Raw genomic sequence first — 72,089 nt, forward strand, 5'->3', positions numbered from 1 at the left:
TTTTTTTATTTAACACTATCATGAGACTTATACTGAGAGATATATATAGCTGCACTCAACTTATTTCCATTGTCACACAGGTTCTATTGTATGAATATACCATAGTTCATTTGTTTTCCTATCAATGGACTTTTGCTTATTTTCAAAGCTTTGCTCTTACAAATGTTGCTGCTATGAACGTTCTTAAACACATCTCAGTGCACTGGGTATTGGCATATTTGTACTGATAGGCTTTCTGTTTTTCTTACTGATTTTAGAAAGCTTTTGTAAAACACACATTTGATACTGACTGAGAGTTATATGCTTTGAAATTAGCTTCTTCCCTGTTTAAACCTTATAATGAATAAATTTTTTTTATTTTAATGTTTTTGAATTTCTCTATTTAATCACCCTTATTTCCTTAGTTTTATTTAAGAAATCCTTTCCTGCTCAGAGATCAGGGGTGTGTGTGTGTGTGTGTGTGTGATTTTAAAATTTTGTCTGGTCTTAGAATCCATCTTATTCTAGCTTCATAAAATTACCTTTGCAGTGTCTCATCTTTTCTGTTTTATGGAAGAAGTTGTATAACAATTATTAGTTACTTGAAGGTTTCATAGAACTCACTGCGGAATTTTTCAACTACTGATTTGGTCTTTTAATTAATTGGTTACAGGACTATTCATGTAATCTATTACTTCTTGAATGTCGCTGCTTCCCAACTTTTGTTATGACTCTAGTATAACCTTGATTCAAAAACTAGACACAGATCGAACGCCCATGTGCTGACGTGCACACACACACATACACTGTCAGCTGTTCACACTTACAAACATAGATTTAACAATTGTAAGGTACTGGCAAATAAAATTTAACGATTTTTTAAAAAATACAGTTTGGCCAATCATGATTTAGTCAGGAATGCAACTTTGATTCAACATTAAGAAATATGTTAGTGGAATTAATTACAAAAACATATTAAATGGAAAAAATCATATGATCATCTGAATAGACTCCTAAAGCATTTGGAAAAAGATGGAACACTTGTATTCTAATAAAAACAAAAATATCTGATGCTAAACATGGCATAGTAAAACAACTTTCTTAACTTGATCAGGAACAGATGATAAATAGTAAAAACCTACAACAAATACTACAATCATGAAACCTTAGAAGCATTCTCATTAAAGTTTTGGAAAAGGGGCCAGCCCGGTGGCATAATGGTTAACTTCACATGCTCTGCTTTGGTGGTCAAGGGTTCACAGGTTCAGATCCTAGGCATGGACCTACACACCACTCATCAAGCCATGCTGTGGCAGCCTCCCACATAAAATAGAGGAAGACTGCCATAGATATTAGCTCAGTGACAATCTTCCTAAAGCAAAAAGAGGAAGATTGGCAACAGATGTTAGCTCAGGGCCAATCTTCCTCACTAAAACAAAAAAAAAAGTTTGGGAAAAGACCAACTATCCTCTTTTACCTCTATTATTCATTACTGAACTAAGAGTATTATCCACTATAAGAATATTAAAAAAAAAAAGTACTAAATTTAGAATGGAAAAGATAAAAATATCTCTTCCTACATTGATATGATTCTCTCCCTAGAGAATCTAAGAATATCATTCAGTAAATTTTAGAAAACTCATAAAAGAGTCATATAAGGTACTAGTTTAGAAAATCAATAAATAAACATCAGTAGCTTTGAGGGTTTTTCAAGACACTTGACATTACACAATGAAGAACTGTGATCCCTAAGAGATTGAAAACTCACAATGTAAACCCTGTGATTTTTGCAGCTTACTGCCTGAATAGAGTTTCTAATTCAGAGAGCAGGAAGAAGGGACCCAGGAGAAAACAGGCAAACTTTCTTATTTGAAGAGGCAGAGCTAAGAGTCTAGTGGGGACCAAGGTGGCCAGAGTTTACAGAATTGAGTAACAGAGAGAAGAGAGCATCACAGGGACAGAGCTACGGGGAGCTCCTCATGGACTCAGCTTAGTACTAATTGGTGCACGTGTGTGAAGAAACTACTTAAGGCTGAGTAAAGAATCAGCTGGAAGTATTAGAGGTAACAGGGGCTCTCACAACAGGTACTCACACAAGACTGAAAATAATGCCCGTCCCCAATGGCCAGACTGGAAAACCTCATGATTCTCAAGGCACTGGGTAAGAGTATTCACAGGGCGCTGCCTCTGCAGTGGGGAATAATTAGCCATAGACTGACCTTTGCTCCAGTCACTCCTAACAAATCTTAAAACTGTGAGATAGGAAACAATCAAACTCTTTCCAGATAACTTAACTGCATCCCAGAACAGAGCTCAAGAAGATCTACAGGAATACAAAAATAACCAGCATCCCAAAAAGGTAAAATTCACAATGTCTGGCATCTAATTAAAATTACCATGCATGCAAAGAAGCAGAAAATTACAACCCACAATAAACAGAAAATCCAACCAAAACCAACCCAGAACTAACATGGATATTACAATTAGCAGATAAAGACATTAAAACATTTATTATATCTGTATTTCATATATTCAAAAAGTTAAACAGAAACAGAAGATATAAAGAAGACTCAAACTGAAGATCAAGAGATGAAAACTACAATGTGTGAGCTAAAAAAGTACACTAGATGGGATTAATGGCAGGTGAGACATTGCAGAAATAAAGATTAGTGAACTTAAAGACAGAACAAAAGAAACTATCCAAAATGAAACATAGAAAGAAAGAAAGACTCAGAAATGAACAGAGCTTCAGGGAGCTAGGGGACAACTTCAAACAGCCTAATACACATGTAATTGTAGTCCCTGAGGGACAGGGGGATAAGTAGAAAAAAGATTTGAAAAGAATAATGGTTGAAAATTTTCCAAGTCTGAAGTACACTCTAAACTCAGTGACCCAGGAAACTCAACAAGCCCTACATCATAATCAACACCTCAAAACTAGTGATAAAGAGAAACTCTTAAAAGCAATCAGAGGGAAAAGATGTATTATGTACAGAGGAACAAAGATAAGGATGTCAGTATTTCTCCAAGGTAACAATGCAACAAAAAGGACAGGGGAGCAACATCTTTAAAGCAGTGAAAGAAAAAAGTGTCGGCCCAGAGTTCTATATCCAGTGAAAATGTCTTTCAAAAACTGAAGGTGAAATAGGGACTTTTTATGGCTTACGAAAGCTAAAAGAATTCACCCCAGCAAATCCTCACTACAAAATATACGAAAGGAAGTCCTTCAAGGAGGGGGAAAATGACACCAGATGGAAGTATGGATCTACACAAAGGAATGAAGAGGACTATAAACTATGACTACATGGGTACATAGATGAAGGTTTCCCATTGTTTAAAAGATAATTGGTTATTTAAAGCAAAAATGATAACAATGTAGCATAGTGTTTATAATTCCTATAAAAGTAAAATGAATGACAGCAATAGCACAATGGCTGCAGGGAGAGAAATGGAAGTATATCAGTGGAAGGTTCTTTAACTACAAAAGAACTGGCATAATAGAACTTTAAAGTAGTATTCTATAAAAGTAAAGATGTATTCTATAAAACCATTAAGCCAGCAAAGGGGAGAAAAATGAAATCATACTGGATTACATTATATTTGCCCTTATCTCTTTATTTTCTGCTTTAATTTTACTTTGAAACTAAGGGGAGATGTACCAACCTAAATTTTAAGATATACTTTAAATAGCCATCACTCCAAACATTGCATAGGAACTCTATGAATAAATAATAAGCATAAAATCATCTGACCAAGGTAAAGAATTGAAATCTTTGAGACATTGAAGAGACATTATAATCTTTGATTTAAAGTTGGAAAACATCATCTAAATGTACAACTAATTTACTTGCATATATGAGAAAATGTATTTCCCATTCAGTAAGTGTGCTGAAATTCCTCTGACGTATTCAAAAGTATTCTTATAGCGTCACTTAGAGGTCCATGTAGTGCTGCCCTTTTGAGCTGAATCATAAATGCCAGAACTAAGTGCCTAACACTAGGATTGCATTCTATTTTTAATAACGATGACTCTGAAAGGAAGTGCATAAGCAACATCATTGTTGAAAGATAACGTAAATTCTCTTGCAGCTCATCACAAAACTGCCATTTCCTGAGCTAAAAATCTCTGGGGCCAGCATGGTGGCACAGTGGTTAAGTTCACGCACTCCACTTCAGCAGCCCGGGGTTCACAGGTTCAGATCCCGGGCGGAGACCTAGCACTGCTCATCAAGCCACACTGTGGCAACATCCCACATAAAGTAGAGGAAGATTGGCACAGATGTTAGTTCAGGGCCAGTCTTCCACACCAAAAAAAAAAAAATCTCTACTTGGAATCCCTGGAGAGAGAGGCTTAAAAGTTCTTTGCAGTTGGTGTAAAAAATATTTTGGTCTTTAGTACATATGCCTACATACATTGTATTTAATGAAAGATTAGAGATGAGACATCAAAAGAGAATTCATGATAACTAAGTTTTTAAAACTTTGATTTTGAAACAATGTATATTTAATGATTAATGGAGATAATAAGCAACATGATATATATTAACAAACTACTTTAAATTACACTAAAAAAAAGTCAACAGCTTTTTCAATAGCAGAGACAACTAATAAGAAAATATAGTAGAAATAAGAGAAATGCTGTTCACTATTGCAACAAAGTCATAAAATACCTAGGAATAAATAAAACAAAAATGAGGAAGACATATCTGAAAAAAACAATAAAGCATAAATGAACGACATCAAAGAAGACCTGAACTAACGGGAGATACGCTGTGTTCCAGGATGCAGAGACTTAATATTTTAAAGATGCTAATTCTCCCCAAATTAATCAGTGCAGCCACCAACCAAAGTACCAAGAGGACTTCTTTAAATTAATAGACTTTCTTTTTAGAGCAGTTTTATGTTTACAGAAAAACTGAACCGAAAGTACAGTTCCCAGATACCCCCCTCCCCTGCCCTCAGTTCCCCCTATTATTACCCTCTGACACTAGTGTGGTTCATTTATTACAATCAATGAACCAATACTATACACCATTATTAACTAAAGTCCATAGTCTACATTAAGTTTCACTCTTTTTTTTTTTTTTTTTTGAGGAAGTTTAGCCCTGAGCTAACATCTGCCACCAATCCTCCTCTTTTTGCTGAGGAAGACTTGCCCTGAGCTAACATCCGTGCCCATCTTCCTCTGCTTTATATGTGGGGTGCCTGCCACAGCATGGCTTGATAAATGGTGCATAGGTCTGCACCCGGGATCCGAACTGGTGAACCCAGGGCCGCCAAAGTGGAACATGGGAACTTAAGTGCTGCGCCACCGGGCTGGCTCCAAGGTTCACTATTGCGTACAGTCTTTTTTGTTTTGTTTTCATGAATGTCTAATATCATAATGCATAATGCCTATCATCACAGTATCATACAGAATAGTTTCATTGCCCTAAAAATCTCCTGTGCCCAACAGGAATTTTTAAAACTAAAACTTGATGACCTGATTCTAAAATTATTTGAAAGGAAAAAAACGCGTGAAAACCACTAAGAAATTTTTGACAAACAGAATAATAAGGGAGACTTGGTCTTATCAAATATTAAACATAATACAAAACCACAAGAATTGAAACTGTGGTGTATAAATGCAAAAATACATACTTAGATTGACAGGACACAAGAGAAACCCCAAAACTAAGTGTATATTTATGAGAATAAAGGTAGATGTTTCAAATTAGTGATGAAAAGTGTCTAATTAAAAAAACATAAAATTAGATTCTGACCTCATATCATATCCAAAAATTTTACCTATATTTAAATGCCTAAATATGATAAAATTATAAGTAAAACTATAGAATATTTAAATATAAAATATGACAATACCTTGATAACCTTGTAGGTAGGAAAGACCCTTACCTAACTCAGAGGAGTTGACTGAAAAATCAGGAAGGAGTGAATAAAAACTTCTATTGCAACCCTCTTTGTATCATTTGAGTCATTATTAGGAACACTACTTTTGTAATTAAATATTAATTAGAAAAATGTTTAGGGCTCACATGTGAGGGGATGCACTATAATTAGTGTTCGGGTGGTGAACATGATATAATGTACACAGAATTCGAAATATGCTGTACATCCGAAAAAAATAAAAATTAAAAAAAAAAGAAAAGAAAAATGAAAGCAACGAAGTTTCTTCTCTGATCAGAGAAAAAGATGCAGTTATTTCATGAAAATTTTTCAAACAATAGTGGTTTCATAAACGCTCTTAATTCATGCATATAATAAAAGAAAATTTTCAGTTCATGTTAAAAATTAAGTTTGGCTTTCTAACAGGAAGCCATAGGAAAAAATAAAACACAATCTTGTGAGAAAACAAGGTTAAGAAGACTTTTTTGAAAGCCTTGCCTTGCCAATCACTCACCAAAAATATCTTCCATGATACTTCTTAATTTTCTGTCCAATTTATTCTCAAGTCAAACAAAAGTTGCATTTTGTGATTGTTTCATTATAGAGTGAACAGCCCAGTCATTGAGTAAACTGTGGACACTGGACATCATGGCAGAAGATTATGCTGACCATATAATTTATGGTCCAAATCAGGACTTTTTGAGAGTGAAACGGAGCCCTATGACCTCAGGAGAGTACGCATCAACTAGGACTGTCCTGAGAACACTAAGATGCATGATCACCTGTATCTATAAAGCTTTGGATGGTCTGCTCCTTTCCTACCTCCTTACACTGGTTCTCCACCAGCGTTTCCTTGGATCTCTACTGGTTTCTAAACTATGCCATGCTGCTCCACACCTTCAAGGCTTTGCATATTCAAAGCCCTCTGAATAATTCAGTAATTGCTACTGAGTAATTCAGAAATCCCTATTGCTCTTTTCAAGCACTGCTCAAATGGCATCTCTTAGGAAAGGCCAGTGCTAATGGCTTCCAGCATTGACCATTCTCCTCCTTTCACCAAGAGTCGGTCACAGGCATCTGCACTGTGCTCTACTGGGCAGGGTTCTCCAAGACAAACACGGCATTTATGCTGGGGGAGCTCACAATCCATGAGAACGCTGGACTGTGAAATGCTTCCACTACTACGCTTATTTCACTGTGTGACATCCACCTGTGCCATTCAGTACAGAACTGCCAGCTCCTTGAAGCCAGGTATTTTAACAGACCTCTCTTTCTTTGTGTCTGGCAGGATCCCAACTCTCTTTTGGAGAATTAGCCCTCCTACACTGCACACAGTCTTAGTAGGTATGTTCATTAACTTTTGCCGTATAACAAACCATGCCCAAACCTAGTGGCTTAAAACATGCATTTATTTAGCTCACAGGTCTGCAGGTTAGCTTCAAAGTTCTGCTGAGGTGAGCTGGCCTGGCTGATCCTGGGGTCTTGCCTATGCATCTGTAGTCAGCTAGAGAGGTGACCAGAGGCTGGCTCTTTGTGGTAGTTTTAAAATGTGTCTAAAAATTCTTTCACATTCTTTCTTTCAAAACAGTGAAGCCTCATCTCCCTCCCCTTGAACGTGGGCTAAACTTAGTGACTCATTTCTAATAAATAGAATGTGGAGGTATGAAGAATATGAATAGAATAGAAGGTATGAGACTTCTGAGGCTAGGTCAGAAGAGGCATTGCCACTTCAACTTGCCCTCTTGGATGGCTTTCTCTGGGGGAGCAGTCATCTCGTTATTAGGACCCTTAAGCAGCCTTTGGAGAGAGACCCTCATGAGTAGTAGCTAAGGCCTCCTGACAACAAGCAACGCCAACATGCCAGCCCCATGAGGGAGTCACCTGGGAAGTGAATCCTCCAGCCTCAGATGATTACAGGTCCAGCCAACATCTTGTCCGAAACCTCAGGAGAGACTCCAAGCCAGAACCTCCTATCTCAGCTGCAACTAGATTCCTGGCCCTCAGAAAGTGTGTGAGGTAATAAATGAGGATTGTTGTTTTAAGCTACTAAGTTTTGGGAGTAATCCGATGACTAGTAATATATAATAGATACAGTGGCTAAGATGACTTGAGCTGGAACAGCTCATCTCCACTCCATGCAGCCTCCCATCTTCCATCATGCTAGTTTGGACTTGTTCTCATGGCGTGACAAGGTTCCAAGAAAGGGTGCGGAAACCTGTGAGCATCCTGAGGCCCAGCCTCAGAAATGGCACGCCATCTACTTTTGGCTAAAGCCAGTCACCAGGCCAGCCCAGGTTCAAGGGTAGGGAAATAAATACCTCCCTTGATGGAAAAGCTACAAGACACATTACAAGGGGTAAGGATAAAGGGAGGGGAATAATTGGAGCTATTATGTCAATCAAGCTACCATAACCGAATTGTCAGTCAAGGTGTTTCCCCTCCTTAGTCCCAAGAGTAGGCTCTTGAGTGAAGCAGGGACAGTCAAATGCTCTCCTCCCCAGGAGTCTTGACTAGATGACTCAAAAGAAAAAAATGAATGGCTTCATCCTGACAATGAGAAGTTTGGAAAGGCAGAGCATTAGTTCCTGATACCCAGATTTCTGGAGCTTTCCTACTTCCTGTCTTCTCTGGTTCCTCAGTTTTCCTTGTGTAAACTACCACATGCTTTCTAATAAATGCCCATTCTTTCCTACTGGAGTTAGACAGAGTCTGTTTCTGTTGTTTACCACCAAAGAACCCAGTGACCTTGGCAGCCCTCAGCACACGACCACATGGTCTCCTTAGGAAGTATTCCTAATAAGCACCCACGTCCCTAGGAAGGGTAGGAACCCGGAGATGCCATAAACCCAGCACTGAGAGATCCCTCAGATGATCACTGGCTTTTAAAAAATACTCGCAAAAACTCTTTAAACATCCTTAAGGGCAAATGTAATACAAATGCAAAGCAATAGCAATTAATGCTATAGAAACTACACCTGGAATGTTATTTTTGCAAAGGCTGAATTGTCCAGCAGCATTTCCATGTGGCAGTGCTGCTGTAGGCAGGGCTATCATATTCCAGGAGAGGCCAAAGTTTTTGGCAATTGGACCAAATATTCATATTCAGGCTATGAAGGCAACTGTCTCGTGCCTCCTGCTTTCCGCTGACATACGGCAGCTTCAGGCCCCGGTGCTCCCTGCTCATCTATCGCAGTATAGTTTTACAATCACTCCGGGCATGAAATACTTAATGATTTCCACTCTCTGCTGGTCATGTTTCCTTACTAATTCACTACACCAACCGGGGATGACAGAAGGTATCAAGTCCCTTCTCGGGTATTTAAACTGTGAGCAGTCATCTGTATGCAGAAAGTGTGCCTGCGAACTTTCGAGAACTCTGCTTACGCAGAGCCCAGAGCACGAATGCTGCAGAATCAGATGCCTCCCCAAAATAGTGCCCCAGTTGACGTACAGCATCTTCTAAAAGAAGCTCATTCGTGGTTTTTCGGTTGAAGTTGGAGCAGCTGTCAGTCAGGGACGCGCTTGGGCACTTGGCAGTAGAAACAGTGTGTCACAGTGGTTAGGAACCCAGCCTTTTATTTGTAAACTGAGTTCCCATCCCAGCTCTACGTCTTATTAGGTGAGCAATCTTGGACAAGTTGCTTAACCCTTCTGGGCTTGGGTTTCCCCAGTGAGAAAACTGTGCTAAAAATAGAAACTATCTCATAGGGTTCTATGAATTAAATGTAACGATATATGTAACACCCTTAGTCTGGAGCTTGCAACATAGGACGCACTCAATAAACGCTAATGGTTACTGTTTTTATTATTATTACTAATACTACTACTAATAACAATAATTTAATATGCCAGCAGCTACCAGGGCTGGAACAGCAAGGCCCAACAAGACCTGACTCACCGCGTCGCAGTTACAGAGCTAACGCTGGTGCAGGCAGGACTGGCATCAGCCCCAAGGGCAGCCATCTGGGAAAGTGGGGCAAGACACCCGCTGTGGCTCAGAGTGCAAGTTCCATCACTAGACACTGTCAGTGTCTCACCTTCACACTCCATCCGGGTTGGACCAGCAATATCAGAAGCAGAGCCAGACCTCAGAAGACATGAGGTGAAAACAAATCTAAGTTTCAGGGCTAGGCTCCAGAGCAGCAGAGAAGGAGCCTGTATAGGGGCAAGAAACAAGACAGCCCGAAGGGCCGCAGACTGATGCTCATGCAACACCAGGGCTCTGGTCACACCGCACCGGCCGGCCAGGGCAGCAGGAACCCTGCAGACCCATCCAATCAGCAGAGGCGATCCAGCTCGCACCTTGCTGCCAAAACCAACTCTCCAGCGACTGAAGGCAGTGCTGTAATGGAGAGCTGTTCTTTCTTTGTAGAGATAATAGCATGTCCATCTCTGAGCTAAAGGAAGGAATAAAATCAACAATGAAAGGGAAAGCATGGAGCCCACACTGATGGCACGTCTGTAGCAACCACCAGGCAGGAGCAGGGCTGATAACCTGAAACAGGAGCTGTCATCCACAATGTCAACAGAGAGCACCTTAGGGCTCTGCTGCCAGCTTCTATCCGCAGCCCCCTGGCACACACAGCCAAAGGAGCCTAGCTCAGAGTCATTATCAGCAGAGCCCTTTAGGACCTTGCTACTCATAGTGGTTCTCAGAGAGAATCAGAATCAGCATTTTAGCAAGATACCCATGGGATTCATACGCATATTTCAGTTTAAGAAGTTCTGTTAGGATGCCTTTATCAATTGGTGGGACTTAGCATGTGAGTCCAAACCTATTTGCTGCCTCTGCTTTGAAAACAGATTGAAGTTGAAGGGTACTGAAGGCATGAAACATGTCCCTCATTTCAGAAGCTATGACAGAGTCTCTTAGTGGTCTGCCAGAGACTTTTGGCTCATGAGAGTGTTCCCATGTAGTCAAAACTAAGAGGGTCCCAGCCAAGTGGAGTTGAGGGGTGGAAAGAAGCCAGTTAAGATATCTAGTGAGCGCAACAGAAACTTGGAGCCTGAGCATAGTAAGAATTAGAAGACTCTGCAGTTGCCCCCTGACTCTCATGGCATGTGTTGTCATTATTCCCTTCATTGTTGGCTCATCTTGATTATTTGTTCCACTTCATCATTTGCAGTTTTGAGATGGAACTCACGCAGCTGTGCTAAGGTGTAGCAAGGAAAGGTGACTTGCTCCAGGTCAGAACTGTAGGTGGGAGCGGCTGCAGTCCCATGGGAACCAGGAACTGTGGCCAGAGCAGTTAGAGAGTGTGGGAACAAGAGGAGGAAAGTGAATGTTTGGGGACACACTCAGGACTCTGCCGCCTGCAGGTTTTCTTTCTTAAAAACTGTGTGCGTGCCTTTGTGTGGGCATGCATTTCATGAAGCTGGTTGATCCCTTGGCAGTTCCTAAAAGAGTTGCTGTCTGTGGCTTCCTTTGGGAATCCTCTGGAAGGGATGAGTCCTTTCCCCCGCTCTCTCCATCCCTCAAATATATGCTCACAACTCAGGACACAATTTCAGGGGCTCATGGAACCCCTATGATCTCATGGACCTCGGGTTAAGAACTCACACCTGGCACCTTCCATACATTTCTATTTCTTCTTTGAATCTATAACTTTAAACCCTGACACTACCATTGTCTAAATAAGTAAGAATTAGCAGGTTGCTTTATATTGGTTGAGATCAATGAGAACTAACTCACATTTCACACAATGAATGTCCAGAGCTTGGTCCTCACTCCGGATGTGCAATTTAAGCTGGAGTTACCCATAGAGCTAGCAGTAAGCACCAGTGCCCAGACCAGAGGCTGTGACTTAATTGGTCCAGGTGGAGCCCAAGCATCTCTATTTTTAAAGCTCTCTGGGTGATTCTAAAGTGCATCCTGGGTTCAGAACCACTGGGTGTCTTTGCCCTGAACTGGGTCCTGGCTAAGCAATAATCACTATCCTGCCTTCCCCTGCCCCTCTTGGCTCTCTCTCTGTATGGGAAGCAGGTGTGCCCAAGCGTGGGCAATGTGAGATGAAAGAGGTCTTCTAGTCACACCCCTTTCCCTTGGGTTCAATCCTGCTTATGTCCTAAACATGAAACCTGAAAAAAGCACTGATAAAACCCAAGTTTAACAGACACACCTGTCAATAAGCTGTAAATATTCACCTCCGCCTCCTCTCCACCACGGACAAAGGTCTTCCACAGGCGGGGTGGGGATGTGCCTCTGACCTTCGCACAATGCCTTTCACCACTTGTGGTTGTGAGACTTCATTTAAGTCAGCTGGTGTTTGGTAAACAAGGGTCAGCATCCCAAAGATGCCTGCCTATAACTCTCCTCTGATCTGTAGGTAATATCATCTCCACACGCATTTGAAGAGGAGGTGGAGTTTTCCAGTCAACCCTTAAAGTAAGTCACTTCTTTGAGAATCACTGAGCAATAAACTTAAGGGTCACGCATACTGGCAACTAATGTGATGAATTATTTAACTGGCAATCTTAAAGCCTGACTTGGAAAAGTTTACTACTGCAATGGCTTCTTTACAAAATGCTCTCTTCACTTTTTTCAAGGATAGAAAATGGGTGCCACATCTGGGTGGATGGTTAGCATCTGGCTTCTCCTCTAGAATGTTCAAATCAGCCACTGCTTGGTTGCAGAATCTATCCGGATATAATACTTTGAAAAAAACAGTGTCTCAGCAATAAGTTTTCCTTCAATCAAATGTTGGTTCTTACACCACAATTCACTGCATCCATTTTTTTTTTGAGGAAAATTAGCCCTGAGCCAACATCTGCCACCAATCCCCTCTTTTAGCTGAGGAAGACTGGCCCTGAGTTAACATCTGTGTTCATCTTCCCCTACTTTATATATGGGACGCCACCACAGCATGGCTTCATAAGTGGTGTGCAGGTCCATGCTGGGGATCCAAACCAGCGAACCCCAAGCCGCCAAAGGGAAGCGCATGAATTTAACTGCTGCACCACTGGGCCAGCCCCCACTGTGTCAAATTTTAATGAACTTCTGACTTGGACTCAAAATTTGTGATAAGCAATCCTCCTTATTAACAGTAACTGAAACGCCTCTCTCTTATGCCAGCCTAAAGTCAACGAATAAATGAACAACACTACTTCAACTCTGATAGTAAGAATGGAAGAATATTGGACCCAACGCAACTGAGATGCCTTCATTGTTTCCCCAAGTAATCCATGGTGGTGTGGCTTCAGGCATGAAACCAAGGCTGTAATCAGTCTCATTATGTCTTTGCAAGGCAGTGTCCTGTGATGCTCAGCTTCATGAGAGAAGTTAGATGTTAGGTTTTGAGCAAATGGCCTGGATGATTACCTGGGATCCTTATTACATATCTTTATGGAAAATCGCCTAGCTGAGAACATCTTTAAAATACACACAAATCCAGTCATTCAAAATCCTGAAGTTCTTCACTGGACACAAATGATATTTGAAGCTCCCTTTAAATATTTTCATTACAAATGTGATTTTAATGTGAACTAATAAAATACATTTCGTCCTCTGTATCTCAACAGGAACACTTTTCTTCTTGCCCATAGAAGGAAGACACCCAGAAAGGACAATGCTATCAGCTATAGTACATGAAATGTTACAGTTCACAAAGTACTAACACATACATGTTTTCACTGAATCCTTAAATTATGACCAGCCTGACTTTGAGGAAACTGAGGCTTAAAGCATCCAAATCGTTTGTCCATGGTCATGCCATCAGGAATGGCAGAGCTGGGGCTCAAAACCAGGCCTGTCAGACTTAAAGCCCATCTCTACCACCATCATCCTACCAATGACAAGGGCCACCACTTACTGGGCACTTATTGTATACCAGGTACCTTCATGGAATATTCCATCTAACATGACAGATACCAGCAAGGAAGGCATCTGAAGCCAAGAGTTTAGTCCCTTCCTCAATGTTACACAAGTACTAGAAGTCATCAGAGCCCCTGCTCTTCTCACTGTCCCTGTGACCTTCACTTGGGGCACAGACTTGCTCTCCATGTGCCTGTGAACCTCACAGGAGCCCACTCAGCAGGGGGCAGTCCTGGAGCTGATGCTAAAGGCCAGCCATCCCGCCATCCCGACACGTGCCGTGGGGAGTGCAAAGGCTTCCCTGCCTAGCCTGATACTGTTCCTTTGCAAACCCCAGCAATCCAAATGACACAGGCAAGTTAATTTCAGATGATGTGAGGGGATTTATGGTTTTAATAGCTTTATGCCTTTTTCACCCCATTAGCCTGTGATCTACTTGACCCTTGGAAAAACCTGAAAAGCTTGTCTGAGCCCGGTATTCTAAGAGATGGAGAGAGTCCACCGAATGCTGAGCTGCAGGAACCAGATACAAAACAGTTTTCCTGTGCACTGGCAATAACCAATCTGAAAACGTCCAGGAGGAAACAAAACCCCATTACGTCAAAGGAGCAGGGAAAATATATTCAAGGAACCTCACCAGAAAAGTGCAAGACCTATATGAAGAAAAAGATAAAATTTTATTGAAAAACACATAAGTTTCTGGATAGGAAAACTCAATATTTAAAACTGCTCGCTCTCAACAATTTAACTGATAAATTCAATATTCTCCCAATGCTATCCCAATCAAATATCAAAAGTCTTTTAATGAAAATCCGACAAGTTAGTCCCAAAATTTCTTCAGGAAGATAAAATCTATAAAAATGGCCAAAATAAAATGTTTAAAGACTAGAAATGAGGTGGATACTTGCTCCACTAGTTATCAAAACATATTATAGAAAAATCCTAAATAAACAAAATGTTTTGGTGCAGGAACAGACAACAGAGCAGTACAGGGGAGAATAATTTTTTTAAAAGACAGACTGATGGACTTACGTCAATTCATAATGCAATAAAAATGAATGTTTCACTCAGTGGAAAAAGGGAATAAATAAATTACAACAAACTGTGTTGGAGAAATTAGCTATCTCTAGGAGTAAAATAAGGAAGTTAAAAAGAAGATTACAAAAATATTAAAATAAATATAGATAAAGACTTTATAATCATGGAAAAGGGAATGGCTGCGTATGATTTAAAGAAAAAATATCATAACATAAATGATTGACAAACCTGACTATAGTAAATGAATTTATATTTAATTTAATTGAAATTAAAAGCATCTGTAAGACAAAAGACCAAAAATGTGCGAGAGGAAACCTTATAAGCTATAAGAAAATTTCAATACTAAGAATACATAAAAAATAGCTGCAATTCAATGAGAAAAAGGACAAATAACCTAGTAGAAAAAAAAGGGCAAGAAAGATGGATTGCCATGTCATAGAACAGCATGCCATATGAAAATATGCTCAATCTAATTCATGTCCAGCCATAGTCATTACAAGGTAAATTTAATGCCCAATGAAATACCATTTTCCCTCATCTGATTGGTAAAAATTTCAGACTGGTTCTATCCAATGTTGGCACAACAAAAAGAGATCCTGTGCACTGTTAATGAGGATATACTCTTTTTGGAGGGCAATATGGCAGTACCCATTTAATTAAAAATGGCATATCCTTTGACCCAGCAATTATACTCCAGGGTTTCTATCCTAGGGGAAATAATTACATACGTATACAAAAAGACCTAGACAAGGGTGTTCAGCATTATTACTATTAATAGCCCCAAATCTAAAGGACTCTAAATGCCCATTAGTAGGCTATGATTATACAAACAATGGTGCAGTCACACAATGAAATCCTATGCTACTCATGAAAACCATGAGGCAGACCTTGACATACTGATAAAACAAACTCCAGCATACGTCGAAGTAAAGAAAAACAACATGCAGAATCCATAACTAGAGTAGATTTTATGTGTATGTGTGCATAAGTGTAGGACAAACAAATAAAACTATATAAATGCACGTATGCTTCAAATGTAGATACTAAACTGGGAGCAACGGGATTGAATGGGACCCAGATAGGAGCATGGGACTCACCCCCACTCACACGCTCTGTGCATGAGTCCATTGAAAAACACAGTCTTGACTCCATGGACCTCAGTTCATAAGGTGATTTTTTAAAGTGTTTATAATTTACATCATTTTTATGATAATTTTATTATTTAATTCAATCAGAATTCTTCCTGAGCCACCAAATATTTGCCAGGAGGAGTTTTGTGAAATCAGTAAGAGACTCAGTTATCACGTGGCCATTTCCATCAGAGCAGATCCTTGTAGGGGACAGGGGCAGTAAAGGGCAGTCACGTAAAACAAATGCTGTTTGGTCACAGACGAGCTTCTCCCATCGATTCTGCATTTGATATAGACCTAATCACATTTATTTCAGACCCTTGATTGTTACTTATCTTATATGTCTTGATTTCATGTTTGCCTGTTCAGTTTTAATAATGGAATTGTAACTTACTATTAGTTCATCCCCAGGAAAGAAGACTTCCTTGCTATGACCGTTTTGTCGCCATCGCAATTCAACTACACTGTGACTGTACACACCATGCAAGAAGCAGGCAGGACCTTGCTGCTGTTCAGAACAAGAGTTCTTGCGCCCTTATATGAACTCCTGGCTCTTCATCAAAATGGGGACTCAAACAAAACTCGTCTGCAGTCTTTCTGGTTCTGGGTGTATTTTGTTTTGTTCTGTTTCTCTGTCCTCAGTTGCCTTCTTCCCTCATACGCTTTCTCCCTTCAAACTGTTCTTCAACTAAAAGAAAACCTCATTTCAGTTATTTCCTCTGCAGCTGCCACAAATCATTTTTGGAAAAAGATAGAGGGTCAGTTTAGGTCTTGGACAGACAGGGTGCTCCAGCACAGTGCTGACCATTTCCAGGAGAGTATTGCCAACACAGAGCAGCACCTCAGCGTCAACAGCGCATGTAGCACGATGGAAGGGAAGCCATCCTGGTGGTGGTTTATATCTGCTCTTCCTACTTATTAAAATAAGTTCATCTTCTTCCCTCTTCATTTCTCTTCCATCCCACTTCCCTTCCTTCCTTTCTCTTTTCCCTTTACTTTCGACATTGAAGGCAGTGTAACGAAGACAGAAGATCTTGGTTCTGACCTTGTCCCTGACACTTTTTGGCTCTGGAATGTGAAGCAAGGCACTCCATCTTTCTAGACCTGGGGCTCCTTGTCTGCAAACTGGAACCTCTGTCCCAAGATGCCCCTTGACAGGGTGATTGTGAGGTTGAACGGGACTGCATATGCCGAGCATCCAGACTGGCGTTCAGGGGGTGTTTGATAAAGGTTAGGTCCTTCTCCTTCTTCCTAGAGATCTTTGCTTTGTACACTTTATTTCTGATTGTGAAACAGGAATTCAAGCAATAAATGAATTTCAAACATCAGCAGGCATATAGGTGCAGCCCCTAAATTAAGATCTAAGTGTGAGTGAGCACAAATTAAATTTACAAGATAAAAATGTCTAGGCAAAACCGAGATGAAAGGTGTGCACTACACAAAAAGATAACGAGCGAGTGTTGGTCATTATGCAGCGATTAATTTCCTGGAAGATCAGGAAAGATAAATTCTGGTGCTAGGCAACATGGAGTCAGCACACTATAGCCTCTCTCCCCTAGTGTTTACAACTAAAACTCTGGGGAAAAAAAAATTAAAAAAAGGAGGAGGAGGAAGAGGAAGAAGGGGAGAAAAGCAGCACCTATCTGAGCACTGACAATAGCAAGTGGCTTGGGGAGGGAAATCGAAACTGCAAAAGCAAATGATACCAAGCTGAGTTTTGTGGAGGGTTTTCTCTCTTTTTACTTCCAGGCTTGGAAGCGAGGGGAGCCCCAGCATGGAACTACAAAGCAGGCATGGGTAGTGAAGGACCAAGAGAACCCCTGTCTTAGTCAGACAACCAAGAAAAAGGGTTCCTGCAAGGAGGAGAGCATGGAAAATATCCCTGTTGTTGTTGCTGTCTTAAGTAAAGTTTTACTCTGGAATCATTTTAGATTTACAGAAAACCTGCAAAGGAAGTAGTACAGAGTTCCGTGCATCCCTCACCCAGTTTCCCACGTTGTTAACATCTTATATGACCCTGGTCCATTTCTGAAAACTAAGAAACCAAGACTTGGACATTACTATAACTAAACTCCAGGCTTCATCTGCATTCCCTAATTTTTCCACTAATGTCCTCTTTCTGCCACAGGATCCCATCCAGGAGACCATGCTGCCTTTAGTGCTCATGCTCCTTAGTCTTCTCTGGTCTGGGAGCTTCTCACTCATTCCTCGTTTTCACAGACTTGAGAGTTTTGAGGAGTACTCACCAGGCGTTTCGTGGAATGCCCTTCAAATTGGGTGTGCCTGATGTCTTGCTCATGCTTAGACTGCAGTTCGGGATTTGGGGAGGGATATCAAAGAGGTGAAGTGCCCTTCTCAAGATGTCCTACCAGGGTTACATGCTATCAACCTAACCTAAAATTGGTGATGTTAATCTGCCCAAAATAGCGTTTGCTGGCTTGGAAGCAAGTCACCAAGTCTAGCACACCCTCAAGGAGAGAGGGAGGAGAATCTACATCAATTATTGGGAACTCTTCTGTAAAGAAGATTTGCCTCGGGGCCAGCCCCGTGGCCAAGCGCTTAAGTTCATGTGCTCCAATTCTGTGGCCCAGGGGTTCGCCGGTTCAGATCCTGGGCACAGATATGGCTCCACTCATCAGGCCACGGTGAGGCAGCGTCCCACATCCCACAACTAGAAGGACCCACAACTAAAACATAGAACTATATACCAGGGGGCTTTGGGGAGGAAAAAAAATAAAGGAAGATTGGCAACAGCTATTAGCTCAGGTGCCAATCTTTAAAAAAACAAAGATTTGTCTCTTCACCTCCATTTATTTATTTACGTAATCATTTAATTATATCAATACAGATTCACATAGATTTCGCTTTTTTCTTTTTTTCTCTTTTTTCTCCTGGTCCTCCCCTAAGGGTGGCTCCCACCCTGGAGCTGTACTGAGGTGGTGGTGGTGGTGGTGGTGGTGGCGGCAGTGGCAGTGGCACAGGAACCTAAAATCCAAGGAGAAAATTTATCTTTCTGGCGAGACGAAATGGGAAAAGAGGACCCCACAGTCTGGAGTGTGAGGGAATCCTCATTTTTTTGATATTGTCCCACAGGTCCTTAAGACTCTGATATAACTTTCCAATATCTAATATCTAATGCAGAAACATAAATTCGGTGAAAGACATAAAGAACCTCAGAAAACCCCAAACAGAAGAAATTCAAAGAAAACCAAACCCATGCACATTATAATCAAATTACTGAAAACTAAAGCTAAAGAAAAAACCTTGAAAGCAGACAGAAAAAAAATGACCCTTTACATATATGGAAACAACAGTTTGAAGAAATGCCTGTTTTCTCATCAGTTATCAAGGTTCTCAGAAGGCAATGGAATAACATCTGTAAAATGCTCAAAGAAAAGAACTGCCAACTGCCAAGCCAGAATTCTATATCCAGCACAAATATCTTTCAGCAAGAATATCAAAATAAAAACATTCTGAGAGGAAGGAAAACTAGGAGAATTCACTGCAGGGAGACCTTCTCTAAAAGGTATACTAAAGGAAATTCTTCAACCTGAAATGTTTCCTGAGGAAACCTGCAACTTCTGGAACAAAGAAAGAGCAATAGAAATACTAAACATCTGGGTAATCATAATAGACTATTTTTCTCTTGTGTTCTTTAAAATATGCATGATTAGGGGCTAGCCCCATCGCTGAGTGGTTAAGTCCACGTGCTCTGCTTTGGCGGCCCAGGGTTTTTCTGGTTTGGATCCTGGGCATGGACATGGTACCACTCATCAGGTCATGCTGAGGTGGCGTCCCATATAGCACAACCAGAGGTACTCACAACTAGAATATACAACTATGTACCGGGGGGCTTTGGGGAGAAGAAGAAGAAAAAGAAAAGATTGGCAACATATGTTAGCGCAGGTGCCAATCTTTAAAAAAAAAAAAAGTATAACTATCTGAAGCAAAAATGTGAATACTGTCTGGTGGGGTTGTCAATACACGTGGATGTAATATATGCCAACTATGACATAAAGAGGGATATTAATCCCTAGAATAATTGCTTTAAAAAAACTACAAAGAGATATAGTCCAAAACTCAATGGATAGATTTAAATGGATTACTAAAATATATTCAAATAATTGAAAATAAGGCAGGAAAGGGGGAATGGAGAAACACACACACACACAAAGGCATGAACCAAGCAAATAATAAAAGGATACACATAATACCAACCATGTCAATGATTACATTGCACGTAAATGGTCTAAAAACACCAATTAAAAGACAGGGACTGTCAGATTGGATTTTTTTAAAAACTTATATGCTGCTATATTAAAGTTAGCTGAACTTGAAGGTCTGCTATAATGAATGCACAATAAAAATGGAAATTTTATCTGTGAAAGAGGTGGATCGTCATGTAATTACCTTCTGTCTAGCTGTAGAATAGCTATTGTTTGTTTATCCTCCTTTTTTAAGCTCTAGCTGAGGCAGCTCTGCTCTATAGCAAACTTGGTCAGACTCAGATTAGCCAGTGAAATGGCTCTAGCTTGACCACTCAATAGCCGTTTGCCCTTCTTCCTTGATAAGTGAGTCCTGATTTTGTTCAGCCTGCAGAGAAGAATCATTCATCTGAGTGAATTGTAAAAACCTCATTTCCTTTTACCATTTAATAACCTATCAGTGCAAACATGGCTCAGTTTTGGCCAATAACATGTAAGAAGTCTGTGGGGGCTTCCAGAAAATATATTTTCTTTCTGTGAAGAGAAAGGAGGACAAGGAAAAACACCCCCCACCCCTCCTTTCTGGTGGGTATGGACTCCCTTGCTTTATTTTTTGAATTCTGTTTCATGAGGATAAGATACCTAGAGCTGTGGTAACCAATGACACCAGGAAGGGAACTGAGTGTGGCAGAGGAGAGAGATAAAAGGAGTCTGATGAACCATCCCTGAGAATGCCTACTATTGGACTTCTTATTAAGTAAACAAGAAACATACATATCCTTCAAGCCACTATTGGTCACGCATGCTGCTACCTGTAGTCAAAGTATAATTAACTGACAAATGAACAAAGAGAGTCTGGTCGTTCTCAGCACATAATGCCATATACGCAATTCTGCCTTTCGGACACTGTTATGGCATTGTCCTTCCCCCTTTCCCAGCCACTTAATTTGGTGGGGAGAGAGAGAGAGAAGAACATATGCCTAGAGAGGATGAAGGTGTAGTAGAGTAGGAGGCAGAGTGCTATTCATTTATTGCAGAACTAATAAAACTACATGAGTTGGGATTCAGTCAGTCAGTCAGTCAGTCAACAAACATTTATTGAACACTTGTATGCTCATCTCTGTGTTAGACACTACAGGGACAATGATAAAAACAAATTCTCAGTTTCAATTGGGAGTGATGGACAATACGCAAATACATATATAAGATTAGGTTATGTTACACAGGAAAGTGGCAGAGTAACAGCATATTGGGGGCTTTCTAGATAAAGAGGTCAGAGAATAACAGCTATTTCAGAACCTCAAGCAGAGCTGGATTTCTGGCCTTTTCCATTTTCTTTGAGAAGGGATAAGGAAACTTTGAACTTGTAAAGTCTCATTAAAGTTCCACCTTAATAATCTCTAAACCCAAAGAGGGCAATAGAGCCACCTTTAGCTTGACATCCTTATAAAAAAGGGGCCTGCCAGTGGCATTGTGCTTAATTTCATGCACTCTGCTTCAGTGTCCCGGAGTTCTCAGGTTCAGATCCCAGGGGAGGACCTAGCACAGCTCATCAGGCCACGCTGTGGTGGCATCCCACATAAAATAGAGGAAGACTGGCACAGATGTTAGCTTAGGACAATCTTCCCGAAGCAAAAAGACAAAGCTTGGCAACAGATGTTGGCTCAGGGCCAATCTTCTCACCCACGCCCTCCCCCCCCAAAAAAAAGAAAAAAAAAAATAGCTACATCAGCAGGAAAGATTTGAAATCTCAATATGAGATTAATCAATCCATGATGGCTCACAAACTTGGAATTTTTATAAGAACATAAAAGTGTTAGAAAATGATGGCCAGACAGTGGCAGTTATTCTAGACGGTAAAAGAAATTTAGAATAGAGCAGGAATAGAAGATTAAAGAAGAAAGTGAAAACGAAAACAGGCAAAAGAACCTGTGAGGGTGGAGAACCACTCATCAAGGTAAACGGAAGTTTTCGTGGACTATGATACTGAGTCGGGAAATCCTTTCGGGTGGGGCAGAAACTTGGGTGGTTGGTGTTGTTTAGAAACAACCTGACTGATGAACTTATTTAGAGCCGGAAGAATTACTGTCCCAGCCATTCCCAGTTTAGAGACGCTGTAAGCCTAGGAGCAGAAATCCTTAGGGGTTGTACCAGACTGAGAACAGCAGCCTCCATTCTTCCTGTCTGCGGCTCCCTGTTAAGCTGGGAATTCCGAATCCGAGGAGAGGCGGGTCTCAGGAACCTGGAAGTTAGCAGATGACAAACTGCCCATTAAAATTCCGAGGAAACTGACCCCCAAATCTCACAAGGAAATATTGCCGAGTTCCATTTTCCACGGCATTTATTTCCTCTCGAATAGTGCAGACATAATCATAAACACAAGCCAGTGGCAGCCACAACTTCTTGCTCCAGCGTGAACCCAGTGACTCCTGCAAACAATCCTCACGCTGCCAGAAACCCCGCCCCCGTTCGTAACCATAGGAACGGCTGACACGCCGCGAGCCGGAGATTCCCTCTTCCGCCCCCTCCCTAACAAATACTGTTTCCCACTATCTGTCCACATGGGCGCACCGCCTCACCATTGGTCAGTGCCCCAGGACCGTGCCCTGCCCCAGCCAATAAGCGCCCTGTGCACGTGCACGCCTGCGTATCCCGATTGGTCACCACTCCCTGATCACGCACTACCTACCTGCGCCAGCCGGTGCGTGGGGGCGCCAATGAAATAACTCAGTAGCCATTTACAACCAATCGGCACGAGGCGGGGCTCACAGCCGGCCTATGGGCACGCGCCGGGGGTGGGCTGTCCCGGCCCCTTTCCAGTCCCAGCTGGGTTTGTTAAAGCGACAGGCCCCACCGCGCGCTTGTGCTCCACGGAGCACCGCACAGCAGCGGCGGCGGCTGTCGGCGTGCGGCGGGCGCCCGTGACAGCGGCGCCGCTCTGCTCGCGACCCCGGCTCCGGGCCGCTGCCGACCTCCTTGGCGCGGCCGCGTCGCCCAGCGGGATGGGCGGCGAGGCGGGGTCCGCTGCGGCCGTGGGCTCCGAGGGCCGCGTGAAGAGCTTGGGTCTGGTGTTCGAGGACGAGCGCAAGGGCTGCTACTCGAGCGGCGAGACGGTGGCGGGGCACGTGCTGCTGGAGGCCGCCGAGCCGGTGTCCCTGCGCGCGCTGCGTCTGGAGGCCCACGGCCGCGCCACTGCTGCCTGGGGCCCGAGCGCTGGCGCCGCCGCCTCGGCCGCCCTCTCGGAGGTGGAGTACCTGAATGTGCGCCTGAGCCTGCGCGAGCCCCCGGCCGGTGAGCGCGGGCCACGGCCCTGGAGCCCCCGCCGGACCGCGGAGACCCGAGGAGGGGCTGGGAGGGGGCGCGCCCGCGGATGCCCACCTGCCAGGTGGGCGGGGGCGGGCTTCCGGGGGTGGGACCCACACCCGGGGCGGCGGGAGCCTCAGTTTGGTCTCAGATGATGGGCAGGTAACAATGCTTGCGCCCCCTGCCTCCCAGCCTAGGGGAGATGCGCGCGGTGGGTGCATCTCTGCCTGCCGCCCCGCCCCCGGCTCGCTTGGGCCTGACCGGCACCGGCGTCCCAGGACTTTGTAGGACCGCTCTGGGAGGGAGCCGTTGCCTTGGGAACCGGTGACGATCAGGCAGAAACCACGGATCTGGGGATTTAGGTCCTGTCCTTTCTGACCTCAGAAATGGCGGGCGCAATCAGAGTCTAGGAGGTTGCATGCTGTGGTGCCCAGTGTTTTATGGGCTTCCCCTTCTTCCCATCCGGGGCCTACACGTTCTTGGTTCATGATGAGTTAGCAAAACCTCAATCTTGGGGAAGGGGAAGTAGTTCCTGAGGGGTAGAAGTTCCAAAGAAGGGTTTCTCGACTTGAGCATCATCCTTGGTTTGCCTCTTCTGGGGAGCGGGGTGACTTAAGAGTTCTGGCTCTGCATCATATTCCTTGTCTTCATTCTTTGCTTCTTTTTGTTTCTTTTGCATCCTCTTCCTACCCCCTCTCTCCCAATAAGCCTTTAGAGTCTTCCGGATCTGGGCATGGTGAGAGTTTCTGGAGGAAGCATTACCCTTCTTGTCCACGCCTTTGAAGTCCATTTAATAGTGTAGGCTTTTCCAGAAGCGCCCATGTGGGAACCTACTACAGGGATGTTCCGTTAATATTAAGTGCAAAAGTTGATTCCGTTAATCATGAAAATGCTAGAACAGTGAGTCTTAGTCGTCTTTGAGTTGGTGGAAGGTATTTTAACTTTCTGCCTCATCAGCGTAAGCTTTTGTGTATGAAATAAGGTAATGGTACAGATTCTGCCTCCTTAGAGAGTAAACTGCATTGTATCTGTGTTTGACTCTCGCTGTGTCTTACACAGAAGCAATAGAAGGGGCAGTTTTGCCTTGTCATACTATGGAGAAGTAGACTGTCCACAGTTCCCCCTTCAGGGTCTGTGAGAATTGAGTGATCCCAAAAACTGTAGTGAGGAAAAAGATGTTTGGAGCCAAAGCTGTCTTTTGGATTAACGAGTGCAGTGTATTAGGTGACAGCTGTCACCTGCCTTGGTGCCCGTTCATCAGTATGGTTTTCAGGGTCAGCTCCCACATGCCTCCTCCAGTGACACAACGCACATTTTCAAGATGGCCGACTGGGATAAAGGGCATGGAAGAGAGAAGTATTCAGTTGGCTTTTGTCCAGGACTTGGGACTCTATCTCTGGGCCCTTAACTGCTGAGTAAATAGATGTAAGATTAGTAGCAGTTGGACCTGTGAGTACAGAAAAAAAAAATTGGTAAAATCTGGGCTAACAAATAGTGTTTTGATTCACAAGTCAGATCCTGTTTTTTCATTCTGATGGAATGGAATGCCTAAACTCAGACAACTTTAAAATCTTCACTTGTTTTAGAATGGAGAATAACAAATATTGGGAAAAATTATGTTTTACTTTAGAACTATAGTCTGTTTTAGTTGACTTCATTGAGAAAAAAGGTACCTCCTAATATCTGTAGCTTGGAAGAACCTAGCAACTTTACATTGTCATAGATTCTCAGGGTCATTTGATTCCAACACCTAGCTGTTTCAGTCACCTGAAGAGATTTTTAGAATTTTTAGATGTTCAGGAGGGTGGCTTTGGGATCCATTTTCAGAGTATCTCCCCAGATAATCCTTTGGCATTGTTAGTCTAACCCAACTACTTGCTATAATTGTGATTGATTTTCTTCCTATTTTTATTGAGGAATTGTGGTAGAGAGATAAAACAGACCAGAGAGTTGGTTGCAGTTCTTGGTCACCCACCAGCAGTATGATGTTTCATGAGTCCCTCATCCTTCCTGAGCCCCACTCCCTAACTCTGTAATGGTCTTCTAGCTCCCACAACTTAGGGGTGCCCTGAATTACAAGATTTGGCTCTCAGATGGGTTGGGAATGAAACGTCTGCCTGTGCTGTGGTAGTCCTCAGTGCATACGGCAGAAGCAATGAGCCATAAATACAGAAGCAGAAATGGGCACATAATTCAGTTCATGAACCTTTTTAATTATAAATGAATGAATGAATGAAAATAAAGATTTGATTCCAAATATTATAACCCATGTTTTTCAGCTTTCTCAAGGTTTTTTTTTTCCTGTTTATGTTTTCCAGTGATTGAAATTCTCCCGTTAAAGGTTACAGTTCCTGTAGTTCTTGTTTTTTCTATGCAGAGGGAACTTCTCTCTCTCATCCTCTTTCAATATCCTGGGCAGTTTCTCCTCCACACGTGCACATCCTGCCCTGCCTGAGGCTGTTCACTTCATCTAAACCCCTTTCCACTCATCTCCATGCAGACCCTCATGACCACTGTGGGCTTCGTCCTTAAGGTGCCAGCTGCCCTGCCCCAGCTGGCTCCAGCGCTCTGTGGTCATTACTTGTGTACAAGCGTCTGCTTTCCTCCCTCGGGTCTGTTTGAGGATTGAAGTTATTCATCTGTATATCCACAGTGCCTGACGTCTAAATACTATAAATTTTGAACTCAAACGAAATCCACATTTTTAAACATTGTAAAGTACTTTGTCGAATTCAGTAATGTAATCATTACAAATCAGAATTTTTGCCCCGCTCTCTCATGAGCACGGGGATTGCCTTGAGCCCCTCACTCAACAGCTATACGGTGGAGAGGTGGCGCTGCTCTGCTGGGGCTCACGGGGCAGCTCCTGGGCACAGCTGAGCCCCGGGGGCTCACTCTGACATTGTCATTTGGCATGGTCTCACGTCCCTGTGGCTTGTTTTGCCTCCAAGTCACCCATCTGTGGAGTAGTTCTATTTGAATGACCTTAAGTGGCAAATACTTGGTTTGGTTTTTTTCCCCCAATATATTACACATTGAAACTTGGGGATAGATTCAGAAGACTTAATGGGCCAATAATGCGTTCCTGTTTTCTAAAAGTACAAGGTTGAAATGTTAACTGAATTAAGGTCTTAGAATTTTAGCATTTAAGTGATTTCTGCCCTTTAAAAATTTTTTAAGTGAATGGATGCAGTAGAAATCTATTTTAGTATCAAGTGACCAGGCGTATCTCAGAGAAAGTTCTCAGTCTGCGCTGCCTTTTCTTCATCTTAATCATCCCACTCTTGATGAGAGAATTTAGTTGTAAATGTAAATCTGTGAGCATGAAAGGAAGGGAAAGTTTGTAAGTATCTCTAGAGAGATGGCTGACGGGCACTGACAGCCCTGGCCTTGGCTTGGGATCTGAATGGTACAGATTTGCTCTGTGCATTCATCAGAGCTCCAGCAATGCCTCTGGCCTTGCACAGTCTGTCCACACCTTGCATCTTGGCCTTCTCACAATCAGGAATCAGCCTCTGCGTGAAATAAAATGGAGCTGGCTGACCCAGAGCAGGAGGAAAGGAGTCAGGGTCGTGGTTGGCAAAGCCCATTCTAGATCCCAAATTAACCACCAGGATACCCTATTAATCACTAGAGCTTGAGTGTAAATACATGGCTCTTGTTTACTAACTTATCCTGTTGGTTTGGCTGTTTAGCGTTATAGTCAGTATTCATGATATTCCAAGTAAATTTTTCACCTCCTTTTCCGTCTCTGCCCGAAGAGTACAGTATCTGATTTTTGTGGTATACCCAAAATAGGTAGATCTGTTTTTTGCTAAATTAGTTGTAGGTCCAATTTAATGTTGTTATCTCATGTAAGAGTCGGGTAAACATGTTTGTGTGTATACACACGTGTGTATGTATACGTGTGTGTGTATGCATACATATGTATATGAGAGCTCAGGACTCTGACATATAATGGTAATTACGTGTATAACTGGTCTATTTGAAGATAGAAGCAACGTCTGTGGTTTCTAACTGATTAAACTTCATACAGACAGATTCAAATTTTAATTCTCTAAATCTCGGTGAAATGAACTTTTGTGGGTATACTGGATCTTATAGCCAGGAAAATCACCTTTTAAGAAATTGATTGAGGTTGTGAAAATTCTTGATCTGATACTAACATTAGTTAAAATAAAATGTGTTCTTTTTTAGGCGAAAGCATCCTCTTATTAGAGCCTGGAAAACATGAATTTCCGTTTAGCTTTCAACTTCCATCTGAGTAAGTGAAACTATGTAACTTTTGCAATTTTCTTTCCCTGCAACGTGTCTGTCCCCATGGATGGGCACCGCTTATCTTCTGACACTCAAGTATGCGTGCTTGTCCTGAACAGCCTCTGAGTAGGCTTACCCTACTCACTCACTTTTTTCTTTTAACCAAAACCAACATTTTAAGGGCTTTTCCTGGTTTTATTTAACTGAAAAGTAAACTCATCAGTTAATCTCTGGTTTATTTCAGACCTTTGGTAACCTCGTTCACTGGGAAATATGGAAGTATTCAGTACTGTGTGAGAGCGGTTTTGGAACGACCCAAGGTACCTGATCAGAGTGTTAAACGGGAACTCCAGGTTGTAAGTCACATCGATGTCAACACGCCAGCGTTATTAGTAAGTTCTTTCTTCCCCTTTTCCTCCTTCCCTCACTTCCTCCTTCCTTTCAATAGTGGTATCTACATTTAGCCAGTTTTAGTGGTGGTCTGTCCTTGTCACTTTCTGATACAATCTTGTAACCCATAGGCATTCACTATAAACATATGATTCTAGGTTGGGCAAATTACAAATTGAGTGTGTTAATACTATTGATTATGCCCCTGTTGTTCAGGGCTTCCTTTGCCAAAAAGTTATACGGGCTTGAAATGCATTAATAAGGCTTAATAATCATAATGCACACACAGAGAGTGGTTACTTTTACCAGAGGGGCCACATTCACAGGGCTGTGGTATTCTAAACTCTTCAATAATAGCAGGTTGAGGAACAGTAATTATGGAAAAGTATTAATCATGCCCAGCCTGTTATTGAGGCCCAGGCCATTATGCTATGTCTCCTTCCATTCTGCATGTCATTTTCTAGCATTAAGTAAGTGCACGCAGCTGCTGCGGAGCTCCTTTCACTTACCGTCTCCTTGTGACAGATTTGGCCACATTAACGCATTGAACTTCTGATAATCACCAGAAATACTAGAGACTGATAAGAAAGATTAGGCTATAAGTAACAACAGAATAGGCAAGATGGGAGCTAATGAGCTAGATTCTTTTATCTAAACCCATATTAGCAAAATAATATAAAATTATACCTTATACTTTCATGATAGCTACTAGGACCTAATGGTTCTTCATTTAAATATGAATGAATGATTTTTTTTACTTCATAGAAAATACTGGGGTAATTTAAACTTTCCATCATGATACTATGTTACAAAGATGTATTTTTAGTATTGTAGATTTCTTTTTTAGCCAATGTTTCTAAAAATAAGGAAAAAAACAGGAGTAAAATGTTGTTTAACTCTATTTTCAGACGAAAATGAAATAGCATTGACTCTAATGTTCACCTTTAGGTTGTGAAAATATAACAGATAAGCCCGGCTCGCGTAGTCCCTTGCAGCCAAAATCATAAAATAGCCAGCACCAGCTGGCCGGGCTCATAGCTACAACTTATCATCTGCTAAAACCTTGTCTGAAAATTGGTGATGCTGTGTCTTGTATTTTTAAAAACCTGCTTAGAACTAGGAAGTTAACTGTTTCTAAGCTATTTATGGACATTGTGGCAAATGATTTAAGAGATTTTATTTTTTGCCAAAAAGAGATGATATTTATCCTTTACTATTCTTTCTGTAAATAAAATGTTGCAACTTTAGGTTTTACAATGAGCTTTTGGTTTGTACATCTTGTAAACGGAGCATTTTAAGTCTTGATCACTTCTCTTGATACTCTAGAACAGAAAATGGGGAGGTGTATTCCATAACCTTTCAGATCTGTTACACTCGGTATGTGCTTGCACTGCCATTTCACAACTGAACACCATTGTAAGTTAAGGACACTTGAAATTTCTGCCTGATAATACATTTTGAATTAAGGGAAAAAGGCTGTTTGTTTATTCCACATTTTAAGTGCCAAAACAAATAGAACATTCTGATTATTGGTTTTTATACCATTTCTCTGTTTACTGGATCTATGCATAAAATCCTTTAAAAAAAAAAAGTAGTTTTATCATGTTAATAGCTACTACTATGGTTTTTGATTGCTTTTTTAAGGAATGCTTTATCATTACCCAGAAATATAATGACTATAGGGTAAAAATAGGATGGTGTCACCCTAATTTGAATCTGAAAATTCACCTTAGTTTTCCTAAAAAGGGAATGATTTTTAATGCTTGTGTTTGGGTACGTATTTTGTCTAATATGTCACATGAGGATAAGAAAGGTTGAATTTTTTTTGAACACATGTTTTTACAACTATTTCATGAAAAATGATGTAATTTTAAGTTCTCTGAATTTTTTAGACTGGTTTAATTAAAGTCATTTTATTATTTGAAATTTTCAAGACCCCTGTATTGAAAACTCAAGAGAAAATGGTTGGCTGTTGGATTTTCACTTCTGGTCCAGTCTCGCTGAGTGCCAAAATTGAAAGGAAGGGCTACTGTAATGGTAAGCAAAATGTCTGCAAGTCCAAATGGAAGAGTCACTCATTTTATTGGCTAATTTTAAGTGATTTTATAATAGTGTGTTTTGTAATTTATGATGTATCTATACTGTTTTAAAACGTGAGTAATAAAATTTTCTTTTTAATATGAATAATTGATATTTAAATATTTTTAAATGGATGAGTAGATTCTAATAAAACTCTGCTATTTCTGAGTTCAGTCCTGTTACTTTAGTAATTAAGACTAAAACTAGAAGTTGGGGGGAAATGCCAGCATTTTCTTTTAAGGTTGCTCAAGAATGTCCAGAACAGTGTTGCTCAGAAGAGAGCGCTCATAGTGTGAAAATACTGTTCGATTCCATGCTAGGAATACACATATGTGGGCTTGAGTCTAGGGCATTAACAGTCAGGTTGATGTTAGGACGACCATGTGTGAAGGGCCCAATGCCCTGCAGAGGACTGGGCCCACCTCAGGTTCTGGCGTGTTGGGAGTGAATGTCGTGTGGAATGGTATGACCGTGCATGTATAATGCAGATGTAAAACTTGGCTACTCCGTTCGTTGTTGTATTTGTGCTATAACATCAATTCCTTAAAAGCAAAGGCTTTGTTCTCCTGTTGAACAGATTTTAATTTATAGGCACAAATGAGTTTGTTAGTGATGTTTTGTACTTAACATAGTACTCAATCTTTTGTTGTATGTCTTAGTTTTTATGTATATTAGTCATTTACATATTTTTAGAATCAGTAACCTAATATTGGTATATTAGAAAAGTGAATAATGCAATAATTAGAAAACAGTATCTACCACAACCTGCAGTGAATTTTTATTTCTCTCAGATTTACAATACACCTTTTTCATCAGGTTCTCAACTTGTTAAAGTTGTGTTGCAACCTTTCAGTCTTGGTTGGTAAGGCTCTATTTCACTGCAGTGAGAACTTTCTGAAGTCTCTGAAGGTGTTTTGTTTTCTTTTTAGGAGAAGCTATTCCAATCTATGCAGAAATTGAGAATTGTTCCTCTCGTCTGATTGTTCCTAAAGCTGCTATTTTCCAAACCCAGACATATTTGGCTAGTGGGAAAATAAAGACTGTCCGGCACATGGTTGCCAATGTGCGAGGAAACCACATTGCTTCTGGGAGCACCGACATATGGAACGGGAAGACTCTGAAAATTCCTCCTGTTACTCCATCCATCCTGGATTGCTGCATTATCAGAGTAGACTATTCCTTAGCTGTAAGCAGAGCTCTTTTTAAAATTAAAAATATGGAGAATGGAGCAATAACTGGTGCCATGTTACTGTGAATATGTACATTTTATATCTAGGAAAATGTCATTTTATGTCAGCAGTACAACAGATTGTGGAAGGTATGAAGATTGGCCTTCGTTTTTAATCAAAAACTATCCCCATAAGGAATTCAGTTAAATAACATGAAAGAATTAAGGTTCATTAAGGAGTGCTTGTTATGTTGAGAACATATACTTAATTTTCTATAGTTACTATGTATGTAATTTTCTATAGTTACTGTGTAAGCCCTGCTGACTTAAAATGAAGTGTGTTAAGGCCGCAGTTCCCCATCACAGAGCATTCACTGTATTTTGTGTGATTTTCATTTGGTTTGTTCTTCGTCTCTTTTGGTCAGGACAATTTACAATTATGTTGGGCATGGTGGCAGGCAACAAAGGCATTTGTTTCTATGAAAAAATATGTTAATTGGGATATCTACCATGTTGTTTAACTTATGTTTGTGCCCCTCTCTCCCCCCTCTTTTTTTTTTCACGTTAGGTGTATATTCACATTCCTGGTGCTAAAAAATTGATGCTTGAGCTGCCCTTAGTGATTGGCACAATTCCGTATAATGGTTTTGGCAGCAGAAACTCCAGCATTGCCAGCCAGTTCAGTGTGGATATGAGCTGGTTGACACTGACTCTGCCCGAACAGCCTGAAGGTAAAATATTTTGAGGTTCTTTCAGAATGAAGTTTCACACAGAGTCCCTGAGAATGGGCTGCGTGTGACAGTAAGTGTTCAGGTGACAGTTACTGCTGCACTACAGCCATCCTGACTCTTCCTAGTAAAATCATAAAACGTTATTCTGGAAAGGGACCGTGAGAGTTTAGCTTACCTAGGATGGAAAGCTGCCAGTGGCAGATCCCAGAATAAAATCTGTGTCTCCTGATTTGGATTTATAATAGTAAAGCACTGAAAACTAGAATAAAAGAATAGGGAGTTATGTATTTTTTGTAGCACATTTCAATGATTTTTTTTGTTTCTAGACTATAACACACATCTCAAAAGATTAAAATATAACCAATGTTAGTAGGAGTCTAGTAAAAGAATCTAGTAAATATTTTTTGTTGTAATGAGCACAAAAATTTGCTGATTAGAGGGAAAAATACCATCTTTTTGTCATCAAATTTAGCTAAATTTCTTGCTTTTGTAAGAGTTGAGAAGAGAGAATGTAACTAGTTTTTACATGGATTTCTTAGACTCCACTCCATTTTCGTTTCAGCACCACCAAATTACGCGGACGTGGTGTCAGAGGAAGAATTCTCGAGACACGTTCCTCCGTACCCTCCACCCCCTGACTGTGAGGAGGAAGCGTGCTGCCCCGTGTTTGCCTGCATACAGGAGTTCCGCTTTCAGCCCCCGCCTCTTTACTCAGAGGTAACAGAGCAAGAGAAAGCTAGACTGCTCTTGTGTTCTTTGTAAATAAGCTTTTCTAAGTGCATGTTGCTGATTCCTAATTAGTAAGGGATGCATGTAAATTTTTTTTTTATTTTACGGTGATAGATTACCACATTTTGCAGTATTTTCCTCGTGATCTATAGCATGCATGTAAAGTTCCATGGATTGCCCTTAAGGTGTTGTATGTGGCCGTGGAATACAGAGAACTTAAGCAGCCTGCCGGGACTTGCAATAATCCCAGGCTCAAAGCAGCTTGATTTATAGCCATGATGTAAGAAGAAACGGATACCGGCATCATCTTGAAGAATGCTACAGGAGTAATCTCGGTCTGCTCTTTTTCTCAGGTTGATCCACATCCTAGCGATGTAGAAGACACCCAGCCTGTTTCCTTCATTCTCTGAACGTATTCCAGAAATCACTGTGTTCATCATCAAATTAGAATGTGGGTTCTTTCCTCCTGCCTTTTTGGGGAAGAAGGCGGGATGATGAACTCAAGAATATAAGTGACCATCAAGACCAAAGGTGACAGAAATTAAAGAATATGGGAACTTTCCAGTGGGCCAACAGGATTGTTGCACAAGTTTATGATATCCCCATATGTCCCCTTTAAATAATGGGTTGTGAAGATGTGAAAAGTCACAGAGTGTAATGGAAGTCCTGATGGTGATAGAGTAAGTGAAGGGTGCGGGGCGCCTGCACTGACCCGAGAGAGAGGAATCAGTGTAAATAGTGGGAACACTATGGGAGTATACCTTTAAAAAGGGTTTTAAAGTGGAACAAAAGTATCGTAAGCTTTAAGGCAGTACGGACTCATAGGGAGGAGACTTGATTTTGGAGAAGGTAGCAGCCCAAGGGTGTGCATGAAGGGGAGGTGGCGTACTCCTGTCTGAGCGCCATGTGAGACCCTTGGATGTCGGAGTCCGTGTGACTTCTCACCACCTTCCTTCCGTAGGACCGAAGTCCTGGAAAGAATCGGTTCCTGAGACTGTGGTCTTATAAGGTCCGGTTTTCACTCCTTCATTGGTAGTTTAAGATGTAGTTTCTGAGTTGCCTATACAGTATTATGAAACCACGAAAGAGTCCTTTGAAAGGCTTATCAATTCAGAGGGGAAAGATGAATTTCAATATGAAAACACATGTTGAAAGCTGTAATTTTTACCCCTTTAAGTACTTTAACAGGATAAATGTTTGGTTTTCCTCATGTCTTATTTACCTATGAGCATATTAGAAAAAGAAGGGGATAAAAAAAGGTTGCATCCTCAGGATGCCTTGATAACTACACAGAAAAAAACAACCAAAAAAAGCCTTTTTCTTCACCTACCTCTAGAGGGGTTATCTGACAGGTTTTACAACTCCAGGCCTGACACGTCATCTTTGGAGTTTCTGCTCATTTGCAGTACAGACTCATCTCACTATCACTAAATCTGAACCTGAACCAAGGGTGCAGTCTGTACGGTCAGCATTAGACGGAAGTTAATGTCTGCACATGAAAGGGTATTTCAAAATAGATGCAAAATCAAAAGAGGGTAGAAATACCATTTGAAAAAAGACACAAACTTAATTCCTGCCAAGGGACGTAAGTCTGCTGAGGGCTGTCACTGCATTGTGCTTTGTTATTCCAGTTCTTTAGTAATTCTGTTCAAACTGTGATTTTGTTTATTGTTTGGTGCAATATTTTATTATCGTTTAACCTCAGGATATTCAGACCAACAAGATTGCGTTGCTGCTAAAAGACTGAGCAGTGTTTTGCTGTGCCCTCTCCCCTCTAGTCATGGCCGCAGGTTCACTTGCTTTTCTTTGATCTGTTGGTTTCCTGAGCTGAGAGCGTATCTGGACACTAAGTGGAAGGGAGGTAGGGATTCCCACGGTGGACCGGCTGAGTACTCTGGTTTTTTCCATGTCCTAAGGGTTTGATCCAGAAACCTGGTGCTTCCAACGCTGTACTTCATTCAGCAGAACGATTAATTTGTCTTTCAATCAGTATATTCAGTTAGAAATAGAAAAGTCCTTCTAAGGTTAAATTTTGTATTTAAAAATTAGTTGGCCATTTAATCAGGGATTTTTCTATAGACATTAGGTAAATGTATGCTTTTCGCCCTTCTGGACCTACCTTTCTTCTCTGTAAGCATCGTAAGCATTTCTTTCATTGTCAGCCACTGTTTAAAATCACAGGTCAAAACTGTTATACGGAATTGTGGTACGAAAGTTGTCACAAAACTTTACTCCCGGCTTTGGTTTTTTATTTTGCTTTGTTTTTTATGTGTTTTTAGACAGCTGTTTATATTTAAGTGCTGTCTAAACAGTTTTATGTTTACTTTAAAAACCATCATCTTCAACTCCTTCTTGACTTCTAAGTTGTAGTTTACATGCCTTGTCAAGACGCAGTCCATCTCCATGATTCCAAAACAGACGGTGAGGAGGAAGAGAAGGTTTCGTTATGGCTCCATGTAGAAAAGCAGCTGCTTAGTGGAACCCTTCCCTGGGCTTGTTTGATCGCCTGTGTTAGAGAAATCAGGATGTATGCCCACAGCGGTGAGGGAAAGCTGCTTTTGTAGCACAGAAGAGAACAGCTAAAAGGTCTGATTTGCCTTGAATTGGTATTGGTGTGTCTGACCTTAAGCAGTCAGGTAGGAAACCGCATACCTTCTTATAATCAAGAAATGATTTTATGAATGTAGAAAATTCTACATTGGAACAGAGAATACTTGAAAATGAAGGTAAAAATTTAGCTGCTGTATTTGCTTTTATATCCCCCTCTTGTTTAGTTGGCAAAGAAACCGAGGCCTTAGAATTTTCTTTTTGATGCAAAAAGTTTGAAATTGAAAATGTGCAGCTTTTGGCACACACAATCCTCCATGGGCAGGACTTGTTAATGTTTTCATTTTGCACAATAAGAAACTCACTAGGCAGAGGTTATGTTTTTGATAAGTTAACTATGAAAACTTTTTTATTTTTGTTATTAAAAATGTAACAATTTAACCCACAGGAAAAAAAAAGATTGTATTTTGTACTCTTGTTTGAACCCTATGGGTTCCTTTTGTTAATAAAATGATTACACTGATGCTATGAGTTGCTAATTTTGTTTTTGTTTTGCTTTTTTGTCAGGTTTTTTTTGTAAGACTATGATGTAATTGTTATAAACTTAAGGGAAATCAGTACCACAAAACAAGATGTTACTGCTGTTAATTAAGATTGTTTTGTGTATGCATGCTGTCACCACGCCAGGCACAGCCAGACTCAGCACAGGGGGATTCTGAGCCTATTTTTGTGGTGGGCTCCATTTCCCCGAGGTAATCAGTTTTTAGCATTCCCTGAAGAAAAGTAGTTGAGATGAGTAAATAAACTTAAGTCATTCTGGTTGTTTAGAGAGCATTATCTTCATTTATTCCCAAATGACAGTGGCCACTTTTTAAAGCTTCCTAACTTCATGTCTGGCCAGACTCTCCCCAGGATTGATTTGGTAGGTCTCCTGGGCAGTCAGTGGACCCATAGTAGCTGGGAGACACGATGAAAGCCATGTGTTTTGCACAAGGAATATGTAATGGTATGTCATCTCAAGAAAGCTGCCCAGACCCTCTGTTCTGGAAAATTATCCACCTTAGCTAAGTGGTACAAATTAGCCCAGGTCCTTTACTCTCCAAGTGTTTATAATATGTGAGATGTTGTTAAATAATAAATAGATCATTTCTGCATCCACATTTGCAGTCAATGTAAGTGGAGGTATTTTGTCTCATGCAATAAATAATTGAGGCAAAATTTATAAGATCGCCTTTAAAGTTTCTGTAGTTTATATTGTGAAGTTGTGGATTACAATATTTAGAACCTGGCAGGACCTTACCAAGAATGTAGGACAAAGCCCTCATTATAAATGAGGACACCAGAACCCAGAGGTGTAGCCTGAAGGTGTGACCTACAGATCCTGAGTTGTCTGTAGGGTCCCTGCTCGCTCTGAAGTTTCCTGATGCTGTCGCTTCAAGGGAAGTTAGGGAGACAGTCACTGCTTTACATTACACGCCTGAGGACCTGCCCGCCTGGATACTAAGCGCACGGATGCTGAATCAAGAGTCTTCACTGTTCATCTGGGAAAGGATACCAGTCTTTGACTAAATTGCTTCATAAGTATGGTTCATTAGTAGCTGGAATCCTTTCTTCAGCAGAAGCATTTGTTTCTAACTTTATATTTTCAAATAGTTATAGACTCAGAAGAAGTTGCAATGATTGAGTACAGGGAGATCCTGTGTACCCACCATCCAGTCTCCCCCGAAGGTAACATGTTACATAACTTGACACATCAAAATCAGGAAACGGAGGTTGACACAATACATAAAATCAGCTGGGGTTCGGGCGTTACTTGGATTTCCCCAGTTTTTGAGTGCACTCATTGTTCCTGTGTATATTTTTGTGTATAGTTCTGTGACATTTTATCACAAGTCTAAGTTCGCATCACTCCCACAGTCAAGATACCTGCTCCCCCACCGCAAGGAGACTCCCTTGGCTGCTCCTTGGCAGTCACGGCTTCCCTTCCCTGACCCCAGATGCCTCTGTTCTCCATCCCTATGGTTTTGTTATTTTGAGAATGCTGGACACCTGGAGTCGTGCAATCTGTACCTTTTTGATTGGCTTTTTTCTTTTTCTTTCTGGGTTTTTTTGTTTGTTTTGTTTGGTTTTGGTTTTGGTGAGGAAGATTGGCCCTGAGCTAACATCTATTGCCAATCTTCCTCTTTTTGCTTGAGGAATATTGTCACTGAGCTAACATCTGTGTCAATCTTCCTGTATGTTTTATGTGCAACACTGCCACAGCCTGGCCTGACAAGCGGTGCATAGGTCTGCGCCCAGGATCCGAACCTGCGAAGCCTGGGCCGCTAAAGCGGAGCATGTGAGCTTAACCGCGATACCACCAAGCTGGTCCCTTGATTGGCTTTTTCACTCAGCATAACGCCCTTAAGATCCGTGCGAGTTGTTGTGTGCATCCATAGTTTCTGCTTTTATGTTCAGCGGAGACGTTTTAAAAGAAGGAAATTGGCTATTTAAAATTTCATTTTGCCATTTGCTAAGTGAATGTCTACCATTTATGTGCGCATGATACCTTTGTAAATATTTTGACTTTGAATTTGAGAACTACCTTTTATGCAGAAAATATATAAATGTAGGTTTACACAAACTTTTAGGGACTCATTTTTAGCTTGCCAAAGTACTTGAAGTATTTTACCTTTAAATAGTAAGGTTTTGCATTGTAAATGAGCAAGATACACCTGTGATGAAAGTATAAACCAAGGAGAAATTATCTTGGGCTGTTTATCCTATCGGCGTCTGTATCTGATAAGTTTTAGTATAAATTACACAGGAAATACAAATGTGTGCATTGGTATTAAATTTAGGCTCTTTTCTTTGCTCCTGTCTCTTCTTTAATCCCTTCTTTCCAGTCACACTTCATATCTGAGATGAAAAGCACACTTGGAAGCTAGGAAAAATTAGCTATAAAATACTTATTCTTAATAAAACAATATTAGAAGACGTGGACTGACTTGTTAAGACTATTAAATTTTTCTAGACAGGAAAACTCTATTTTATGGAAGTCATTACATACTAACGTACAGAGCTTTTTCCTAGAGCAAGACACGAATGTGTCGGTGATGGAAGGAGACAGCAAAACAAATACACAATGAGAGGAGTGCGGGGGGATGAAAAGTGGTGACTAGTGCCGATTTCAGAATGTCACTATGACTGAATTCACAATGAACCGTTTCTTTGGTGGAGCTGTTGTGTGTTCTCTGTTGGGAGATTTCATTCCTGCTCACATTTTCAAAGAACTAAGATGTCTTGTGTTGGGGAAGTGTCAGAATTCCCCCTGCTTTTCCTTAAGGTTCTTATGGCTGGTCAAATAATTAAAGAGGCAGGTTAGCAGGAGAAAATCAAACAAAGTTTAATAGCATGTATACATGGGAGAAACCCAGCAGAAACTGAGTAACTCAGCCATGTGGCCGAGGCTGCCTGTTTAAGTACGTTCAGCTACAGGCAAGGAGGATGTTGGGTATAGTGATTTGGGGCTTCAACGAGGAGGAAGACAATTTACGTAGAGATGGAATGCAAATGTTTGTTAAACAGGCTTTGCTGGGCCAAAAAATGGGTTTGTTGGTGTCCTTTTATCACACCAATTTTACATCGTAGTATAGCTATCAGATGGTATGAGCTCCCTCCTGGAACAGGCCTTCTATGTATAAAGTCTTAGGCGGTTTGTGGGGGAAGGTCGGATGCTCTTCCTGAGTCTTCTGAGCCTTACTGTCTTCAGCTTGAAATAGTCCACACACCAGAGGGCTGCATCTTGGGGGCAGCCTGCCCTGAACCCCACCACTTGCATGGACAGAAAGAAACATGCTTTAGGCAGCATCTCCTAGGGAAAGCAAGGAAAAATGTAAGTGCTTCCCTCATACTTGCAAATACCCCCCCATACATACATGCACACATGTTTATCCACACACACATGTAAACACATGCCTGCACACATGCATGCGCAGACACCTCATCTCTTGCCCTTTCATCTACACTCTTTACCTTCCGACCCAGCTCTATTTTATTCCAGTAAGAATGTAAGTTCTGTTATAAAGGATAGAAACACAATGGCTTCCCACTTCCACAGGAATTTGCTAGAACAGAAGCCATTTTCCACCAGCTTCTTACCTGTCTTCCCACAGATGGTACAAGACTAATAGAGGCACCAGGGAAATATTAAATGAGTAAACTGAAAGCCATAGATGCCACGAATTTATCTTCTCCTTAAAAAAAAAAGTTACTGCATTACACAATAGTCATTTCCCTACTCTGCCCCTAGCCCTCTATCTCTCATGACTAAAGGAGATAAAGTGTTCGAAACAACAATGACAATACTCATACATAGAGTATTTACTATGTTCTTTCCATGTACAAACTCACTTTACCATAAGAGAGAGATGCCCATGCTTTTTGATTTTATCTTTTAGTCTTAGATGCCAGAATCTATCCAAGAGTCCATGTGATAAGCATTCAGTATATGATATCTTATTTGTATTAACTTTCGCTGCAAATATTCAGACTTGCCTGGACTGGTTTATTGAGTTGATTCAAGTAAAGTATAAAGGTTTATGGTCTATAATTAATTAACTTACTTCAAAATACAGCACACACACACATACAAATGCTCTGTTTCTGAACTGGAGACTTCACCCCCAGGCAAGACAGCTCATGAAGAACTGCATTATTTATACACCTGGGGACTCAAGAGGGCACATTATCGTCGCCCACACATCCCACTACTAGAAGAACACAGAGGGTGAGCCTTATTTTGTGGAGCTGATAATACCGGTAGGCAGTAGGCAGGTAAGGGTAAGGAGGCCTTCAGCAAAACAATTCCATGTTCCACACACACCCTAAATCACTGTGGTGCAGGAAGTTGAAAGCAGAACCCGAGTGTTGAAACATAATAGTCCGCGGCTTGATTCAGAAGGGCCTGGGAGCCCGTGCGGTACACATAAGGAGCTACACTGAATGCTCACTCTCCGAGAGCTTCACTACAGATCAGTTTTAGTAGCTCCAAGAGAACTGAGATTATGGAAAAACAGCTTAGGAACCTAAATACTTTCAGTTTTTTTCTCCTGCCTGAATTAAAACAAGTTTAAGAAGTATGTGAATGCACATACAAAGGAGGATATAATAGTAGGCTAAAAGTCGCTAGTTTCCTCTATCTTCCTTAGAAGGGGATAAAGTCAAAGATTCCTGGTGAACCCCTTAAGACAACCTCCTCCTACAGAGGTGGACTGAAAAGCCAATCTCAATGTTTGTTATTCCGTCCTTAATTAAACAGCTGGCCCTTTTTAAATAAATGCAGAATGCTGAGTTCCAGGGAAAGCTGTAGCTACAAATACCTACTTTTATCTTATCTGACCTAACAAAAAGCCTTGGTTACGGTGTCGAAAGATAACTTATCTCAAACATAGAAGGTTGTAAACACCAACAGCTGTTCCTCTAAGAGAGTAGCAGGATCACATCAGATAAATGGGATGCTTTTAAGAAAATTAATTTCATTGTACTGGAAGCCATTTTAAAACAACCAGCTCCAGAATTGTCCTCCCAGAAACAAAACAAAAGTAATTCCCTCTGCCAATGGGAAGATGTTTTAAAGGATGTCTACACTGAGCAGAGAGGTTTCTGATCCTCTCAGACTCACTCCTGGTCACAATACAGAAGTCTCAAGGGGAAGACCAGAGTGGGCAGGAGCCAGGCAACCTGTGTGTTCACCTTGTTCTTTCTCCAGCCTCACCCAGCCATTGATTGCGGGTCTTTGATCCCGCAGAATTAGCCTGACTGGTTCCAAGACAAGCAATCCTTCAGCAGGCTCCGAGGCAGATGCTGGGGAAGCTGGAATGTGTCTCATTGCCCCAAGTCCAGTCTGAGCCTGGGCGCGGGAGCACCTGCCTTGCTCAGCCATTGCCTCTCGCTGGCTGTGTGACTCACGTGGGATGGGGCACGTGCTGGGAGGGAGCCCTTCCCCAGACAGCAGCCTGCATTGCTGAGACCTAGAACCTCAACTCCTCCAACACCAGGATCCTCCAGAGAGAGGAAGGTGCAAGAAACTCCTCAAACAGAGAAATAAATCAGAAATGGCTGCCATCAGCAAAAATGAGGGCTCATATACCAAGTGAGCTCACTAACAGCAAATTGTCTTTCTGGGCAGGTTCTTTTTTGCATCTGGTTTTTGTGAAGGATTTTTATGCCTTAAGAACCAGATAATGCCAAAGCCGGAGTCTCTCTTCCTACCTAGCGAGGGCCTTGGTGCCCTGCCCAGTGATTGCCTGCCCTCCCAGCGGGACAAAATTATCCCATTTGCCCAGGACTTTCGCCCAGTCCTGGGACCCCTTCAATCCCAAACTGGCGGTTGGTCACCTACCCTTGTCCTTCTTATCAGGGGCAACACTGCTCTGCTCCCCTTCCCCTCACACATTGGCTGGGAGCCTTCAATGGGTCACTGTCTCTGAGCCTCCAGCCCTAAACTCCTCCTGCTGTCACCCAACAGCCCCCACGTGGACTATTTTCCTGAAATGAACAAGGACAAATGCCAGGGGCCTGGAAAGCTCAGGCCCCTTTGGCCATTTGGATGTAGACTGGGACCCCCATGGAGGCCGACCTTACACTGGTCCTGTCTCCACCTCCCCCATCCCAATGGCCTCTCCTTCCCCATTCTGCTGATGGGCCCCAGCCTGCCGGGGGCCAGCCCACAGGGCTCTCCGGGACCCGGGCCTGGGTCTGGACCACAGGTCACACTTCTGCACACTATCTCCTCCCAGGTTTTGAGCTCTGTGTACAAATGTACATGGTCAGAGGCCACAGTGGTGCCATCTCTGGCTGTCGTCTTCTTTCACCATCTCTCTCTCTCTTGCTCTCTCTCTCTCGCCTTCACAGAAACAAGGACCCGATTTCCCAAGAGCTGTGGGGTCCTCTTCTTCCTCTTGCAGCCCTTTCAACAGTGACCTGGGTCCAGAGTGAGCTGGGCCCCTCTCAGTGTGTAATTACTGTGCTGCTAATTACCAGGATCGGATGGTATGCTCATGCACTCAAGGACCAACCGACCGCAAAGTACTATGACACAGCTGTGCTCGAAGGCTATCTGGAGTGCCTCTCCTGAACTTGCCCTCAGAGTCTGTGGCCGAGTCTTCTTAACATCTTCACTGGTGGAAAGTCGTTATCCTTTGAGATCGGAATCGATGCTTTGAGACTGTTCAAGGGCTGTGGAGAAACAAGCCTGGAGAGTAAACCTGAATACTGGGCTGGGGTGGCACTGATTCAACCGACGAAAGCAGAGGTGACGGACAGCAGTGAGGTGAGGGCAGCGGTCAGCTGAGGGACAGCAGTGAGGTGAGGACAGCGGAGAGTTGAGGGACAGCGGTGAAGTGAGGGACAGCGGTGAACAGGATGTCCTTCCGGAGTTTGACCAGCTGGCTCTGAACAAAATTTCCAAATGTGTGCTATGTAATACCTTATCCATACTTCACCTTACCTGGGTCTTCCCGGGTACTATCAGCCTGGGGAGGTGAATTGTATCCCATTAAAAATAATATGCCCCTCTCGCTGACTCTTAGTCCAACTTGCTTTTGAAAACCCTCAGCTTCTTGGGTCCCTCTCCTACCCGCAAGAATTTCCTGGAAGGCCCCTGAGTAAGTCCACTCCACCACCCCTGGCATCACCTCTAACACCGTGACAGCGTCACAGTCCCAGACTGAGGGTGATTTTTGCCAAGTAGAGAAGAACAATTCCTGCTATTTTGTACTTTTTTTGGTGAGAAGTTCCCCCAAAAATAGCTTCTTGGCTCTCAACCTATTGCGGAGATTTTGGTGAAATTGCTGTTTTAGTTTTTTTATTTGCCGATTTCCCTCCCCCTAAGACTCAGCTGTGCAACTTGAGACTGTGCTGCTGGCAGAGTCACATCCTCAGAATCTCCACTCCCTTCTGAAGACTAAAGCTCTCAGAAGCGGCCAAATCTGTCTTCCCCAGCACCCTCTTCCCTTAAGAGGGGTCTTTCTCCGCCCCTAGATGTTCCCCAAATATTTCCCAGGTATCTACATCCATCCGTGAGCTCTAGGTCATTCAAGCCAGGGCCCTTGTCAACACCACAATCGTCAGAGTCACGGGAAAAGCAGGATGAGCTTGAGCACAACTGCAGGAGGGACCCATCGCCCAGCCCCCAGAGAGGCCACCTGCCCCACACAACACAAAAGATGGCCCCTTTGAATGAGAGACTGGGCAGAAGGGCACGCCAGGCTATCGCTAGATTTCCATGAACATGTCCATCTGAAACACGCAAATCCCATAAGCAGGCAGGGAACAGAGGATTGACACATCTTTCAGAGGAAGAAGAGCTTAAGAGCAGGTGGGTCACTTCTTGGTGAGGGCAGATCCAGGGATCCCCAGGCCACTAAGAAAAAACACAGGGTCACTCGCCCCAGTGCCAACAGGAAGTAACTGGTCCTGAATGTGCCCACAAGCTTGCTTTGCACTTCATCTCGGCTCTCACTGCCTCTTCTGCGGTGGTCTGGGCTCCGCCGTCAGGAAGCATCCAGTCTCTGGCTTGGCCAGAACCGAGTGAGGAACGCGGCACTTGTAATAAATCTGGCTGATGTGACTTTTTCCTGTCTCCTTTTCACCTATTTGATTGCAGGTGAGGGGCTCAATCTCTCGAATGAGCTTCTCCTATAAAAGGCCTCCATTTGTGCTTAGCGCAGACTCAGAAGCCCAGGGAATTTTTATATTTATTACAGAGAAGCAAGCATCCATTCTGCCTGTTTCCATTAACACAGACTGGCAATTAATGTGTTTGGTTCAAAAGCCTTCAAACATTTGTACATCCATTTGCACGTTTAAATGGCTCTGTATAACAGTCAAGCAGGTGGTTAACTATATGTATATTAAATTCATAGAGAAACTGGTAATTTTCAATTATAATTGTCAGTTCACAGTTTACATGATAAGAATTTTTTGAATAGAACCATTAGCTGATTTAGTTAGCCGGGGTTTTTATAAATCATGGTTTATTTGCTTATTCTACTTATAAAAGAGAAATTTTCAGCGTTCTCACATGAATCAATAAATATTTACTTTGGTCTTTATTCTGCCCAAATGCCAAGTTTGACAAAGGATGAAATATCCTTGGGTTTTCTTAAACAGCTGTTTGAATGAGGCTGTTTTATTAGTTGTTTTGTTTAGTATTATTACTCAGATAATGGTTTAAAAGTTTTTATTCATTTGCTATTAATTTGTTTTTTATAAATAAAGTCAAAATCGGGCTGAATCGCAGTTCCTCGTAATTTTGCAACGTTTTGTACTTTCCTGGTAATATGTTTTGACAATTGAAACTTCCAAGCCGATGAAAAGCTGTCCCATTTTTCTAAATGATATCCTTTAAAGCAAAACTCTGAAATATATAGCGCTGACTTATGCATAATAAAATTTGATGATTTTTGTCGCCACGGATAACATTTCTCTTTCCTAGGCAACAGAAATAATTTAAAAGCCTCTCGTTTGGCTTTTACAGCACACCAGGCAACGTGAGATGCCAGATCTCCGGGGGAGAATACCAAACTGGTGTTGAGAAGCCGAATGCCTTTCTGAAAAATACCTTCAACGTTCCCAACCCTTGCAATTCCCTCAAGTTGTTCCTGGATTTCTCCTTTAAAACACCATCAGGCAGGAACTTCTCTTCCCCAACGTGTGTAAAGAGGGCTAGTGGAGGATCTTCAGGTAGTTTCCAAAAGCTTGGAACCCTGACAGATCTGCTTCTAGTTCACTGTGTCTATAATTGGGTGCTGTTACCAGCTTTAACGTTCTCCTACTCAGTGCTTCAGTCCCCTCCTGTCCTGGTCCCAGCCATCTCAGCATGGACTCCTTAGACAATGTAAGAAACAGAAGGCCCTCAACTTGTTTCCTGTGGGTCCAGCCGGGTATTTTTTTACACTAGACAGAAGGGCTAAGTGACTGGACACGGCCAATCTCAGCTGTGATGACGGATGCTTTCAAGACGGGCACTCAGAGGCAAGACTCAGAGAAGAATCTCTCGGAGTTACTCAGCTATAGACCAAGAGATAATGAAAGCAAACATTAAAAAGACGTGCTTTATCTCAGATGACTGGGAACTGTTACAAAGCATTTTGCACGATAAGCGGCCACATATTTTGAAGAAACAGAAACTTGTTCTTGTTTAAAAGTAATCTTCTGATGGCTCTGTCCTGCTAGCCACTGAATAAAGCATTCATGTGAGTCACATAAAGCTCCGCTCTGACTGAGGGCTGATTGCCTACTCCACTCCCAAAGTTTGTGAAGTGACCAAAAAGGGTTCTGTCTTTGAGTCCACTGATGTTACTTTGAGTCCCACTGATGATGAGGGACGTTGTAGGAAAAAGTGCAATGCTATTCTCAAAATACATGTTTACAGGCAACAGAAGAATGTTTCCTGGAAAGAGAGATAAAGCTGTTCTTCAACAGGGGAAAACAGACCAAATCAGAGAATTATCTAAGAGAAAGGCAACACCAAACAGAATCTGAGACCAGACTTTATCTCCTGGCTCCCCAAGGATAGAGCCTCAAACAAGTTAGTCAATTGCTCTGAGCCTCACACTCTTTATCTGAACAACGGAGGTAAGAACACAATCTCAGTGGTTGTTTAGAGAAATAATGGAGTAACATCTGCAAAAGAACAGATCCCGTAAAGTGTGAAGCCATAATGGATGTTCAGAAAAGGTTAGGTGAATCTGGGAAAGTTATGTCATTCACTTCAACAATGAGATGAGTTAAATTTGGTTCCAGGGAAATTTAACATCTAGTCCCCTCCTCTGCCCCTCTCTGAACTGTCTCCCTACCCAGGAATCCCAAGACTAACCCTTTATTCTTCTCTGACGGCAGGGCAGTTCTGGGCCATGCTGTGTAGCCAACACCTAGGACCCTGGTGGCCGATTTCTATGAAGCACCCATAGCAGTACTACTTAGGAGAGAAGTGACAGGGGGATGGGACCTTGAGGAGGGCTGTTTTATATATTTCTATAAAAGCACTCAGCACTGAAGGTCGAGGCATTATCAGCAGATGATATGCTATCAGTGTCTGGTAGAAAAGAAGAAAAAATTTACAAGAGAAAGTATTTCTGTAGCAAAAATTGGAGCTTTTTAAATAATGTATCTGGATTTTCAGGATCACTTTAGGAATGATTCTGTATAAGTCAACATTCCTTTTGAGCTTATTGCTAGAACATTCTAGAAATAAACATCTGTGTGTAGGTCAATCCTTTGGGCAGGTTGGTGCTTGGCAAACCTGAATTTTCGTTGTGTAACCCATGGTGTCTCCCTGTCATGGAAGTTTTACTTTTACTTTCTTAATTTCTAAAGCTGCGAAGTATTTCTAATTTAGAAAATAAGAATAAAAGGAAAACTCTCCTATTCACCACCCAGTTTTCACCACCCATAATTTTGCTTTATCTGCTTTAGATGTTTCTAAGTATAGAAATAAGACATTTTAGATAAAGTCAAAGATCGTGTTACAGGTCTCCTTATGCCTTCCTCCCTCCCTCCTTCCTAGAGGAGACCATGGTTCCCGTGTTACGTGACTCCATCCCGCTCACGTTTTCATAATCTTACTATGTCTCCCCCACCCCAGAAACAATTTGGGTGTGGTTGTGTGTATGTGTTTGAGTGTGTGCTGATGTTGTATATAAATGCTGTCACACTATTCTCCACATCTGCAAGTAGCCTTTGTCATTCTTCATCGTTCTCTGTTATGGTTTAAGGATTTATCCATGTTGATGCATGTTCTTTGTTTTCCCTGTATTTCTGTATTTTGTTGCAGAAATACGCTATGATCAACTTTAAACATACATTCTTTGAGACTCCTTGTTCCCTCTATTCTCACCAATACTCAGTACTTCCAAAGTTTTCATTTTATGAAATGTCCCCTCATTATTTTAGTTTTCATTTCCATAATTACTAGTGAAATCTAATAACTTTTCATATGTTTATTGCCTATTTGGGTTTTATCTTCTGTGCAATCTCCCGCTCCTACTCTTTGCTGTTCCTACTTCTGTTCTTTTTTTTAATTGATTCATAGAATTCTTTATATATTCTGGATCCAAATCCTCTTGTCAGTTATATGTGCTTGAATATCTTACTGGGAGATCTTTTTCAAAAACTTTTATTTCAGATAGACGCAGCAGCTAAAATACTCCTCCTAGTTTCTTACACATAGAAATTTCTGTTACCAGCATATCCATGTATTAATTCATTGTATGTTCACTCACTAATTCATTTTACAGGTATTTTTTGAGTACTACTTCCCATGGGCAAAGAATTTGGGGGCAAAATAAGGATAAATAAGATGTTTACTTTCTAGTTGGGGAGACCACAACAACACATATGCCTAAAGTACACGGTGAAATGTAATATGAGCTGTAAGAGAGGGTCCAGCTGAGAGAGCCAGAGCTTCTGGACATTTCATGGTAAAAGCAGCTTGAGAACCCGACTTCGGAAGTTGGATAGAAGTTGCACGCACAAGAATAGGGTTCAGGACATCTTGCTGGAGGAGATTCCATGGACAAATATCAATCCAATTTTTGAGCAAACAGTGTGCATATTTTATCTCATTTTAGCCTTAAGACAATTCTGCCAAGTGGTTATGGTCGTCATCTTTTCATACGCAAGGAACCCAAGGAAATGTGGGGAAGTTCTCAGATCTAGTTAATGTTGGGATTTCACATAAAACCCAAGTCTCACAGACTCCACAACCTTTGCTCTTGCCACCCCACAGCACCGCATCCTGACAGCTTGATGGTCTGCGCGAGAGGGACATGCATGCAGCAGCAACGGGCCAGTTGGTACAGCCAAGTGCCAATTGCTTCCTGGGCACCGGGGAAAGGGGGCTACAACTGGGAAGCGGGAGGCGGGTCACAGGGTGAGGGGCTGGAGGCCACCCTGAGGACTGCGGACTGGTGGCACACAGGCAGCCACTCCTCTGCCCTCTGGAGAACAAAGTCAAGCTATTTGTCTGAGCGGTAATGCCTGAGAGCGTTTTAACAGTCTGTCCTTGTGAGAAGCTAAGCGGAAAAATGGCAACAACTGTTCCTTTGCTTGAGAAAATGGAAGTTCAGCCACATCAAACCACAAAGGCTGGACACATGATCATGCAGATGAGAAAGCCAGGACAGTTCTATTTCTCAATAAATATTTGTCGAATGAGTGTATAAATGAAAGAGGAAAAGAAAGAAACATACACAACATGGGTAACAGCCCAGGGAAGGCCACTTCAGCAGAGAGGAAAAACAGATAAGGCCACTATTGTTTTATTTCACAACTCTTTTCTTCCTCATGGCTGTTTACCTTTCCATATTTGCATTGTGAAAGGTGTTAAAGGGCCAGTAACCTTCATTTTCTTTCTGGTATTACACCTTTGGGCCTCTTCCCACAGATCCTCAGAGCTACCCTTTATCTCCTGGCAGGGGCTTCCAGGCTGACACAGAAGGCACTCAACAGATGACTGAAACCAACTTACCTGTTTATAGGGGAGGGTATCAAGGCCTAGAGATGTTTAGGAATTGGCCCAAGGTCACTGAGCACATCCTCCTCTCTGACTAGAGTTCACTGTTAGATTTTCAGAGTTGAGCTATACCGAATATTCACTTATTGAGAAAAAGAAACAAATACACACGAGTGTCTCACAGATCTTGGGAATTGACTCTTTCTAAAAGATCCCTCTTCTGGAATATGAAACTGAGAAGTGACGGTGGTGTCACAAGGGGTAGACAATTGGACTGGCTGAAGTGGAGGAGACATAAAATAATTCCTCATGTCTATTCCAGGAGTTGCGAGGTGACAAAGCCCTTTGAGTCTATTGTCTCAACTGGCCCCACACAGTGTCCTGGAGACACCCTTCCCCTCTATCAATGAAGCTCAAGAAGCCCACAGATGGTGAATGCACAGCCAAAGTTTACACTCAACTCTTGTGATTCCAGCTAAAGTTCTGCCCAACATCACATGGGCGGGAAGACACAGATCTGTCTGTAGGAGGAAGGAGCACTGTACAGCCAAAGTCACTGAACGCAATGGGCACTCATTCATTCATCCCATTTGTTTGATTGCTAGCCCACTGTGTGCCAGACACTGTAGTAAGCATGTACAGGTTCCCACCATCTTGAAGCTTAATTATTTTGATGTGTTCCAGACAATCTTTGATATAAAATAGGGACGAGACCCTTGATAGAAATCTTGCCTTTCTATCTTCCAACGTGACTAAATTGTCATCATTGAAAACTCATCCTCATGACTTCAACAGCTCCAAAATATGTTTCTTCAGAACTGGTTAAAGTCTGGGATGTGTCAGCATCCAGGGCCCTTTCTCAACTTTCTATGCACAGCATTTGTTGTCTCTCCATCAGGGCAACTACAGGCTGGTCAAACATCCTTACAGTCAACCGTTTAGCAGTATTGAGAGTCTGTTAGGATAAAATGCAAATGTACTTGAAAAGTAAACCATAACACTGTCTTCAACTCTCATCACACAAACAGGAGTTCTAGCTACTTCTCAAACTTGCTTGATCCTAATAATGCCTTGGGATAACTTGATGAAAGAAGAGATTCCTAGACACCACGGGAATCTTCTAATTCAGGCCAGCCAAGGGTGGGAGTCTCTGGCAAGTCCAGAAATTTGGGGAAACTCTGCCTTCTACCACTTCTGCCATTGCAGGAAGCAGAAAGAAACTCTCTAGCACATTGTGGGCTTTTCAGTTTCGAAGAGTAGTGGGAAGCAGGAAACACCAGAAAGTGTTCAAAGTATATAAGTCAGGAGGACCAGAGGCCTGGCTGGGTCATGTATTCCAGGGAAGACAAGATGAGAGGTGAGCATGGGGGACCGGCAAAGCAGGAGGGAGTAGGACAGAGAAAGGAGCACTCGGATGATGATGCAGGGTGCAGAGAAGTGGGGAGATCAACAGCCCTGCTGACAAGCAGCTCAGCCTGGCCCACACCCAGCCTTTCCCAAATATCTCTCTTCACTGGCACAGTGCAAGCCAGCTAAACCAAGCCCACCTGACCTTGAGCTGCTCATAAACAGAAGGACTTGCTTAATGCCTCCTGTTGGCACCACTAGGACCAGAATGAGCCCTCAAGAACACAGGGGAGCCCATTCTGTGCTTGTCAGGAACCCCAAGCCCCTCTGCGGCTCTCTCATAAGTCTGTTCCTATTTTGGCAACAGAGAGGAAAATTGATCAGAAGGTGTTTACAAAGACTTATGTCCATAATCCTGAGTTTCCCTTTCCTGCTTCTTAAACTAGGAAGATATCAAAAATCCCCATTGTCTCGGTCTTGAAATGCCGTTTGGGGTTACAGTTAACACTGAATGCTTATTGTTCAAGAGTTGTAACTGACATAAGAATTCCTCATCTTACAACCCTGAGAAATTAATAAAAATGGACTATGCCTCATTTTAGGAACAAAAGCAAGAAATAATTTCAGTTAATCAACTTGTAGAAAAATGCACCTGTGTGGTAGAATACTTAGCCATAAAAAAGGATAAAATCATCCCATTCACAACAACATGGATGGATCTTGAAGGTATTACGTTAAGGGAAATAAGCCAGATAGAGAAAGACAAACTCTGTCTGATTCCACTCATGTGTGGAAGATAAACAAACATATGGACAGAGAATAGATTAGTGGTTACCAGAAGAAAGGGGGTAAGCGGTAGGCACAAAGGGTGAAGTGGTACACCTGTAATATGACTGACAAATAACAATGTACAACTGAAATTTCATAAGGTTGTAAACTATCATAACCTCAATAAAAACAATATATATATATTTTTAATGCACCTGTGAGCCTGTCAGGCTGCTAAGTAAGATCTTGGAATATGGAAGGAAGAGTAATCTGCTAATTACTTTGACACGAAGAATCTCACCTGATCCTAAGAGTGGTATAATTAAGCAGAAATGATTATTTCCAATTTGCAGAAGAGAAAACTGAGGTTCAGAATGGTTATGTGATGAGAGTGGGAGACAAGGCCATGATTTAAATTCAAGTTTGGTATTCTGATTCCAAAGAAAGAGATGAACCATGCAACACAACTTGTAGGATTTTCCAGAAATACTAATGAGAGTGTTCTGATAACCCCTCTCTCCCAACTAGATCAAGAAGGAGGCAATTTCTCCTATTCATCTTTGCCTCTCTGGAGTAAAGCACGGAGCTCAGAAAATGTGTGATGAGTGAATGAATGATTTAGCATCAGTTCGACCTTTCAATGCCAGCAGCCCTGGTCGTTCTCTAAAAACTATTCTTTTGTTTTAAGGCTTTTAATTCTCCTGGAGAATCGTTTCTCTGGGCTTCACTCCCACCTGATCACTTGCCATCAGTGCTGGGATCCAGGGGACCGCCCCTCCCCTTTCCCACATGCACCCCAGTTCAAACGGACTGATAAGCATATCTAAGGGAGATAGCTGAGCAAGATATTGCGGAAGCAATATCTAATCTCTCAGAACGTCTTATATTACAACTCAGAGACATGTCTTTTGAGACATGAACAGACAACTAAGTCAGGCCACCTGAACGTTCTATTACTATGGCATTGACAGGTAGACAAGTGGATGAGTCGTTGGGCTATGGGATGATGTCTGAGCACCTTTGTCAGATCACCAGGTCCCGGAGGTGGGGGTTATGTATAACTGAGAGTCAGCTGCCAGGTAACACCTCGGCCTTCCTACTGGAAATCCTTCCTGTGGGATGGGTCCATGAAGCTTCTTCTGCATGTGAAACCTGGAAAGAGAGAGACACGGTCTCAGTTGCTTCCTCAAAGTGCTCACAGACACCATTCTTGGAGGCAGGTAAGTGGCTCCTGAAAGATCCTCCCTCTTTAGGAACTCAGCAGCCCAAGCCCAACACCTGGGCTTGAGTCTTAGTTCTGCCATTTTCCAGCTGTATCACTTTTGGTCAGTGGTATCACTTTTCTGAGCCTCAGTTTCCACAGGTGAAGAAAAATAAATAGATCCTAATGTTACTTTTACCATTGGGTTGCAATGAAAGTTAAAGGAAAGACTCAATGGAAAGGCTTATACAGCCCAGTGCCTGGCACATTAGAAGATTTTGACAAATGTCAATTATTTTTGTTGTGGTATTTTTTACTCCTAAAGTCATTTTTGTTTAATTAAATGGATTGTCTGGTAAAGACCTGCCACTTATCCCTTAGAGGACATCAATCAGCGTGTGTGAGACACTTTCACCTTTCACAAGCTCATAGAACCTGAGCTTTAGGGGTGATCTCAAGGGGTGGACCCTCAGAGAGCACCTCTCGCTTTAGACAAGGCAGAGCCCAGTGGCACCATCCAGGATCACATTGTGACACACCAGGTTAGAGTTCGGGTTTCCTCATGCCTCATCTCTGCTTGCTCTGGAACACCATCATCTCCTCTCATGGCCCACACTATCTCTTTAGTATCCAAAGAAATACCTCTCTGGGACCTAACAACATTGTTGCTAACAACGGGAACTGTCAAAGAATAATTCATGTGGCTCTCCAGTCCTTGCATTTAAAAATTTTCTTACCCTTATAATTGAAGAAGTAAACTCTCTGAAAGTTCAGCATAGATTTCTGGTAGATGAAGCATAAGAAATCAAGAAAGAGGCAGTTTCAGTAAGGTTTGAAGCTAGAGAATGTTCATATGTCAGCATTCCCTTGAGAAATCTTGTTTTGTGAGATTCTAATCCAGTATTTCAGACCAAGGAGCTTCGTGACTTGACGACATTATTGGAAGAAAACATTCCCCTGTAGAGATCCCTTACCGAGACAAATGTAAGAGTTAGAGCTTTGAGATACTATGTTCCCCTTTTCATAGAGTAGTGTGCTCGGAAGCACCAGTGTCCTGCAGAGAGGCGCCTCAGTTACAGACCTCAGGACTGGAGGCCCTCTGTCCCTGTACAGAGATCCTGTCTCCGTGAAGACAGAGCTGGGTCTGGCTCTTCACTACTGCGTTTCTACAGCCTAAAGCAATGTCTATCAGATGGTGGCTGGTCAAAAATACTTCCTGCTGCTCTTGTTGCTTAGGGGCAAATTTTAGAACAGAAGACATTTGTTAAACCTTTGATCTTTCCATAGAGTTTCGCAGGTCAACAAGAACAGTAACAGCAACAACAAAGCAAGCAGAAAACACTGAGCCGGCCAAGACTGGACCCTGTCCTCTTTGCCAAGCTGCTGAGCTCGTTTTCCTGTTGCCTTGCAGCCCTCTGGGTGGTCATTGTTTGGGTGTGCACTCCTGCCTGTTTCTGGGTACAACACTGTCTTCTAGGAGTTCTCACAATGAACAAATTTTGAAGGCACGCCAGCTCGTGCTCACACTTCCTTTTCTCTGTTTGTTTTCCAGAATTCAGGTCAGTTTCTATCTCCAGATCTTCCTATCACAAGAAATTGGATTTCAGCTCTGGTTTTCTCCATGGGACACAGCACAAACATTGGATTGGGGGTCACCCTCTGACTTAAATCACTTCTTGTCTCATCATGAAAGGTGAGCAGCTTGACCTTCACAGCAGAAGGGACTGGTGACAAGTCAGGAAACCTGAGCGAACTTCCCAAGGACCTAACCCTTGGGAAGAGGTTAAGGCTTTAACAAGGAAAACAAAGAAACAACTCAATAGCAGGCAATAGGACAACGTTTAATTGAGATATGGTTTCAATATTAAAAAAAAATCTGGTGGGGCCACAGTGTTCATAGAAAAAAATTGCTCCTGTGGTCAAGGTGGCCGAGAGAAGGCTCTCAGAATCAGATCTCAGATGGGATGGAAGACAAGATGTGGAAGAAATTAGTGGGGTTTTCTTGATACTTAAAAGGTGACCTTGTTTCCAAGATTGTTGATAATGGTGTTTTGGTTCCATTATCTCCCATCTTGCTGCCCCAACCCCACTGTTTCTGGCTGGAGGCTGCATGTGTTGGCGCAGAGTTATTCCCATTGGCCTCAGAGCCCAGTTACTCATTCAAAAATATTTATTGAAAGGCTTGTACATGCCAGGTATGTTCTAGTTGCTGCAGAGACCAAAACAACCACGGAGCTTGTGGCCTCTTTAAGGAAAGACAGACAATAAACAATGAACAAATAAATAAATGAACTAGTACAAATAGTAGTTGAAAATATCAAGAAAATACATGGGAGGATGGGAGAGAGAGTGGCTAGTTGGGGATTTTCTTCTTTAGATAGGACCCAGGGAGGCCTTTGTGAAAGGAATGCATGTGAGCTGAGTGGCACCGATGACGAGAAGCCAGCCACCAAGGGCCAGCTGGGAGAGTGTCCCTGGCAAGAAGTGCTGGAGCAAAGTTTGGAGATGGGAAAGAGCTTGGAAAAATACAGTAAGCAGGAGAGGAGAGGAGCCAGAGAGAAGTAGAAGACCATCAATCAATCAGCTGTGCCCTTGAACGTAAGTACGGCCCTATGCTCTTGTAACTCGGCCAAGCTTATAGTATTTCTGTCTGTGAAGGCCATCCCTGACATCTCATAGAATGTGACTGGCTGGTAAAGTCTTAATGAAAGATAAAGAACAAAAGAAAGAAAGTATAGGAATTTCTTAGTGCTGTTTTATTGCCCAGGGAAATTAAAAATTGCTTGAAACAAGAGTGGCAACAATCCTCCTCAAATCTGATGACTCTTAAAATTTTGGAGACTTCCTATGCCTGGATGTCTTGCTAAAGTTCATGGAATACAAAGCTGGGTTGGAATAAAAAACATGTTTTATTATGCTTCTCTAAATTGGTAAAATAATATCATGAGAAAAGCATAAGCTTGGCCATGCTGGTCTCCTTGACTGCTGTATGACCTTGAACAAATGACTTAACCTCTCTGAGCTTGTTTCCTCTTCTGTATTGTGAGGATTATATAAGATAACAGTGGAGGTTCAGCTGGCATTAGTTTTAGCTCTTCCCTCCATGTAGACGATGGGAAAGTGAACCTCGAAGAGAAGACAGGTGCCATTTAGTAAGGAGAGGAAAGGTGGAAATGAGGGCAGGGATCTTGTCCATGCCCGGAGCTGTGCCTGGAATACAGCATTTGCTCAATAAATATTTGTGGGATGGATGAGTTCTTAAAGGGCCTGAACCCACCATAGGTAGGGCTAGGAACAGGCACTTCAAGGACCTCAGACTATTTTGGAGTGAGTTTACTCCCAGTCCATTTGGTCTGTGACTCTTCCTTTGGTTTAGGGAATAGCCAGGGAGTGATGGGTGGGCAGGAGGGGGAGGAGGAAAGACACAAATCTTTGCCCTGTAGGACATCCAACCCCCAGAGGTTATCCGCAAGGCCAGAGCATCCTTCCATGCTTGACTTGGAGGATCAGTTAATTTTCAAAATAGTTAAATAACTTCCATTGTTTTTATAAAATTCGGAAAGTATAGAAAAAACAAGAAAAAGTCAACAATCCCACACTGAAACATACAACACTATTTCTCTCGTTTTTTTGTTTAAACTATGAGTTTAGACATGATGGAGATCTCATTGGGATCTCAGTCACATGTCCTTTCTTTTTCAGTCACTATGCTGGGAACTAGAAGGTTCTCCATCCACGTAATTTTTTGTGGCAGCATAATAGTCCAGACTAAGAGCACACAGTGATTAATCCAGCCGGTGCCCCAGTGTTGGCCATTCAGACCATTTCCAATTTTCCTATCATACACCCTTTGCTTCTTTCACTTCACCTTGAGAGCACCGACGGGTGATACAGAAGAGCAGATACACATTAAGTAAGATCATGGGTTTAAAGGACCTGGAACATGCTCCACCAGCCTTACCACGCAGCAGGCCCCTCTTGGCCCTGATCGCCACCCGTGGAGAGCTACCTTCATCAGGGACACTGGTGCTTGCCTTTCCTTCTCTGAGACCAAGCCTCGGGCTACTGTCCTGACTGGCATTACAGTTCTCTGACTCCTAGAGGGATGAAGGGCTGGAGGGTGGGAAGGGAGGCCAGAGTGAGACGGCCTGGCTTAGGGTCTGCACAGGTGGAGCTGTGTGCTCAGACTGAGGTCTCCTTTCCCCAAGGCTGGAGCTTGTGGCTGCCCCAGTTCTTCTCCGCACTCAGGCCAGACAACTTGGACCTGAGGTACTCGCCGCTTAGCTCTCACTTGACAGCAGAATGCACTCAGCCTTAGTTCTGAAAACTTGGAGTTTGCTAAGGGCTCAGTGTAAAAATATCTGTCTATGGAAGGGCTGCTGTCGAGATTGGGCAGATAGTTGATTTAGATGCATAGCAATCTCTTTTTCCTCCCATCCCTGCCCTTCTCTCCACTCCACACGAAGGGAGGGACACTATCAGCTCCCTTGCCCCCTCTCAGTGCCAACAGGGCAACCTCAACTGTAATATTGGTTGCATTGGATTCACGTGAATATGTTCTTGTGTCTCTTGCTTGAGGCCGGGACTGCCAAACTCCTCCTTATATTCTCAGTACTTAGCATATTTCTGGGCCCAGAGCAGATACTCAAAAAATGTTTGTTGCACTTTATTTGTGAAGGGGAAAAAGAATTAAAGCTGATTTTTAAAAAATGCATAACGTGTAAATAGAGCGAGTGCTAGGACCTTCAGAGCCTGGGCCGTGACTGCTGGCCGGTTGACACTGTTCACGGAAGGTTGTGCAATCCCTCGGTTGGGATGATCTTCAGAGCCAGATCATAAACTGTATCTAAGAACAAACGTGGTGACTCAGCAGCACCTCCTTCTCGACCACTGCAGGATGCCTTGGTGGATCACGTCTCCTTCACCTGGTTTGGCTTCTGCACAGTGACTGGCGGTTTCTAAAAGCTGAAGTTGAAGACGTTGCTGGTATGTGAATTATTCTGCTGCAGGGCTTTCCGGGAATACGGGCAGAGCCAGATGATTGGAAATTTCCCATCTAATCTGCCCGGAAAGAGTCCACGTTCCTGTGCCTGGAACAGGTGGGCAGGCTTGGTGATCGTAACACACACGATGTGCCTGCAACTTAAAAACCAGTTTCTACCATCTCTAAAATATCCTTCTACTGATTCCCGCCCCCCCCCCCCCCAGCCTATTCACTCTCTGAAGCAGAGGAGAATTTAATGGGCGATCACTCTGTCTTTGCTGGGCTAACAAAGACAGCACGAGTACACTCAGCCCAGGGCCACTCTGGGGAAGGCAGACACTCATTCTCCTAGCTCCTAATGAAACCCCAAGGGCGGCGTCTGGGAAATTCCCTTAGGAAAGAGTGACTCTGACAGGAAGTGGCTTTGGGTGAGGAAAGCCTCTCTAATTTAAAGCTTCCTTGCTTTTAATAAAAACAAAGTCTTTAAACAAATGGTAAGGGAGGAAGAATTTAAGTACTAGCTACTCTAAAATGGCATGTTTGGGTGATAAGAATTAACAAATTCTTTCCTCCTCCGTGGAAGCTCCAACGAATGAAAGCCACAAATAGCATTTGCCAGGTCGAGGCCCATTTGCCCCCCATTTTAAAGGGAACATCACATGATGACCATGGTATGCAGACGAACAGGGGACAAGTGAGGGCCTGAGCCCCTTGTGTGGGAGCAGTCAGCATGGCTGGGCCCAATTCCAAAGGCTCATTCATTCACATCTGAGCTGTGGATTTTGAAATCCACACTGGGTCCAGTCCTCCACCTGGAAGGAGAAACAAACCAGCCCTTTCCTTTGGCTTTTCCCTGGAATGCCCAGTACAAGAATGAAGAAAGTCCTAGAACAAATGATGTGAACCAATAATGTGGTGGTTTATTCCAACCAACTCTTCCATTACCCAGCGTAAGAACATCCGTTGAACTCCATTTCTGGAACACCACAAAGTGATAAAATTCTTCGAAGCTTCACTTCTGTTGAAAATGTCCATCACTCCTGTCCTCCTTCCTGCCCCTCCTCTCCCAGCTGGTCATCTTTTATTCAAAGACAAAAGGAACTTTAAAATGGGATGGCTACATGCACCTCCTGGCATGAGTCCCTTTGGAAATTAATCTTGTGCTCAGTTTTCCCTGATTTATGACAGTCTTTACCTCCTTCACACATCAAAGAAGCCAATGAAGATGAAAATAATTCTCTTATTTGTCTGAGGGGCTAGTCATGAGAGAGTGCCAGCCCTCCATCATTAGTCCCCAAGGACATACCTCACATAGCAGTGGGGTTGCCGAAGAATTAAAAATGTGTGTGTGCACGTGTGTGCACGTGCATTTGTGTGTGAGTCATGAGGGCACAGGCATAGCTTTCTGGCTACTGTCCAGGGCATCCTTTGGGCTGGTAAGTGGGGTTGCTGCTCACCCCCACAGACTATCCGATGTCCCCTTCCTAATGAGGTCTGCACATTCGGTTGCTCTGTGAAGCTCTCTGGGTGCTCCACCATCTTCTCACTTTGCATCAGCTGGGAAGCCTAAGACAGCAGGAGAAACGGCGAGGTGGGGAACAATCAGAGGCACAAAGGATCTCTATTACCACTCCCTTCACTCTGGCACAGTCTCTGGAAGACTTCTGCCATGGCCCATACTCAAAGGCTGTTCATCACGGCCTGGGGGAGCTTCTGAAAAGCTCTGTGTGTCAAGTCCCCCATGTGGCCAGAAGACACAGGAGACCACAGAGCATATAAATGGAGCGACAGAAAACCATCCATCAATGACCAGACGGCTAGAAGAAACAAAGTTCAAATATTTAGCTCAGGATCTCAAAAGACCAGAAGGTTAGCCTCCCTCTGCTGTTCTCAGGACAGGCATTGTGTTCTGGAGGAAGTTGTCAATCATCTTAAATCTAGACTCTAGGCCCACTTAACCACATTATAAGATCAAGGACTGTGCAGGCTGAAGGGAAAGACCTGTTGACAAGGATCTGATCAGCACAGACGACCAGAGCCGCGGGAGTCAGAAACCAGTTCAGTTCAACAAACATTCATTGAGTGCTTACTAAGTATTAGGCCCTGTGTTGGGTGCTAGGTATGCACCCAGAAATAAATAAGAGAAGGGCTCTGCCCAAAGGATTTCACAATTTCATCCATTCTCAAGCCCATGGGCACGTAAGCTTGAGATTAGTGCCAGCGCAGAGCAATACCCAGAGTGGTTGGAGACTAACCCAGCTGTTTAAGGAAAGCTTCCCGGAGTATCACACCTGAGTTCATACCTGAAAGATAGGTAAGAAAGGCTTGAGATGACAAATGAGAAGAGCATTCCAGGAAGAGGCAGGATGGTAAATAAAGGTATGAAAATCTGTGGAGAACTGCAGGCAGCTTAGTCCCATGGGAGCACAGCTTATCAGATGGAGAAATATGGGCTGGGGAGGTCGACAGACAGGTCAGAGCAGAGGGAGGAGTGGTCAGATTTGCAACATAGGGTGTTGTTGAGACCGGATTGTAGCAGGTAGGTTTAAAAGAGGCAAAAGAGAAAGACCAGGAAGGTACTATGGGAACATTCTAGGTGACAAAGGTATCAAATCTACCTAGGTCCACCTGGATACAAGTCATTTTCAATGGGGCTTTAGGCTGCAAGAATTGACACACAAATTTGGATGTTTCTAGAATAAGAGATCCAGTGAGTAGATCCACCCACTGCCTTGGGGAAGAAACTACCCCAGTGGCGTGAGGCACGGCACTCAGTAACCTAAAATCCAGAATCCAGTCACTTCCATTACTCACCCACAAAGGCTTGTTCAACCAGTGCGGAGGAAAGAACGATCTGCTGGTAAGGCCTATTGCTAATTAGCCAACAAAGGCGTCATCCACCTTCAGCAAAGGCAGGAGGAAGGTCCATTTTAAACCCAGGGTAAAGGCTGACATGGGGAGGGGATTAATTTGGTTTCACAAACATAGCAATCTTTCCATAAAGGAGGAGTCAAAGAACTCTTTAATTGGGTCTTTATCAGCTTCCTGAACCATCCTTTTGGAAAAATTAAACTAGAATGTTTTCTCTCTTCTTTCTCCATCTGTCCACCCTCCCCTCATTTTTAGATGCCTGAGCATTGGCCCTGATGCTTAGAGTGGTAAGTGATGAGATCTCTCATGAGCCAATGTGACACAATTACTCTGAGCCCTTCTTTTCAACTGGTTTTCTTTATTTTATGTTCCTGAAAAGACTCTGAAATCTTGTATTGGAGAAACATTCCCTGCGTGTTTCTCTTTTACTCCCACCCTACTACCACACCCAGAACATGTCATTTCTGACACTTCTGGCCACCCAATGTGTGTGGGTTTTTCCACACATCAGGCAATTCTCTGCAACACAAGGTGGGTGTCCTATAATTCAATTCAATTCTGACACTATCCACCTGGAGACAGCGTCAGATCACACAAGTTAAGTGCTCAGTCCCACACAGCTGCCCCACTTCGGATGCCAATCTCAAGTCCCAGGTTTTCACCTGTGCTTCAGAGTGACTGGCTATAACTTGGGGTTCCCAAGCCCTCCTACTTGGATTCAATACTTTGCTAGAATGGCTCACAGAGCTCAAAGAAACACTTAACGTTTACCGGTTTGTTATCAAGGATACAGATGAACCGCCCAGATGAAGAGATACAGAGGGTAAAGTCCAGAACAGTCTTGAGTGCAGAAGCTTCTGCTCCCATGGAGCTGGGGTATGCCATTCCCCTGGCACATGGATGTGTTCATCAACTCGGAGATTCTAACCTCATACTTTTGGGATTTTTATGGAAACTTCATCACATGGGCAGGATCAATTATGAACTCCATTTCTAGCCCCTTTCTCCTCAGAGGGTAGCAGTGGGGTTGAAAGTTCCAAGCTTCAAATCATGGCTTGGTCTTTCTGATGACCAGCCTCCACCCTGAAGCTATCCAGGGTCACACCAAGAGTCGCCTCCTTAGAGCAAAAGATATTCTTATCACCCAAAAAATTCCAAGGGTTTTAGGAGTTCTGTGCCGGGAACTGGGGGGCAGAAGCCAATATATATATATATATTCTATTATTACACAAACCCCCAGCAACCTTTTCCCCCCTGGAATACTGACATTCTCTTTCAGTTTCTATTCTTACCACTTAGTCAAAGGGAGGCCAGTTTTTTCCGCCAAGATTTATTTCAGAGGAAAATGAACATGTAACACAGAATAAGTCTTTATGGTCATATTGATGAGGATTTTTAGGATGAGGATTTTTAGGCTGGTTAATTTTACAATTACAGATGAGAAGCAGGCTCCGAGGAGTGGAATTTGCTTGTCCCTTTGTTGGGAAACATTTAAATTTCTAAGGGAAACCTCTATCTGTGAAGATGCCTCCCTCTCTGTGCCAGGAAGAAGGGGGATAGCCTTATCTCTAGAAACTCTCAATGCCAGAGGCAAGAACTTAAGTTGTTACTGTCTGGCAACCTCATGTAACTAACCACCACCCCCCAAAATCCTCTTTTTAAGCGGTTACTTCTGCCATTTACTCAATCCGGTTTGATTCTTATCTAAAAGTTGTGGGACCACCAAATGGCCAGAGCCTATGGGCACTGACACCGTTTTAACTTTTTTACATATTCTTTGTCTTGTAAAGAGATAACTCACATACCTATGCCTTAAATTTAGCTCTGACCCTCAACTTGGGGCAGCAGAAGCAGCAGCAGAAGCGGCAGCAGCAACATACCGGCAGTGGCTCCTCCTGCCCATGGGTCCTGTCCCCATGCTATTCTATTCTCTAAATAAAAGAGCACTACTGCCAGATCTTAAGAATCTAAGAAATCTTTCTTTTGACTCCTCGGCTCACCGACCCCGCGTCAATATCTAGGTCAAGAGGACACAAGAAAAACTCCAGCATTTGGCCAATTTGGTAAAGATATGTGGACATCAACACAATGAGGAGTCTAAGGCACTTTATCTAAACTGCTCCTCTTTCATTCACGGAAAACACAACAAAAACAACAATCAGAGCAGTTGTCTACCTGAACCATCAATTTACTTGACTCGTCGGTTTAGTTCAATCACGCGGCGCCATATACACAAGGCCTGCACCTCCCTGTTTAGTAGGAATGTTCCTCCATGTCCAGCTTTCTAAGTTACCTTCAACAAAAGACCAGGAAGCCTTGATTATGCAAGCCAATGAGCACCGTGGCGAGGAGCGCAGTCCTGGGGATTACACCTACAACAGAGTGGGAGGGACCAAATTAGTCATCAAGAATGTTACCATTTGAAAGCCTCCAGGAGGCCTCCTGTCATTATTGCAAAGTTGCCGTTTCCTGCTTACCCGCCACAACCTTTTTCTGAGCTTTGCCTTTCGTCATTTGGGTGTCAGTATCAGAGACTTGTAAGGAAGTGACAAGTATTCCCAATCATGGAAGCTTGAATTTAGGGCCTTACATAATTTTAAAAATCAGTATATAATTTGAAAACAGTCCAACTTTCTCTTTTTTGAGCACCCAATATCTTCTCATTGCTGGTGGAGCGTATAAGAAGCCGAACAGAAGAGGCACCATGAAAAATCACAATCACAATAATAACAGCTGACATTTTCTGGGCTTTTGCGATGCCAAGCTCCATCTAGGGGTTTATATTTGTTAACTCATTTAACCCTCATCACACTCCTGCAACAATGATGCTATTATTTTGCCCTTTTTATGGATAAGGAAACTGAGCGATAGAAAAGTTAAGGCACCTGCTGAGGCCACACATTTAGACCGTGGTGGAGCAGGGCTTCAAAATTGTGTGATTACGAGCCCAGACTACATCCTCGGCCAGACCTTGGTTTGCCTGCTGCTTCTGCCATTCATCAGGTGTCACCTTGAAAAAGTGCTCCATAGTTTAAAGCCTCTATTTTCTCACTGGAATAACTCGAAAATTATATTTACCTCATTGGTCGCTTGTCAGGATTAGAGAGGTACATGCATGTAAGGATCATGGCACAGGGCTTGGGACACCAAGGTTGACCCCTCGGTGTATTAGCTGCTACTATTATTGATTCCAGCCAATCTCCCCAGCGTGCCCAGTTCAATCATTCAGTAGCTAGGTCCCAGCTGACACAACTGGGCCACCAATCAGTGCCTGCTCCCCATTGGGTCTGCCCCTGTGACTTCCGCTCTAGGGTGTATGTGAAACCACTATGTGTTTCCTCTGTTCATGGTCAACAGGGCCCAGCTCAGTGGTCACACGGGGCCTCTCACTATCCCTTTGTGTCAGCCCACCTAGGGGACGAAACTGTCCTTTTCAGAGGCTCATTAAAAAACCTAAAAGAAACTTTGTTTCAGCTCCAAAGGCTATATTTTAGGTTAGATTGTCTCAAAACTCAACCTCCATATTTGATAAACTGTTTTCTTCAGTTTCAGCTGCTCTGAAATGACTGCCATCCCCCCACATGTGATTTCCTGTGCACTAGACAGCCTACATTTTAATTAAATGCATGCCTCAAGGACCCTCCAAATTTCTTGAGAATCTGTGCAGCCATTTTCATGTGATAATATAATGTTTCATTTCTGTAATTTGCATATATTACATATATTTGTATAAATATGAATGTTAAGTTTAGTAAGCACATTTTGTAGACTTTTCTGACAGAAGTGGCTGATGTTTTAAAATCTAGAGGCATACACAGGGCATATTAAGTGGTTGTTTTCAATCACACCATTTTGGTGAGACCCAGTAGACTGGACCTAAGGCTGGACACTCGACCACCCTAATTCTCACCCTGACTCTCCTCCTGTGTCAACTGGGAAGAGCAACGGTAATAGTGCAGATTTACTGAAGGCTGACTATGTACCAGGTACTATTCCATGGGCTTTGCTCATATTAAATTGTTTAATGCTTTCGATAACGCTATGATATAGCCACAACTGTTGTTTCCCGTATCGCAGCCAGGGGCACTGAAAGCTAGATTATAAAGCTCTAGTAGTGGGGCAGCTGATTTGCGCCCAGGCAGTCTGGCTCCAGGGCCTAAGCTCTTGGTCACCACATTCTTTTGTGTGCCACTTAATACTTGCTTAATTGAGGGGCTCAAATGAGTGTTCGTATAGACCCAAAATAGATCAGGTTTGAAATTAATGCATTACATTAACTGTCTGAAGACATGGGATGATGCTAATTAAGAGCCCCAAATTAGAAAATCTTAGAATAGTTTAAAAATCATGAATTTATGTTTCAGGCCATATTTTCTAGTCTCTTTGAGCACCTTGTAAATTTTCCAAGTAGGATTAGGAGAGAAGAACAGAGAGCTAGTGACAGAGCTCTGCATAAAAAATCCATAGTGAAGATCATAAAGACCCTACATTAGTTCTTCCAAATACAACTATTTAAAAATAATCTTTTATTCCTGTGGGTGTATTTTGCTTCTAGTTTTATTTCACAGTAATTATCTGTATTCCAATCTCTTTAACAGTAGCATCCCCTTAGTGATTGATCCCAAAGCACTTTGAGAAAAAGCAGGAATGCATGTTTTTCTAAGTAACAACTTTGGAATAAATTAATGGGCAAAGGATCAAGTCTCATCAATATAAAAATTGAGAGGTAAATTGAACCTGCCTGCCTAAAAGGGAGCCAATCTCACTTTGAATTGTCACAATTTTTCTTCAACACTTTGAAAACTAAAAAGTTCAAATGTAGGGAATTCAAAGAAGCAAAACCATCTACATTTCAGCCTCCGAGTTACATCTTGACCTACATCAAACTTTCTTCAATTCTTTACACATTTTTTTTTTGTAAGGAAGATTAGCCCTGAGCTAACGTCTATTGCCAATCCTCCTCTTTTTTTTGCTTGAGAAAGATTAGCCCTGAGCTGACATCTTCCTTGACTTTTTATATGTGAGTTGCCACCACAGCATAACTGGCGAATGGTGTAGGTCCACACCCAGGATCTGAACCTGCAAACCCACGAACCCAGGCTGCTGAAGCAGAGTGTGCCAAACTCAACTACTATGCCATGGGACTGGCCACACAAAAATTTTAAACAAAAGTTATTCTTTTTTATTTAAACTATACACTTCATTAAAGGAATTCAAACAATATAGGAAAAAGTATACACAAAAATGGAAGTGAAAAAAAATTCCTTTTTCTAGAATTACCACTGATCCTAGGGAGGCCAGTAAGCTTGGTGGCAGAGTGGGACTCGAGAGTCTGAGTGATGCTTTCAGATGCCTCCTGGTCCTTTCATGTGTCCTTGGGCAGGGCACAACTGTGCCTCACTTTCCTCATCTGTAAATAGAGATGACGATGATAGTAACTATACTACACAGTTGACAATATGTGAGCTAATCCATGTAAAACACCTAGAATGTTGCTTGATGTACACTAAATATTAAATATTATTGCTCTAAAATTGTTATTATTATTACTACTACAGGCATCTTTGTATGCATACACAGAGCTAGATGGATCACTAGCTAGTCAGAAATACTGTAACAAACTGGATAATTTGGTAGATTCTATATTTATTAAAATCATTATATTTAATTTTATTTGAATTTGAATTGAATTTGAAAATGAAAGGACTAACTGAAGGGACACTTTACTTTGAAACAGTTGCTTCTTTATCACAAGTAGTGTTATTTCCAAAAGATCTCTATCAGTCAAAAGTGGAGATTGCTGGGAAAAAAAATAAAAGTAAGAGCCATTTAATAATGTCTTCATGCTTCAATTTTAGACTGGGGCTAGAAGCACTTCTACCAAGATCCTCTCTGACACTTAGCAATTTTTGTTACTTTGGAAATTTTTAAATGATTTTTTTCTTAGATGATTTATATTTTCTCCATTCTGATTTCATCCTTTTTTTAAACATCTTAGTTGGATACACTCATATATGGATTTTGGTTGTTGTTTTGTTTGTTTTTAATTTCCAGAGTGGTTCATAGGTATTCTCTGAGTTCCTTCATATTTGACAGTTTCCTCTTACTGTATATTTCAATGGTGATTTATCCACGTATAACATTTTGGGGTGACGCTTTTTGCCTTAGGTCTTAACATTTTCCTTGTACAGAAGAATGTCATTGTACAAAAATCTGAGGCCAGCTGATATTTTTCCTTGTAGAAAGGGCCTTTACTTTTCTGCTTGGATTCATTTTAAAAAAACGTCTACTTATAAAGCTGAATAGCTCAAGTGGGATAGGTGTCAGTAATAAGAGGTCCAGAATGTTTTAGAAAAATATATATGGTTGTTTTTATTTCAAGAAAATGTTCTTGTATTACAACTATTTTATCCATTTGTTTGGGTTTTTGTTTACAGGCATGAATTAACCTTAGTTGAATCATCATTTCTAGATAAATGTATTCATTTCTCTGATTTTTTTAAATGCATTTATTTTTAAATTATTTTTTTAGAACAGTTTTAAGTTCACAGAAAAATTGAGAGGAAGGTACAAAGATTTCCCTTATATCCCTTGCCCCACACATGCATAGATAGCTTCCCCTTTTATCAACTTTCCCCACCAGAAGGAGGGTACATTTGTTACAATCGATGAACTTACATTGACACACTGTTATCACATAGATTAAATAATGATTCACTCTCAGTGTTGTACATTCAATGCCTGGACAAATGCATGACATGGATACATAGTATCACAAAATACTTCCACTGTCCTAAAAATCCTTTGTGCTCCCTCTGTTTACCCCTCCATCCTCTCAATTCCTGGCAGCCACTGATTTTTTAGTCTCCATAGTTTTGCCTTTTCCAGAATGTTATATAGTTGGAATCATGTAACTTTTCAAATTGGCTCCATACACTTAGTAATATGCATTTACAGTTCATCCATGTCTTTTCATGGCTTGATAGCTCATCTAACTTTAGTGTGGATTAATATTCTCGTGTAAAGATATACCAGTTTATTTACCCACTTACCTACTGAAGGACATCTTGTTACTTCCAAATTTTGGCAATTGTGAATAAAGTTGCTAGAAACATTTTGTGCACGTTTTTGTGTGGACATAAGTTTTCAAATCCTTTGGGCAAATTACCAGGGATTGCTGGAACCTATGTGAAGAGTATGTTTAACTTTGTATGAAACTGGGTAAGTACTCTATGCACTATTTTGCATTCCTACCAGCAACAAGTGAGAATTCACGTTGTTCCACATCTTAACTAGCATTTGGTGTTATCAATGTCCTAGATTTGGGCCATTCTATTAGACACAAAGTGGTATCTCATTGTTGTTTTAATTTGCATTTCCCTGATGGCATATGATGTGGAGCATCTCTTCATATTCTTATTTGCCATGTGTATATCTTCTTTGGTGAGGTGTCTGTGTTAAGGTCTTTGATGCATTTTTTTATTGGGGGGGTAAATTTTTTTTCTTATTTTTGAGTTTTAGGAGTTCTTTGTATATTTTGGATCATCAACTGTCCTTTATCAGATATGTCTTTTGCAAACGTTTTCTCCCAGCCTGTGATTTAGTCTTTTCATTCTCTTGACAGTGTCTTTTGCAGAGCAGAAATTTTTAGTTTTAACGAAGTCTAGCTTATCAATTCTTCCTTTCATGCCTCTCCACATAAAATTTAGAATAAGTTTGTCAATATCCACAAAATAACTTACTGGGATTGCATTGAATCTATAGATCAAGTTGAGAAGAACTGACGTTTTGATAATATTGAGCCTTTTTATCCATGAACATGGACAACCGCTGTATTTTTAGTTCTTCTTTGACTTATTTTATCAGAGTTTTGTAGTTTTTCTTATATGGATCTTGTACATATTTTGTTAGATTTATACCTGAGTATTTCATTTTTTTGTTGCTAATGTAAATGGTATTGTGTTTTTAATTTCAAATTTTCCTTGGTCACTGCCAGTATATAGGAAAATGATTGACTTTTGTACATTAACCTTGTATCCTTCAAATGCATTAAAATCATTCATTCCAGGAGTTTTTTTAAATTGAGTCTTTCAGATTTTCTACATAGAAAATCATGTCATCTGCAATTAAAAACAGTTTTAATTCTTCCTTCCCAATTAGCACCAATTTTACTTCTTTTCCTTATCTTCTTGCATTAGCTAGGACTTCCAGTATGATGTTGGAAATTAGTGGTGAGAGGGAATACCCTTGCCTTTTTCCTTATCTTAGTGGGAAAGCTTCAAGTTTCTCACTATTAAATAAGATGTTAGCTGTAGGGTTTTTTGTAGATATTCTGTATCAAGTTGAAGAATTTTTCCTCTATTCCTAGTTTACTGAGATTTTTTAAAATCTTGAATGGGTGCTGGATTTTGTTAAATGCTTTTTCTGCATCTATTGACATGATCATATGATATAATTTTTCTTATTTAGTCTTTTGATGAAAAAGACTGCATTAATTAATTTTTGAGTGTGGAACCAAACTTGCGCATCTGGGATGTGCTTCATCATGGCATATAATTCTTTTTATACATGCTTGCATTTGTTGATATTTCCGTCTAATATTTTTTTGATGATTTTTTACATCTGTTTTCATTGGAGACACTGGTCTGTAGTTTTCTTTTCTTATGATGTCTTTGTCTGGTTTTTGTGTTAGGGTTATGCTGACCTCATAGAATGAGCTAGCAAATATTCCCTCTGCTTCCATCTTCTGGAAGAGATTGTAGAGAATTGGCATTATTTCTTCCTTAAATATTTGGCAGAATTCACCAGTGAACTCACCCGGGTCTGATGTTTTCTATTCTAGAAGGCTGGTAATTATTGATTCAATTTATTTCTTAGATATAGACATTCATATTGTCTATTTCTTCTTGTGTGAGTTTTGGCAAATTGGATCTTCCAAGGAATTCATCCATTTCATCTAGATTATCAAATTTGTGGGCATAGTGTTGTTCATAGTATTCCTTTAGTATAGTTTTAATGTCAATGAGATCTGAAGTGATGTCCTTCTTTCATTTCTGATATTAGTAATTTGTGTCTTCTCCTTTTTTTCTTAGCCTGGCCAGAAGCTTATCAATTTTATTTATTTTTTTAAAGAGCTAGCTTTTGGTTTCATTGATTTTCTCGATTTATTTCCTGTTTTCAACTTCATTGATTTCTGCTCTAATTTTTATTATTTCATTTTTTCTGCTTACTTGGACTTACTTTGCCCTTCGTTTTCTAATTTCCTAAGGTGGAAGCTTAGATTATTGATTTTAGATCATTCTTCTTTTCTCCTTTTTCTTTTAAGATTGGGACCTGAGTTAACATCTGTTGCCAATCTTCTTTTTTTCCCCCTTCTTCTTCTCCCCAAAGCCCCCCAGTACATAGTTGTACATTCTAGTTGTAAGTCCTTCTGGCTCTGCTATGTGGGACACCACCTCAGCATGGCTCAGTGAGTGGCTGTAGGTCCACACCCAGGATCTGAACTGGTGAAACCCTGGGCTGCTAAAGCAGAGCACACTAAATTAACCACTCAGACACAGGCCTGGCGCCCATTCTTCTTTTCTAATACACTCATTCAGTGCTATAAATTTCCCTCTCAGCACTGCTTTCACTGTTTCCCAAAATTTTGATAAGCCCTATTTTCATTTGCATTTACTTCAAAATATTTTTTAATTTATCTTGGAATTTCTTCTTTGACTCATGTGTTATTTAGAAGTATGTTGTTTAATCTCCATGTATTTTGGGATTTTCCAGTTATCCTTCTATTATTGGTTTCTACTTTAATTCTACTGTGGTTGACAGCAGGCATTGTACGATTTCTCTTCTTTTAAACTAGTTAAGCTGTGTTTCATGGCCCAGAATGTGGGCTATCTTGGTAAATGTTCCATGTGAGATTGAGAAGAACGTGTATTCTGCTTTTGTTGGATGAAGTAGTCTGTAGACGTCCATTATATCCAGTTGATTGATAATGTTGTTGAGTTCAATTATGTTCTTACTGATTTTCTGCCTGCTGGATCTGTCCATTTCTGACAAAGGAACACTGAAGTCTCCAACTATAATATTTGATTCATCTATTTTACCTTACACTTCAGTTAGTTTTTCTTTCACATATTTTGACGCTCTGTTGTTAGTTGAATACATGTTAAGATTGTTATGTCTACTTGGAGAATTGACCCCTTTATCATTATTTAATGCCCCTTTTTATCCCTGATAACTTTCCTTGCTCTGAAGTCTGTTCTCTCTGAAATTAATATTGCTACTCCTACTTTCTTTTGATTACTGTAAGCATGATATATCCTTCTCCATCCATTTTTGTTTTACTTTCACTTATTCCTTCTTCAATGTTTTCCCTTACTTTATGTAAATCTGAGTTTCTGACATATACTGTTTTCCTTCTCTCTAAAGAACTTCTTTTAACATTTCTTGCATGGTGGGCCTACTGGCAACAAATCCTCTCAATTTTTGCCTGAAAAAGTCTTTGTTTCTCTTTCACGTTAAGGGTAATTTTGCAGGGCACGGAATTGTGAATTGATAGTTTTTTTTTCAACACTTTAAACATTTTACCTTATACTCTTCTTGCTTGCATGGTTTTTGAGGAGAAGTCAGATACGATTCTTATCTTTATTCCCCTTCAGGTAAGGTGTCTTTTCCCTCTAATTTTTTTCTGGGTTTTTTTTCTTTATCTTTGATTTTCTATAGTTTGAATATGATATGCCTAGGTAGAGTTTTCTTGGTATTTATTCTTCTTGGTGTTCTCTAAGCATCCAGGATCTGTAGTATGGCAACTCATATTAATTTGGGAAATTCTTAATCTTTATTGTTTCCAATATTTCTCCTGCTCCTTTCTTTCTATCCTCTTCTTCTGGTATTCTCATTACATTTATGTAACACTTTTTGCAGTTCTTGCATATTCTGTTCTTTGTATTTTTTTCAGTCTTTGTACTCTTTGCTTTTCAGTTTTGAAGATTTCCATTGAAATGTCCTCAAGCTCAGAGGTTCTTTCTTGAGCCATGTCCAGCCTGTTAAAAGCCCATTAAAGGCATTCCTCATTTCTATTACCATGATATTTTTTTCTCTAGTACATCTCTTGTTCTTCCTAAGAATTTCCATCTTTCTGCTTCCATTGCCCATCTGTTCTTTTTTTTTTTTCCTAGGAAGATTAGTCCTGAGCTAACATCTGCCAATCCTCCCCTTTTTTCTGAGGAATATTGGCCCTGAGCTAACATCTGTGCCCATCTTCCTCTCCTTTATACATGGGACACCTACCACAGCATGGCTTGCCATACAGTGCCATGTCTGAACCCAGGATCTGAGCCAGAGAACCCCAGGCTGCTGAAGTGGAACATGTGCACTTAACCACTGCACCACTGGGCTGGCCCCTGCCCATCTGTTCTTGCATGCTGTCTACTTTATCCATTTAAGTCCCTAACATATTAATCATAGTTGTTTTAAATTAGTCTGATAATTTCAGTATCTTCGCCAGGTGTTGTTCTGATGCTCGCTCTTTCTTTTCAGACTGTATTTGTTTGTTTGCTTTGCCTTTTGGTATGCCTTGTAATTTTTACTTGATAGCCAGACATGATGTATTGAGTAAAAGGCACTGCTGTAAATAGGCCTTTAGTAATGTGGTGGTGAGCTGTAGGGGCAGGGGAAGCGTTCTGTAGACCTAAGATTAGATCTCAGCCTTTTAGTGAGCATATGCCTCTAGACTGAACTTCACAGTGCTTCTCAGCTTTCCTCCCTCCATTAAGTGGGACAGGAACGGCTGGAGTTGGGTATTTCCCTTCCCTCAGGTCAGTTAGACTCTGATAAAACCCCAGCATGTTAAGATCTAGTTAACTGGTTTCCCCCAAGGGCAGGCCTTGTTAAGAACAGAATGCTCTGGCATTTTTCAAATGGTTTCTTTTCCCTCCCCCTGCCAGAAGTATGAGGGGATTTTTCTCCAGTATTCACTATGAGAACCTGGTCAAGCTCCTGGGGGTAAAATTCACTGAATTGTGGAGGCTGCCCGGTGACTGGGACACCCTCCACCCCTGGAGTTTTTAACTCTTGGATTTGTCCACAGTGAGCTTCCGGCAATTCATCAAGAACAACAGTTCAGGTTTTCCTACCCCATACTGGTTTCCACAGAGGTTTCAGCTCATGTGC

The 72,089-nt window shown here is 41.8% G+C and overlaps 1 protein-coding gene and 1 long non-coding RNA gene across 2 annotated transcripts; one reads left to right on the forward strand and one right to left on the reverse strand.

The window, feature by feature from the left end:
* Window positions 1-18,694: 18,694 nt before the first annotated feature.
* On the reverse strand, window positions 18,695-23,855 carry LOC106836611 (uncharacterized). The gene is made up of 3 exons (XR_011497618.1): window positions 23,731-23,855; window positions 22,200-22,290; window positions 18,695-18,828 (listed from the first exon to the last, which is right to left on the reverse strand). It is a non-coding gene; the product is annotated as an uncharacterized lncRNA (long non-coding RNA).
* Window positions 22,848-35,776, forward strand: ARRDC4 (arrestin domain containing 4). Its single transcript, XM_014849611.3, has 8 exons — window positions 22,848-23,339; window positions 27,549-27,615; window positions 27,853-28,000; window positions 29,933-30,035; window positions 31,007-31,263; window positions 31,814-31,976; window positions 32,539-32,693; window positions 33,059-35,776. Exons 1-8 carry the CDS (start codon window positions 23,051-23,053, stop codon window positions 33,113-33,115), a joined length of 1,239 nt encoding a protein of 412 aa, XP_014705097.2. The 5' UTR covers window positions 22,848-23,050; the 3' UTR covers window positions 33,116-35,776.
* Window positions 35,777-72,089: the final 36,313 nt, after the last annotated feature.

The sequence above is a fragment of the Equus asinus genome, chromosome 2, assembly GCF_041296235.1.
Source record: "Equus asinus isolate D_3611 breed Donkey chromosome 2, EquAss-T2T_v2, whole genome shotgun sequence".
In the NCBI taxonomy this organism is placed as follows: domain Eukaryota; kingdom Metazoa; phylum Chordata; class Mammalia; order Perissodactyla; family Equidae; genus Equus; species Equus asinus.

Coding starts and splice junctions, on each gene's coding strand:
- ARRDC4 (XM_014849611.3), top strand. CDS start 23,051: ATGGGCGGCGAGGCGGGGTCCGCTGCGGCCGTGGGCTCCGAGGGCCGC. Junction 28,001..29,932: donor TCAACACGCCAGCGTTATTA/GTAAGTTCTTTC, acceptor GAAATTTTCAAG/ACCCCTGTATTGAAAACTCA. Junction 30,036..31,006: donor AAGGAAGGGCTACTGTAATG/GTAAGCAAAATG, acceptor TTTTCTTTTTAG/GAGAAGCTATTCCAATCTAT.